Source organism: Lissotriton helveticus, chromosome 8 (assembly GCF_964261635.1).
Source record: "Lissotriton helveticus chromosome 8, aLisHel1.1, whole genome shotgun sequence".
Classification (NCBI taxonomy): Eukaryota; Metazoa; Chordata; class Amphibia; order Caudata; family Salamandridae; genus Lissotriton; species Lissotriton helveticus.
Genome location: NC_136069.1, coordinates 328,759,264 through 328,831,352, shown reverse-complemented (window position 1 = coordinate 328,831,352; position 72,089 = coordinate 328,759,264).

Genomic DNA, 72,089 nt, shown 5'->3' with positions numbered 1-72,089 from the left:
TGTATTACCTAGCTGTTGCTAACACCAGTTAGCGACGGCTAGTAGGAGATAGCGACCATCTTGGGCCCCACTTTGCATGTGAGTGATATTTATCACTAATGACATGCAAAGTGGGCATGCCAAGATGTTAGCGACTGGAAACAGTCGCTAACATCGCTATCTCCTATTATCAACTTTTGGAAATATTCGCGATAAGCGCGAATATCTCCAAAAGCTAGCACCTGCCCTGAGCAGTTCTTAGCCATGTTATCCAATGGGAGGTGGATAACATGGCTAAGAGCATTAGCTCGGTAATGCATGAATATCGCTGAGTTTTCAGCGATATTAATGCATTGCGGTCGTTTTTTATCGTATTTGTGATAAACCTTGATAATAGCAAGGTTTATCTGCGATAATTTCTGACGATGCTTAGCGGTAAAAAAATCGTTGCTAAGCATCATTAGGGATAAATATCGCTTAACTTTGGTAATATGCCCCAACGTCTGTTAACGTTTGATTCGAAGGAAATCAGGAAGTGTTGAAAAACATTGTCTGCGCCATCTTGCCTTTTTTCAAATGCCACACTTTTGTCGTGCACGGCAGTCATTTTAGATGCCTTGACCAGACCAACTCTGTGCACGCTGTCGATCCTTAGCATGGCTCCCCACCCTCGCAAGCATCTCCCCCAGGCAGTGGTCACCCCCGCTCTCTGTCTTATGCATGGGTAATAAACCACCCCCCATCTGGGCTGCTCTTCCCTGAGAATCACACCCTGTGCCCGCCCGACACCTCCCTTTCGCCCTATTCACTACCGCACCCTCTGACACTCGGTTTCCTCTGTGTCCGATTGTCCAGGCCGGTCCTAGGGTATCAGCTAGCCCTGCAGATGTAGTTTATGGCCCCAGCTGTAAAGAATCACCCCTCTTCAAAGGAGTTATAGTAGATCAAGGCCCACACTCGATGAGATCCGTCACAGCAGACGCGTTCCTATTATCTGAAAACCATCCTGTATTGTGATTGGGGAGGGGACCGAGCCTGAAGCGGAAGATTCCAGGGATGACTCTTTGTACATCAAAGTTTTTACAATTATGTGTCACATTAAAAATATATAGCACTCCAACAAAGTAGTAAGATTATAAAACTTTAATAACTTATAAATATATACAAGAAAACAAAAACAGTAATAACATATAAACATTTTTAGGGAAAAACAACGAAGTAGCGGTCGGCTGTGCGAATAGTCCCAACGCAGCACAACGTCCAGATTTCTGGCGTGGGGCGTCGCGGGGGGTGGGTCATCAGTAGCAAACTGTTGTGCGAATAGTTCCAAGGCAGCAGAACGATGGCACCAAGGTGATGTCCAGTAAGTTGCCGCACTGGTTTTGGTATCCTACAATGCTGCTCCGAATAACGGCGTGGGGCGCCCCGGGGGAGGCGGCGTGAACGGGCCTCTCCAGGTGGAGTCTCGTCTGTTGTAGTGGGGCGCCCCTTTACCGTTTCAGTTGCCATTCCGTCCGCTTTTGGTCCACTGTGTCAAAAGCCGCAATTCAGCTGAGTTGCGCCCACTCTTGCGGTGCAGCGATAGGCGGCTGTCACAGGACTCTCAAAATGGCGGCAGGCTGTTTCCTTTTTGGGCCTGGTCCACTGAAATGGCCCTGGGACACCTTGGAAATCGGATGCTTGTCTGCTAGGTCTTGGACCCCATTCTCGAAAGCGTCCCCTCCGCCTTGAGGATTCATCAAAAGTTTTGGGGGCCCCCGACTCCTGTAGGCTTCTGGTGGGGAGCGGCTGCCATGATTGCTCGCGGAATGACCACGACGGAGCTACGAGATGGTGGTGCTCTCATGCTGACGCCAGCTTCAGTCTGAAACATCCAGAAACAAGGTGGGGCTTTCATCGTTTGGGAAAAAAAAAAAGTTTTCATCCAATGAAAAGTGTTGTTTTTAGGTCATATGATCAAGCCTTCCATCATTAGGAAACCAAAAGTAAAATGAACCAATGAAAAGTTTTATAAACAAGTCACATGACCTGTTATGCGGCATAGGGTATAAAATGCGGAGAAAATACGTTGGCACTTGAGGCGGCGTCAGTAGCGGACCGATGTGCGAATAGGCCGAAGGCAACACAACGCGCCAAGATCCGGATGGCACCGAGGTGGTGTCCAGCAAGTTGCAGCACTGGTGTGGCCATCCTACAATGCTGAAAGTCGGCGTGGGGCGCCCCGTTGGCCTGTGAGTTTGCGTCAGTAGCGGACCGATGTGCGAATAGGCCGAAGGCAGCACAACGCGCCAAGATCCGGATGGCACCGAGGTGGTGTCTAGTAAGTTGCCGCACTGGTGTGGCCATCCTACAATGTTGAAACTCGGCGTGGGGCGCCCCATTAGCCTGTGAGATGGCGTCAGTAGCGGACCGATGTGTGAATGGGGCAAAGGTAGCGCAAGAATATTTTCTGAATAGAAGACACCACAAGGCGCTGAGATTCCAAGATCCGGATGGCATCGAGGTGGTGTCTAGCAAGTTGTGGCACTGGTGTGGCCATCCTACAATGGTAAAAGTCGCCGTGGGGCGCCCTGTTGGCCTGTGAGATGGTGTCAGTAGCGGACCGATGTGCGAATGGGGCCAAAGGCAGCGCAACAATATTTTCTGACTAGAAGACACCACAAGGCGCTGAGATGCCAAGATCCGGATGGCACCGAGGTGATGTCTAGCAAGTTGCTGTACTGGTGTGGCCATCCTACAATGCTGAAACTCGGCGTGGGGCGCTCCATTAGCCTGTGAGATGGCGTCAGTAGCGGACCGATGTGCGAATGGGGCCAAAGGCAGCGCAACAATATTTTCTGAATTGAAGACACCTTAAGGCGCTGAGATGCCAAGATCCGGATGGCACCGAGGTGGTGTCTAGTAAGGTGCACTGGTGTGGCCATCCTACAATGCTGAAAGTCGGCGTGGGGCGCCCCGTTGGCCTGTGAGATGGCGGCAGTAGCGGACCGATGTGCGAATGGGGCCAAAGGCAGCGCAACAATATTTTTGGAATAGAAGAGACCACAAGGCGCTGAGATTCGGTTAGCACCGAGGTGGTGTCTAGCAAGCTATGCAGCTGAGTTGCGTGCGCACTTGCGGCGAATAGGTCGAAGGCAGCACAACAATGTTTTCTGAATAGAAGACACCACAAGGCGCTGAGATTCGGTTACCACCGAGGTGATGTCTAGCAAGTTGCCGCACTGGTGTGGCCATCCTACAATACTGCTCCGAATAACGGCGTGGGGTGCCCGAAGGGGGGGGGGGGAGGCGGCGTGAACGGGCCTTCCTAGGTGGAGGCTCGTCTGCTGTAGTGGGGCGCCCCTTTACCGTTTCAGTTGCCATTCAGCTGAGTTTCGGCTGCTCTTGATGCTACAGCGACAGGCGGCTGCAACAGGACTCTCAAAATGGCGGCCTGTTCTTTGGATTTGGGCCTGGTCCACTAAAATGGCCCTGGGACACCTTAGAACTCGGACGCTCGATTTTTTTTTCCTTTCCTGTACATGCAAAAAAAGGTAAATGCCCGGTACGTTACACGCTTCATCTGCCACGATGAACTCTCCAGAGGAACCGAAAAAAAGTATAGTTATGGTAACTATACCATGCATCGTCATATGGAGAGGTGGCACCAATTAATTATAGTGCTGCATAAAAGAGAGATTTGGAGGAGAACCCCTGACCTGCTAGTACATTCATCAAAGAAGTGGCACTGACAGCATCAGAGGCAAGGGAAACGGTCCCAAATATTTAGAAGAACTTTGGAAAGATTAAAATGACATGTTTAGATTGTGGCAAATTAATTTCATGTGGACAGATGAGTGTTACTCTAATAAATACAGCATATGAACATCATCATAGTCGATGGTTGGTAGAGACATTTTGACTATATCCTGGACCTGCCCGTCCTCGCCCAAAATGGCGCCGGAATAAATGGGACTCGTAACTCCTTGTTGTGTACTGGTTGCAGAACCTTGAAATCACGAGATACGTATGCAGTTTTGAAGCACATGGCGGGCGGGGACGAGAATTGATTGAATATTTCGACATCCCTATTGATATTAAGTTCTGATGTGTTATTGATTACTGTACTATTGAAAGTTCGAATTAACGTCACCCATGGTACTTGCCCGCAAATTTATATCTAGATAATTTTATTGTAACTGGCCCTGTCGTATTTTAATTATAAAATGTACGTCCACCGATTCCGTAACTGTTAGACACCTTAGTTCTTGCAACCTAATGGCCCGCCCGTTACGTTCCTCTACAGTGTAAATGTCTACTCATCATATACGATTACAGTTTGCTCCGTGGCCGGCCCACGTGGTTATAGGCTCGTATTTGTATAATGAAATTTTCACAATAAAGGTTTTTAACCGCATGCGTGCGGGCGGAATTCCGCCCGTACGCTGGGTTTTAGGGATTCGCACTTTACGTGACGAGCTGGGCTCGTCATGAGCGTGCGAGGAGGCTACGCCATGACGAGCCCAGCTCGTCATGAGCGTCGAAGGGGTTAAAAGAAAACATGGTAGTAGTATATACATTGGTAAAGTTTTTAATAATAGTCACTGTTTTAGAATCATTAAAAGGCAAGTGAAATAAAGCAGACCAATTACATGAAGGGTAAAAGGTATAATACGAAGGAACGCAGTAAAGATAAATGGTCAAGGGCTGTTGTGTTTTCTACTCCTGCAACATAAAGTGATCGATAAGAATCTCATATTCAGGCGTATCGGCGACTAAGACAGCAGGTCGACCCTCTTTTGCTCAACGGCTCCGTCATGGGACGAAGAAACGCTCTTTTTCTCGAAAAAATAATATATTTTACTTGCAGGACAGTTGTAAATTTTCCGGGAAAGTACATTAGCCTGGAACATTATAACATATATTTAAGAAAAAATAATGTTCGGAAGTAATAAAAAGCGTAATTTTTAGGTCATATGACCAAGCCTTTCATCATTAGAATAAGAAAAGTAAAATGAACCAATGAAAAGTTTTATTAACAAGTCACATGACTTGTTATGCTTACGTTACGCGCTGCGCGCCCCGGAAGACTTCCGGATGCGCTAACGCGGCGCGTCATATGACGCATTACGCGACAACGCAGGTCCAGAATATAGTCAAAATGTCTCCACCAACCAGCGGTCGGAACACAACCCCTTTCAGCAGGCTAAATAGTTCTGTTAAATGACAACAGAAGGGACAGGCAACAAGAACCATCAGTCAAAGAGGGGAGGGCTAGTTCTTCTCTACCGGGTTACATTGGGGCGCTACCGGAACTGATCGAATTGGTAGTCTACAGTGTTTCTGGATGTTTCAGACTGAAGCTGGGGTTAGCATGAGAGCAGCACCATTTCGTAGCTCCGTCGTGGCCATTCCGCAACCAATCATGGCAGCCGCTCTTTATCGTTATTTTGGGCGGGGTGGGTGGCGGAGCCGAGCTGTTTTGCAGCCATCATTGTGTGGAGTTCAGTTCATCTCACTAGTTTTGTATTTGTCATGAGGGGTTGTTCCTAATGTTTCTATTTTAGCGAGGTCAAAAAGAGATCCCATTAGTGGCCTACTGATTTTGCTCGATTCCTTTTCTTTTTTTTTTACACGATTTTTCGTTATCTGCAAAGACTAAACAGAGTATTGTGACTCTGTGTTTGTTTGTAAATAGAGAATAAACCAAAGAGAACCAATTCTAAAACAGTAAATACTTGGATAACAATCAATCAAATGGAGAGAGAAGCAGGCACGACGTATCACAACGGGGGCAAAGGCCTGCGTTAACTACCCTTCACTATGTGCAAAGAGAGAGTACTCCTAATAGAAATGAGGGGGGGGGGCACCATTCAAAGCAGATCAGTGTGCATAAACACGAAAATGTTTTCACTTACCACGTACTTGACATTCGACAGCTTATGATATTTGCTATTAAAAAACCATTGAAATTCACTGAAAAAACCATAGGTTATAGACCATATATAGTTAGGAATTAGCATTTACAAAACCTTGAAAATTCACTGAAAAAAACATAGGTTATAGACCATATATAGTTAGGAATTAGCATTTAAAAAACCTTATTTTACTCACACAAAACCATTGAAATTCCATATATAGTTAGTTGCACTAACTATATATCGCGCACCCGCAATCCACTGCTGATGATGTCACATATTACATCATTCATGACATGGTCAGTGACATCACTGATGACATCACTGATGACATCTCAAATGACATCACTGATGACATCACTGATGACATCTCAAATGACATCACTGATAACATCTCAAATGACATCACTGATGACATCTCAAATGACATCACTGATGACATCACTGATGACATCTCATTTGACATCAATGACCACATCACTGATGATATCATTCATGTGACAATACAATGCATCTCCTCACACTTTAATATAACCTCTGTTACACCCAGTGTTAAATACAGAGTATAATTTTTGAAACCATTGACACACCAATACTAGTTACTACATACGCACTCAGTGATTCCTATGTTTACACACACATTCACTCATTTACCCATACAATCATTCATACATACAATCACTCATCTTTACAACACTATCATATGCACTCATACACCTATACAGACTCTCACACTCTGTCACTCATCCATGGAGTTACTCACACACCTAGTCAGTCCTGTAAATAATCAATCACACTTCCATTTTCTAATCTATACAGTTAAACATAGAGCACCTTACATTTTGAAACATATACTAACACATACTTACTCTCTTATACAATCATTGATACAAGTACACATTGATCTGCACAGAGTCACACACCTCCCAGCCAGCCACACACACACTCAGTCTCCCATACAAATACTTGGGCAATCAATCAATAACCCATATAGTTACTCATATAGCTACTGACCAACACATGCAGCAGTTTACAGAACAACAGACATAATGATGCACAAATTAAGACAGTTTAGTCACTAACCCATGCACTCAGTGAGACACATTTAATCACTCACTCATACAGTCAGTCACGCACCTACTAAATCCTTCATCCAGACACTTCTACATCTACTCATTCTTCAATATGTAAAACATATTTAAACTTTTCAGAAACACACAGTCACTGGATGATGTCATCAGTGATGTCATTTGAGATGTCATCAGTGATGTCATCAGTGATGTCACTGACCATGTCATGAATGATGTAATATGTGACATCATCAGCAGTGGATTGCGGGTGCGCGATATATAGTTAGTGCAACTAACTATATATGGAATTTCAATGGTTTTGTGTGAGTAAAATAAGGTTTTTTAAATGCTAATTCCTAACTATATATGGTCTATAACCTATGTTTTTTTCAGTGAATATATATATATATATATATATATATCTTAAGTCAGAACATAGTAGTAATTCAGTTCATTCCCCTGTGCAAAACTTGATATCAGTCCATCATGGGGACATTCAATGTAACCAAAAAATTGCAAACATAAAATAGGACAGTAGTAATTCAGATCAGTTCCCTCAAATAAACGTTAGTATCAACCCGTCATATAATCAATCATTGCCCCCCAAACATAAAGACCAAATTTTCGCTTTCTGGGCCCTTTCACAGAAAACAAACTAAACTCCAAATTAAAGGAGTTATAAAACCTAGCACTCCACATTTCAAAAGATGGACCCTCCAGCTGCAGCCAAGAGGACGCTATACATAACCGTGCTACTGCCGTGGCAATAAAAATTAAATGACAAAATGTATACATTGGCATCCCTTGACATAGATCTTCCCCAATACCTAACAACATCATGGAGGCCAAGATTTTTATAGACACTCCAGTAACCTCTGATAAAAACCTTTCTATATATCCTAACAAAGGGGTCAAGTTGGAACACAAATAAAATATATGGAGGATATCAGCATTGTCTGCACCACACCGAAAACATTTCCCATAATTTTCTCCCCCACATTTCAACATCTTTGCAGGGGTTTGGTACGGGTTGAACAGTGTTTTATAGTGCTGGGCTTTTAGGTTAGCTGCCAGGAGAATTTTCCCTGAAATATCAATCGACTTCTCTAGAGAGACCGACTTGTCTCCCATCCCATTTCCCCATTTAGTATTATACTTATTCAGGTCATCCATCCTAGCAGCTAACAGTATCTTGTAAAGAGACCCGATTTTTTCCTGACGCCTAATAGCTACAACTATTTTATACGGTGTCATAATGGTTGTGTGTTTACCTAAGAAATCCCATATTTGTAAGAATTAAAAAAATTTAGTTTTAGGTAAATGGTATTTATCCGCCAAACATGAGAAGGAAGAGCATACCCTCCGGCCTGATAAAAGTCGCCAATTTAGGTGATGTCTTTTGATCTCCAATCAGCTGCCACATAATCCCAGAATATCGATGGAAGTAACCCTGCTGCAGCAGTAGGTGTATAAAATGATAACCCTGGAATCTGCAAGTTTTTTCGCACTGTATTCCAAACTGATCCCAGAATTTTAAAGCGAGTTCGTTTACAGTAACTACCATCAATTATTTTAAACAGACAGTTGTTAACCTCAGAGCCCAAGACCATCTGACATACTGAGGGGGCCTCGGCTAGGTTGTTCAGTTCCTCTCCAGTCAGTAAAATATGCATATTCTTTAAAATACACTCATAATATTGAAGAGCAAAATCGGAAACCGACCAATCACCTCTGTCCCGAGGAAGAGTCATGAAGCGGGCAGCTCCGCATGGTTTCTCTGGGGCCCACAGATATCTGGCACACAATGATTGTAAAAGTTGAAGTTGTCCGCGGGGTACTTCCAGTGGAACTGCTCTAAAAAAGTACATAACCCTGGGCAATATATTAATTTTAAGGATATTAGATCTGCCAACCAAGGAGTAGTGTAAACACTCCCATCTCTCCTGTGACTGTTTCACCTTACCAATAAAAGCGCCCCAGTTAACCTCGACTCACTCTTTTAAACAGGCCCGAATCTTAATGCCTGAATATGTAACTTCCTCGACTACTCTGGGATCATTAACCACATTTTGACTCGTACAGAGAATTTGTGTTTTTGATGTGTTGAGCTTGTAGCCTGAAACTGAACCAAACTCCTGCGCCAGAAGTTCAATTTAAGGTACGGCCACAACAGGATTAGATCCTGCCAAACAATGAAAGGTGCAATCTGGTCACTCTGCTCTAGCATAATTAAAAAAGGGTTAATGTACAATGCGAACAGGAGCAGGGAACAATCCTGCGTGCCTCTAGAGATCTGAATTGCCTCAGAAGTATACCCCATAGAGCATATCTAGGGCAATGGAGAACAATATAAAGCCAGAAGAGCCTGAATATACCCCTGGCCAAACCCTATTAGCTGTAGGACCCCCGAAAGGAAGTCCCATGCAACGCAATCGAACACCTTTTCGGCGTCGAGCAAGAGCAATCCTAAGTCCCTGGACTCTACCTGCGCAATATCAAATAAAGTAAATACTCTACTTATATGGTTCACTGTCCCCCTTCCAGGTATAAAACCGTGTTGGCTTAAAGAAACCAAGGGGGAAATGACCTTCACCAGCCGATTGGCAAGAATCTTAACGTAGACCAACAAAAAGAGAAGACCAGGTCCAAATGGATGTGTTCTCATGATTGGTGTAAGAGGATCACACGGATACGTGTGTGGGAAAGTGTGTTGCGTCACAATGGGCTGAAAAGTCCCATCAGACCGCCCTCGTGACGGTATATCATCATGTGGGGAAAAGGGGCAACAGCTCAGTGTACCGCCCATGCCCTCAAAAGATGGTACGGAATTGGAAAACGGTACCTGTAGCCTCAATTGTGCGCAACCTTCAATACAAAAAAATGCAGTGCTTAAAGAAAAAGTGCTTGGTTAAAAATGACTACCTAAACTGAAAAACATTTGTCTTTGAGGATAAGTGTAGGTGTCAAGATTAAAAACCCGCGCATGGTAGTCAAAAGGTGAGACTACATTTGAGCGCTGTGCAGTATGGTCGACTAGTTTCAGCTAGATGGAGTTTTTCTCCAGCTTTCTTCAGGACCTTATAAAATAGTTAACTACTGCAATACAGTGTGAATAGATATTTAGACACAAGTGCAAACACATTGGTTTCACACCACAGCGTACAATGTACTTATGGGAAGACAATTTTCCCAAAAACTTAGAACCTCAGTATCCACTTTGGGCAGGAAAAGAATCTTCTTCCTGTATAAAAAAACAGAAAATACCATGTATCCATTAACACACAAGAGTCAGCATGACCCAAAAAAACCCATCAAGACAAAACACACCTGCGAGAACAATTGGCGTTCCGCAAAAGATAAGCATATTAGCTTCATCATGAGGAGGCTTTTCCTCCTAATGATACTCACCCAGCTTTATGTGGGTGAAGACCTCATCTCGCCCGGCAGCCGCTCGGGAAATTGAGGCCCCGCTCTAATGTGTAGAAAAAAGGAGGGGGGACACAGTTAGCACAAAGTTCAGCCATGTCCCAGCCAGTCGCTATACACAAACACCAATGTACGTGTGATAGACACCCCACTAGCTTGCCGTGAGCCACCCTCGCCACTGAGTCAACATTAATTGTTATCCTAATTACTACTTTTTTTGTGCTAGGCTTTATTATTAAGTTGAAAGTTGATAGCCTAGAGACTGGGATAGTGATAAGGCCAGTACCGACCATATGACACCTCATCACTAATTACATACAGAACCTCGAGAGTACTGTGAATAGATAATATCACTGTGATGTTGTTGTTCAAGATACGGTGGAAGGAAGACCCCAATCTTAAGGCGTTTCCTTAAATAGCGCTGTAAATCGTAAAGTTGGAGGGCAGCAAAGGCCAGCCAACACACTGAAATACGGCCTGTTAAACACCCATATGTAATATCACAAATGTCGTAGGGACTGTTAGCTACCAAAGTTGCCTACACAAATAGTGGTAATGAGTGCTAGGCTGATAAAACTAGCAACTCTAAAAGCTCACCTGTCCGTCGGTGCCCGTCGCTCTCAATCGAGCGGAAGGGGAGGCACCGACGAGTTCCAAGCGTCTGGTTTAAATGCGTATGGCTTCACATGTAATTGACCAATTGCAGCAACTGCTGTGCTTGTTTGCCCATGAGTCCGCCCCTACGCATTGTGACTCGTAGGAAGCGGAAGGGTAGGCTCACCTGTGTATCACCGGGAGCGATCACGGGAGTCAGGTCAGTAGCGTCTAGCACTGATCTCGTCGCGCATGCGCAGGGGCATGCGCTTAACGTACATTTTCTAGTCGCAGCTGACGAGGGAAATCGGACGATAGGACCCTGGCAGATCAGATGGTTTATCCTTCTTTTTGAATATGATGATATTAGCCTCATCCCAAGATCACGGTGCATCCCCCATTTGTGCTGCTTGGAAAACCACAAGCGTATCAGTTTTGAGATCTTGAAAAAAGGTCTTATAAATGTTCAAAGGAAGTTTATCCGGACTTGCGTGTTTTCCGATCACCATACTATTGATGGCCTGCTCTAGTTCGTCAATAGTGATAGGGCTGTCCAGCATCTCGACTTCCTCCCGATCCAGCCATTCCCATAGTAAACATGGGAGCCCTAGATCCACAGGATGTTGCCTCATATCTTGTTCTGTATAGAGTTCTGTGTAGAAGTCATAAAAAAACCTTAAGGATCTCTTAAGGGAAAGCGTCGCGGTTCCCAAGGACGCGTTCACATCCCTGTAAGATTGACCGTTATTTTACATCCTTCCCTCTTGTTTCTTGTTGCTGTACTCGGTCAGAAGCGCTTTGAGACCTGTCGGTGAGTTGGTGCGATATAAAACCCAGATACAAAATACAAAATACAAAATACAAATGTACTAAGTTACCCAAAGCATTCCTCATGCCATTAATCCTCTGCACAGCCTCCTTCATGTGTAACTTATGAGCTAGACAACGTCCTGTGGCCTGTGGGGATTCATAGCAATCTTTTTTGTAAATTTGATATTTTAGCACAATTTCTTTACTCCATAACAAATTGATTTTAGCTTTACATCTAGCCAAACTAATTTGAAGATCCGTGATATTATTTCCAGCCGATATTCCCCTTGCCAGATTCTCTTCCGCTGTTTTGAGTTTGTTATTAAACGCCTGAACTGCCAATTCAGCCTGCTTTTGTTTATGTAGTCCATAACTCAGGACTTCTCCTCTGAAACATGCTTTGAATGTATCCCAGACAACACCACATGACGTGGAGTGCTGATTGATTTGAAGGAAGTCTTTTATCCAGACCTTCATGTGACCAATAAAAACATTGTCAAGTAGGTGTTTCCAATCAAAAGTAAAGCCCCTTGGAGCTGTACATGTCCCAAGAGCGGCAATATCAAATACTATTGGCGCATGGTCGGGAGTCATTCATGGGTAGACTTTTATCTTAATCTTAATTCCTGTGAAATTCTACTCCCCATCCAGTGGCTGAACTGCTTGCCACACAAACAGCGCGGTCTCCAGAGCTAAGACTGGGATGTTTCTTTCTTTTTTGGGATAGGGATATTAGATCTGTGGTTTCCGTTGTTTCTAGTACCGTGCCCATAGTTCCACGAGGTACTGGAGCATAACAGAAGTAATTGTGCCTCAGTTGATAAATGCACACCCTCCTCTGGGTTTATGGGGGGCAAGGGGAGTGAGCTGCAGTTTAAAAATGACAAGAAAATGTCAGGATATCTGTGGTGATGTTGTATCCTGGTGGTTTGGACTGGACATGGAAAGTCAATATGCTGCACATTTTGTCCCAAACGAATTCTCGGCTATGTCAATTTTAACAGTAGGGGAGCTACCGTTTTTGCCTACTATTGCAACACATGGCAGTGCTTTTAATAACTTTGATGCATGATAACTAGCAAGTAAGTAAGTAAGTAGTAAGTGGGTTGGGAGGGGCATATCGGTATTGAATAGAAATGGGCCACAACAGTGCAAGCTAAATTGGCAATAAGTTTATAGCGCTGGTTTTCCACAGTCAGCACTTACATGAGGGAAGCGTGGCTTAGCCCTGTGCAGGACATTTGCTTCTCTTTGCGGACATGTGTTAGGAGGCTTTGCTCCTAATTAATTAAACTTGAATGACCTAGGACAAACGACATTCACTAACAAGGGGTAAACATCGCTATTGCATTCCACAGAAGTGCAGGCAGAGCTTCGTGGGTGCACCAGTCGCGATCAGGGGCTGTGCCTCTCAGGCGAAGTGGTTGGGCATTGGCAGAGCGGTGCTGCTGGTGTTCTGTTGACCGGGACAGCTGGGTGGATGGGTGGAGAATGAGATAGTGGTTTGGGTTTGTGGCCTGTTTCGGGGCCTCGTGACCTGCAGGGGCTGCTTCGGGCTCACTCCTACCATTTGAGGAGGGAGTGGGTAAGTGGCGGAGGTAGCTAGTTAGGGTTTTGTTAGATGCCAGGCAGCTGTTATGAACTTAGGAAAAATAAATGCCTGCTTGATGAAATGGAAATTCAGTGGAATTATGGAAATAAAATGCAGCAATTTGAAGACGGACTTTCCATTTAGCATGCTTAACATGGGGCAAGGACATAGCTATTCTTTACTTCCAAGCATGTTCTATTATATCTACAAAGATCTCACGTTGTTCTGCGTCATGCGTGACTTCTACTGCTTTTATTTTGCCTTCCTGTATTCCAGTGTTTTTGACGATAAAGGTAAAAGTCAGCAATTAAACCAAGGAAACTTTGAACTACTCATACCTCACTTGCTCACATGCACAACTGGGACCCCTGGTTTGGCATTTCCCTTTCTATGCCGTCTGGCTGCTCCCTCCATTTCTGCACTTCTCTGGAGCTGAAAGCTGTGTACAAAGTGCAGTTCTTTCAGAAAATGACAGGGACATATTACATAAAATGGGAACATGGCAGCCATTTTGGCAACAGCCTACACAACTGATTGCACTGGGTGAGGTTCCAACGACAATTCCCATTATCCCAAAAAGTAGCACTATGTCCCTGCCCATGCTCATAGCCAGTGGGTGTATGTGATCTGGGAAACAGTATTGTGTTGTAATTGCTTTTATATAGCGCTTACTACTCCTGACAAGGTGTTGTAGCACTTTACTCTGGGAAGCACTCTGTTCCAAGATTAAAAGACAGCAACGATGTGGCAAAAGCCAACACGTGAAAGCCTGACATTGCACTGTTCTGTGGGAGTGTGCTGGTGGCTGCCTCGTGTGTGAGGTGGATCTGGAGATCCGCATTCCTCCCACAGGGCTTGATGAACAAATGAAGTCCTAGCAGCACAGACAGGCTGTGTGCATGTGCAACTCAACTTCTGGTTTATAGGGGCGCAGAAGTCACCCTCATAGGTTAGTACATTTCATGTCATGAAGCACATTATGTGTTGTGTTGTTTGCGGTTCACCACTGTTTGCTCATTTATTATTCACTTTTTCTTTATTTTGTTATATTTTTTTCCCCTCACAGCGGGGTGCCCATCATAAACCTTTCTCTTCTTCATTGTCTGCCTGGTCCTTCCTTTCTATCCCTTGCGATGTAACTAGTCTGCTCCCTTGTTTACGCTGATATCATGGAAAGAATATGTCAGGCTTCATCTTAATCTTCATTGCTGACAGTGAATCTCTTACAGATGACTCTCTTAATCCCCTGTGGTCCTGAATATCAGCACCACACACTGTTTTGATTTATGGGCACACTATATGACTCTATTAAGCAACCAGTGGCAGCTACCTAAGTTAAGCCATCTATTAATGTAATAACTGCACTTTCACAATTGCTTTATTAACCTTCCTGCTTTCTCAAATTTCCTTGAAAATGCACGATTTTTCTTCTTTTTTTCAAAATTTTCTTGGGGGGGGTAACCCCCCCAAACCCCCCTTTTGGGGTTCTTGCTCGCTCGCTCGCTGCGGTGCTCTATGCAAATCACTTTGCGCCTCACCACTTTAAAATCTCACCCACCGCCCCTGATAAAGGTGGATACAAAAAACGAATCAAGCCGTACTAGCTTACTATGCGGGTGAGAATAAAATGTAAATCTTGCATATGGACACTGCCCCAAACATCCATCAAGCCATGATCAGCCAACAAGTGAGCGTTGAGGCAAGATGGCGTCCGCAAGCTTGGACGAGTGAGCTGGCTGCTCCCGGACTCCCGCACCTATATGGAGATTCACGAGTTATGGTGAAGGAGGACAAATGTACATGCCGAGCTGAACTGCCAGACGTAAGAGAGGATCTGCGCTGGTTCCTGGTTCGGAGTAATTTTCTGGGAATGCTGGGTTCTGTTACCACCGCTCTCTCAGCAAACCTTTGGCGGCTCCTCTGCATTTACTGGAGTGTTGCTAGGAGTCCGCGTTGGGGCTGCTTTGCGGAAGTCGCGTCTGACGGAAGCCGGAGAGGGGAAGGTTGCACTTTGCAGACGATGCCTCCCAAGGCCGGGAGAAGGAGGCTGCATCCTTTTGGTGACCCTGCTGGAACAGGAGCTGGTGCTGTAGGCAGCAAGAACTTGAGCACTAACGGGAAAACCAGGAAAAAAGATACTGCAGCAATTGCAGCAACAGGAGAAAAGTCTTCAAAGGACAGCTTAGGTAAGGGCACCATCCGCCTGTTGTTTTCTGTTGGGAAGGATAAAAAACCTTGCACGGCCCTCTCAGGTGGACTCTCCTTTGCTTGCTACAGGGGGTAGGAAGGTATCTGACCTTTCTGGAGAACAGGATCCTGGGGGGAAAGACTGTCCTAGTGCCCATACTGTTATGGACGATACTGATTCTGGCTCATTACCTACCTCGAATATTATTCAAACGAACAGAGGAGCTTCATGCCTGGGCTCCTCACAGACCCCTAAAGGTAATGCACCTACCCCTGGAACTGCACTAAATAATAGTGGCTCGGATGTACTTAATACCCCAAAAGTTGAAAATACTGAGGAATCTGTTTCTGGCAAGGAGCAGGTGTGCCAAAACACCAAATCTTCTTTGAAGGAGATAGATTCCGGGGACTACTGTTTCTCCTGTTCGGATCATTCAGATTCTTCCAGTGATGATTTAGAGTCAAATGTGAAGATGCAGGCTAAGACCAGTCTGCATGATGGTGGTGGGAGTGATCATAGCAGTACGGGAGGTGATACGTTGATAGCTAGTCCTGGGACAGTACATAAAAACCCTAAAGTAAAAGAAGGAGCTAACCAGATAGATTGTAGTAACGGTAGCATTGCTTTACCTCACTCCTTTTCAACAGAAATAGATATTGGCATTAGTAATGGTGATATCCTGGACAATGCTAAAGAAAAAGCGGCAGAATCACCATCAGAAGAGGTCTCATTGGCTCTGATCTATCAAACCATCATGACCCATTGGGCGGAGACACGCGCAGAGAGTCAGAGGGATCAAAGCTCATGCCGCAAATTGCAGAACTCAGTGCATCGTATAGCCAAGACTTGTACGGAGTTTACTACGAGGTTCAACGAGGCGGAAGCCTGCATCTAGTGCCTAGAGGATGAATTTGCAGCACAGAAAGCCTTGCCTGAGACCCTGCGAGCCATGAAAGAGAACACTCAGTGGAAACTGGTCGACTTAGAAAATAGGTCCCGCTGAAATACCCTGAGAGTTCTCCAAATTCCCAAGGGCGTGGAAGGGCAGGATCCGCTCAAGTTTATTATTGAGCTGTTTACGGAGTCCTTCCCCGAACTTACGCAGTGGGACTGGCAGAGAGAGATACAGACGGTGTATCATTTTCCGTTTTCCCTCCATCCTCGATCTGGCCAAACAATAACTAGACCTAGAGCTATTTTGGTATCTCTTAATAATTTTCTTGCAGGGGAAGCTGTATTTGAGTTAGCACGACCTGATAAAAAGAGAGCTGGGAAAGGAGTGGAGTTTTTTGTTAGGCCAGATTTTTGTCATCAAACGGTTGTAAAACGCTGCCAGCTACGCCAGCTTATTGCAACATTTCAGGCCAAAGGGGTTCAAGCTTTCTTATTAAACCCAGCTAATCTAAAAGTCCTTCATAAAGAGCACACTCGATTTTTCACTTCCGAGGTGCAAGCTAAAGAGTTTCTACAATCCTTGTGAAAGCAAAGTAGTTGTGTTGGCTATTGATATTCGGGTTATGCTTAACATGTTTGAATCTATACTACTCCTCTTAGGATGTGTAAGCTTTTATGTGTCTAGGTCTTCCCTCCTGGTTAGCGTGTGGGCTGGTTGGCTTTGATATGCACATTTCCTCCTTTTTTCTTCTTGCTCTACGGCACCTTATGAGCGATCCTTTTTTGTCATATGCATGAAATTACATTACAGCACCTCCCTTGTTGGTCTGGTCTATGGGGATGTTTTTTTTAAATCTTTTTTGATTGCGGTTGTTGCATTTTGCACATGGGTTGATGTATAGGTGTGGTGGGGACATCCGGTGCCGGGAGCTCGTCATCACTAGGACCGTCGGTCCTAAAGCCTCGCTGAAGGGGTGGGGTAGGTTTTGGAGGGTGGGGGAGGGAGGTCGGGTGGGTGGAGGTTTGGGGGGATTTGGAGGGGGGGACAAAAATAGAAAAGTAATCCACAGTATGATTGACATTTTGAGAGTTTTAAGAGTATGTTATCCTGGAATGGAGCAAACGTTGGTACACTTGTCTAATTTATGGCTAAGTTAGGTCTTCAAATCTGTACTTTAAATGTTTGTGGGTTAAATAACTATAATAAGAGACAAAGAGTGGCTGCAGAGCTTCACGTGATTCTGCCTGATTTAGTGTGTTTACAGGAAACCCATATACCATGGGGGAAGCGAAAGATCATATCGGAATCGGGCTATGTCGTCTTAGCAGCCTCAAAACAATCAACCATTACTAGGGGAGTAGTGGTGTTAGATAGATCAGCAATACCAACAACTGGACATCTGTTAGTTGATAATCAAAGGCGTTGGGCTAACCTGGAATGTATTTTAGGGGGAGTGAAGTTCACACTGTGCACAGTATATGACTCCAACCTTGATGAGGCCCTCGTTCTCCAGTTTTTAAACGGGGAACTTGCGCTATGGCCTACTCCGCTGGTCCAACAAAAAAGAATTCATGCTGTGAAAGGCTAGAGGTCGGTTAGAGTGGACTGGGATGGGCACATGGGGGGAGGTAGAGGCAGACTGACCTATATTTGGAAAATGACCGGTTGGTGGCCCTGAGAGGCTAGTGGTGCAATCAGTCACAGTAAGTCTTGTCAGATTGCTGACTCTGCCCAAACCTATCCCTCTTTCACACTAGTCTGTCACAGTAGTTTCATCCCTCTTCCATGGCATTCCTTTGCATCCCCTACTCATTCACATTTATCCCATTTCTCACTACTACCCATGGCAATTTCTCCTCCTTTCCCACTACGTGTGCCACAGCCTACTGCCACCTTTGTCCTTTTCTGCATAACCACTGTACCATCTTCCTCTGTGCTGTCCCCTTCAGCGTCTGTTTCTCTCCAGTCTTTTACTCACATTGTGTGCTGAAGACATCAGGTGTATTTTCTGGGAAGGGGAGCAACTGGAAATAGCAACAGCATTGGCAGAACATAGTTGCTGGGAGGGTTACTTGGGGCTTGTATGTATGTTGCGGATGGTTGATACATTGTAATGTAAGGTTAATTAAAGAGGTTAGTCTTCAACTCTTTCGTAAACTGGAGCAGCGTTGGGGAGGTACTGATGGATACAGGAATATTGTTCCAGATCATGGCTGCATATTTGGAAAAGGCCTGCTGTCTAGCTTTTTTCTTGTTTGCATTTAGTCTACAGTTGTATGGTGTCCTGGCTCAATTTGTACCCAGAACCACCAGAGATGTGGACCCTGCATGCACGATAAATGGGGATGCTGATCACGATGACTCTGTAATTGATGCAGCTGGTTTTGAAGAAGGTGCAGGCAAGCAAGGGGAATCAATGGAGTTCCATCACAATTGAGGTAATGTGATTATATTTCTTCAGGTCTTGCTCAACTTGGATCTGCTCGAAGTGACTAATTTTTGGCTTGAGACTCCTACAATATCTGGGCCAGGCCAGGTTTGAGTCTTCAGTGACTCACTCCTCTCTAGAATAGCGCAACATTTCTGATAAGTCTAATGAGAATTCCCTTCTCTGGAGACAAGAATGGGAGAGTCATTACCTGCAACAGTATTTGGGTAGGACAGGACACAGACGCCAACATACTTTCTTTGGTGATGAACTAGGCCCTCTAACTACCTCCTTTCACACTTCAGAGTTTTTCCTTCATGGTGCAATTCAGGAGAGGTCTCTAAAACCACCTTTTACAAGCACCCTATGATCCTAGATTCTGTACATTCCCACCTCAGACTCACTCAACTGTGATGCTATTTTTCTGATCTCTACTGTGCGTGTACACGCTGAGGCCCTCATTATAGGAGGTCCATAACCCTTTTTACAGATCTATCCTGAATTATAAGGTCCACACAGTTACCATGGTCCTTGCATGCTAAAAGATTGAAAATCTCCCATGGTAAAATGTGGTTTAAAATGAGGAATTATGTGGGGATTTGGGCCTGGAATTGAACATCCCTCCATTAATTCCCCAGTAGTCAGGGGATTTTCAGGGTTCAACCTGGAATACACGTTAATTCCTTGGTTAACAAAACTAACATTATTCGCTATACAACAAAAAACACAGAATGAACAATTCTTTGTTCGGTTATCCATGTGTTCTGCTCCATGCCATCGGTTTGCCTTCACAATATTCAGCAGCGGCAGTTTTAGCATTGCCATCGGGGAAGGCTGCAGGAGAGGATTCGATACCTTTAGAATTCTACAAAGCTTTTAAAAGAGTCTTGCTTACACCTTTTAGCAAGGTAATAAAATGTGTTGGTATAAGCGGGAAGATACCGGAGTCATGGTGTATGAGAAAAAAGAGTAAACCATCGACAGAATGTGGATCATATCGGCCTATTTCTCTTATAAATGCGGACGCCAAAATATTTTCGAAAATCTTGGCGAACCGCCTGGCCCCACTAATGCCGGGAATAGTATCTGAAAGACAGCATGGGTTTATTATGGGCAGGGATACCACGGCCCATGTCAATATGGCTATTGGAGCCTTTGACTTTGCTGAGAAGAAATTGATTGATCTCGTATGATCCTTTTGGATGCCGAAAAGGCTTTTGACCGGGTTAGGTGGGATTTTTTATGGGCCGTATTGGTCAAGGTTGGCCTTGGAGCCTAGTGTAGGTCTTGGGTACATGCTTTATATTGCAACCCTCAAGCTAAACTGACTTATATGGAGTCCCGCTCAATACCATTTCAAATTCTATGTGAGACTAGGCAGGGCTGCGCCCTTTCTCCATTACTATTTGCTCTATATATAGAGCCATTTATACGCACTCTGCAATCTTGTATGCATATATAACCGCTGGAATCCGAGATATCTAAATTTAAGATCACAGCGTACGCTGATGATATCGTGGTGTTTGCAACTAATCCAGACGAGGCCGTGGTAATTATAAAAGAAGAAGCAGCAAAGTTTGGGGGCGTCTCTGGATATAAACTGAACGCTAATAAAACTCAAGTGCTTATCAATTTTAAGCCCCAATATCCAATTAGTGGGGTTTGCACTACTGTTACATATCTGGGGGTAAAGATAACAGCCAAGGTTGAAGGTCTAAATTATGTACCACTTTTGAATGAAACTGCTAAATTGCTCAAAATCTGGCATAGGCTCCCTTTAGGGATTTTAGGAAGATGCAATTTAATAAAAATGAAGATACTTCCTAAGTTTTTATATTTGTTTCGGTCCATCCCTCTAAAGGTTCCTAACATATATTTTTTTTAACTAGAGAGGACTTTTAGTAGTTTTTATGGGGATATAAAAAACCTAGGAGGGCGATTGATTTGCTTAAATCTCCATATAATCAAGGCGGACTTGTCTTTCCAGACTTTAACATTTATTTCTGGGCTGCTTTCACTGGACGTTTTCGTAGTCTGCTCGGTCTTGACCAGACAGACTCCATCTTTAGGTTGATTCTAGGCAATACGAGAGAAAAGTTTTTATACGGGAATAGAGATCCAAATTACTTTAAGCGAGTCAGTATTAAGACTGTAAGAGTCATTGTATATATATGTCGAGCTATGTCTGTTAGATGCAAACTATCATTATTTCATGAAAAACTTCCATTACGGGGGAATCCTTTGTTACCCGAAGTGTTCCATGATCAAGCAGGTAAATCTTGGGCTAATTATGGAGTTACATGTCTAAGCGATTTGTATGATGAGAGTGGAATTAAGTTGTTTGAAAACTTGCGTGTATTTCATAAACTCCCTGCTCATTTTTTTTCAAGTATTTACAGATCAGGGACTACTTGGGCCAAAACTTGGATCCAAATGCGATAACGCATTCAAGCATTTGGGACTGTTTATATGGGGGAAAACAAAGTCCTTGATAGGGGAAATGTATGAACATTTGCATAGTTTTAGGTTAGATGGCAGCGAGAAACTAGCGAAGCCTTGGAGCCAACCCGTGGGTGTAGATGTTACACCTAGAGTGATTAAACAGGTTCTAGGCCACATAGGGGACTCGGTCCATTCTGCTAGTTTGCAACTCCAGCAACTATGTACTACATGTATGTTGTAGTATGCTCAGGAAAAATAGCTAAATGGGCCCAAGGGAACAAGATGGGGGACAAGATAAACTGTCCTAAATGTGGATTATATGCTGCTAACCTTATACATATGTTCATTGAATGTCCAGAATTGAGGGGTTACTGGCAGAAGATTGGTCAGATTCTACACCTTAAATCGGGTTTGGACCCCTCATTCACTGATCTTGAAATAATGCTGGGTTACAAGGGGGATAAACCTGCACTCGCACGCCTTTTTTCAATACTGAAGGCTGCTGCTCTATTGGCCATCGCCGTGTTTGAGTTTCTACAACACCGTCATTGGTTGGGGATGGGTGGACTATTACTAGGAAGACGTATTATTTCGAGGTAGCCTTGGCTAAAGCAAGGGGAGTCTGTTTCTTGATTAAGTTAGAAGCAATATGGAGGCCATTGGCTTTGGATGCAATACCTTAATCACTGATTGTGATGTATTAATTAATTTTGTGACTGATTTTAGTTTTCCTTTGTTGTTTCTTGTACTTGTGTTCTTGTCTGATGTATAATCCAAATTTTCAGTTTAATTTGATGTATATAATTGCCCTGTTTGATGACACTAAAAATATAAGGGAAAAAAAAAACAATATTCAGCAGCACAGCATGTTTGTGTTTACCAACAAAATCTAGGATTGTTACCACATAGCTGTATTTTTAACTGAAATGTGGTCTTAAGTACGCCCAATCAACCATTCTACTAGACAATACATGCACATGGTGACTTCTGTTGTTGACATCATAAAGCACAAAGGCTCACATATCGTGAACAATTGACAAGGCATTGGCGTGCTTTAATTGAACGCCTCAGCGTCCTTGTGGCTTCTAATGGGACGTAGCTGGCCTTATTGTGCTAGTATGCCAACCTATAATTCAGAAACAAAATGTCGTCATTTTAAGCGCGCCACTAAACACTAAGTAGAGGTTGGTGACCATAATCACCTCTTATTTCACTGATAAAGAATGCTTCTAAAGTTCATGGCGTCTCCTAAAATGGAGAGTGTGTAAAATAAGAAAAGAACGTGGTATGAAGATATTCTGTTACGTCACCTCAGGAGCTGACCGACTGTTTTCCTTTTCCAACTCTTCTTCCTAATTAAATGACAGGTCAGAAACACGCAATACCCTGCCAGTCATGTCTCGGCAGAGTTAATTATGGCCTTCGTGAGCATTTTAGCGATTGAGAAAATAAGTATTTTAAATAATTCTCAGTTTCTTTTTATTTACACTCCGTCCAGTAAGTAAATGGGTTAAACTGTGAAACAGAGTACTCCTGTGAAGGGTAAAGGTTTTCAGCCGTTTCTGATTTATAGGGAACTATGCGGGGGATTTTGGAGGGAGGGTGATATAGGACATCAGCAGCCGTGGTGACGTAGTAACTGAGGTCTCAGAAATGTCAGAAGACAGATGATCAGTGCTTTTTCAAAGCAAAATACCGTCTGGCTTCACGGCGTTGTAAGCTCCAGGAGGAGACAGGCGCGTTCCTTTAATGCAGACACAATGGTCCTAATTCACAAAGGTAAACTGAGAGGAAAGTCGAACTTTCCGACTTTCGGTATTCACAAAGGGCATTTACGTAAATGCCCTTTCTATTGTAATTGCATTTATATGTGTAATTGCATTTATATTTGTAAATACCGAAAGTCATAAAGTTCAACTTTCCTCTCAGTTTACCTTTGTGAATTGGGACCAATACTTGGCTAAATTTACTAAGCAATATATCAATAACTAGCGATTTCAATAATTTCAATACAACACGCATAAATTAAAAAGTGTCAAACATGGTGATGTTTTAACCACTTGGGCACTGCCCGACCAGTACTGTATTTCTAGTATTTTGAGCACTAAATAAGCGTCTGTCTGCAGGGGTAGTAGTTGCTTTCTCTGGATTCCCCTTTGTTACCTTTGGTGCTATCTTCGTTACTCCTTGCTTCAAGGGTCAATAAGGCTGCAACCTGAAGAGAAAGTAAACACAAAACCAGCAATGACAATGCCAATAGATCTTTCTTTAAAGGAATGTTGAATGGTAGGTAATATAAAGCACTGTAACTAAATAGCACAGGAATGCATATGTATTCGGGTGGAATTAAAGAACTGTAGAATGATATTGGTGTAGGTTAAAAGGTCACGTGACAGTTGCTCGTTCAAGCCTGACCTAAAAATCCATGTAGGTGAATGACTGCCATCCTCCCATTTATGCTGGCGCCAGGGAAAAACATAAATGATCTAGTTATCTAAGACACTTTAATAGCATTACAATGTCACATGCGTGTCCCTGAAAGTTCAAGCTGAGGCAGCTGGATTAAACAAAATGTTCACATCTGTGTGCTGGGCAAACACTTTTTTTGTGGATGCACAAAACGCCGGCCCAATCAAAACATGTACTCCAAGCTCACATAATGTGGGCAAAGCCAAAGCACTTCTCCTGGTGATTCTCACATAATTGACTGATGACAGCTGCACTACCAAGCCAGACCATATGCCATAACTAATGGCTGTGTTTACCCTCTGCTGTTTGTACTCATTGCCCTTTCACTAGCCCCCTCAGTAGGAAACTGGGGATTGTTTATGGGAAACAGGTGTCATAAGGAGTCAACACTCTGACTGTTATTAGTTTGTGGGGCTCCCAGGTGACATTTTCTTTACGCAGGTGTAATCTCGGACACATTTCTGGGATTTCACATTAGGAATGCTATGCGAAAATGGGCGTAATGCGTGAAATTACGCCATTACATCATTTTGCATAAATGAGCTTCGATTTTGGTAAAATTCCTATTCAGGGAACACGGAAATAACACAAATGAACAGAACACGAGATGCTGTTGTTCGCGTCCTGCACTGTGTTGCAGTAATTTGGGGGCAATTTCACAGACTTTCCTTTGTGGCTGTAGCCATGGGAAAGTTCAAGAGCAGAACAGGTCGACTTTCGGTTACTTCTTAGCTCTGAAGGTAATAACAAACAAACAGCATGAGAGACATAACAGGTGAAGTAGAGTAAGGGGAAGTAGAAATCCAATCCAATACTTTTTAGTCACAACCCCTGTGTAGGACAGAAGTTCAATTTAAGAGACGTCTAAAAATCTTGGGGGTAGATTTACCCAGGTTGCTACACTGCTTGTGGACAGCACCATACTTGCTAATATACAACAGTGCTTCCACTCTCGCTTCGCTGGCACACTTTGGGCTGTGATGCACCAACACACCCAACCTCGCACAGTAGTGCAAGGGTGTGTGCGTTCTGAAAAGCAACGTTTTTGTCCTAGACTGGAACCCTTACAGAACAAAAAATATGGATTAATACTTTTCCCATTGTGTGTGTGTGTGATGTACAATGCAGCATGCATGCAAGATTAGAAAAATCTAGAGGCTTTTTAAAAGTTGCTCTGCTATTACTCCTGCCTTGTGGAGGCATACTTTTTTGGGGCAGATCCAAGTTTACAAATGTCTGTAGATAGGATTTATGTCAAAACCCATTGGTGCTTACATGGATACCACCATGTACCACCCATGTTATGCCTCGCGACACAAGGTAACACATAGCGCTAATTTGATTTACTTTAGGAAAAGAAAATCCCACCACAACACTTTGCGCGGGTTTACACCACGTTTGCTAAAGTGCATATGATTTTTCTAAAATATTCCTAATTCCGGGGCAGTTGCCATCCCAATTATTCCTGTACCTGTGTCAACCTTGGACAGACTGGTCATTGACCAGATTCCAGAATCTTGAGCACAGGTTTCTGGATGGGCTTAGAGTGGTGCCAGTTTCTGCAAGCATTCTGGGCCTTTAACTCCAGTAGGTTAGTGCAGGGGACCCTGAAGTCGATCCTTGTGCCCGCTGGAAACCACCAGAGATCAAAGATGGCATATTTGATATGGTTGCACCTTTATATTTGGGTATTGGGCCTAGTAGAGTTGCTATCTCAATATGAATAAACAGAAGGGAGTTGCTGGGACTTTATATGCATTCATCTTGAGGTCAGAATCTTTGTTGACCCACGAAATCGAAATTAGAGAACGCCGCCTTTCCCTGGACCCTGTATCGTTACAGATTCGTCTATCACTAAGTGGTCCTAAGTCAGACAGTACACCACATCCATCACCCCAAAAGTCTACTACGAGTCATTCAGCCTCCCCTAATCCTGTCCTACTTAATCAGGATGTACCTGATAAGACTGCTCCAGTTGTGTCTTGTATTAATACTAGAGCTCAGGTTGCCAAGTTCCAAAGGAATGTTAAGACGAAAGCACCACCGAATAAACGGAAGCGGACCGCGGGCACTTTAAAAACAACAACTGCCAAAAGTTTTCGACCTGCCAATTCCACATCTGATCCTGTGGTTACCCCAACAAATCCTAATTTAAACTCCATGGGTAACCAGACTGATATTGGATTAGATATTGGGTAAACCGTGCTTGTAAATTCTGTTGAGAAAATCCTGGAAACTGCATTGTCCCAAATTAAGGAGGCGATCGAAATGAATTTTGACTTCCTATGGGGAAGGTTGCAAAGGATAGACTCTTATAATGGACAATCTTAGTGGTATTAAAGAGAACTGTATTTCAGATAATGCGGGGGGCTTTTAGTTAATGCCGACTCTTACAAATCATGGGTTCAACTTACAATCACCAAGCTCTACCCTGCATAAAGACATTTTAACAACTAATCCATGTATGACATGCAGAAATACTAATAACCTTCCTGTTTCACATCCTAACTATGAGCAGAGGAACACACAAGACATACCCAGATTGTCCCATATTAATATTCAAGATTTAGGTAATAGTCATCTTAAGCATTCACATATAAATAAATAAAATTAATTTCGTTGCTCGCACTGCATCGCATTTGGCGATGCAGTGCACGTAAAGAAATTCGTTTTATTTATTTAAATGTTTACTTACCTGTAAAATTCCGTAATCCATACATTACTACCCCCACCCTGCCCCTCCCCCTCCCCACGTCACAGCCCAGCAGGTACTCCCACCACCGGCCGCGGCTGATATACAGCAATGTCTGCACCGACTTTGGTGAAAAACTCTGGCTAATTTTGAAGTACGTTTGAACTGTGTACTGCATTTACCAGGATGCAAAGGGGCGAACTGTGCTGGGACTGTGAGGCAGTGTGCTCCCCTTTCTACTTCATTCCTGCTCAGTTTGTAAATCTTGCAGCAAAAGAAAAGATGCCATAGAAACCGTGCACTTCTGTAAAATCGTGAAACGGGGGGCTTTTGGTATCTCAAGGGACCTTATTTTTACAGGGGAGGAAGATGCTCACATTTTTCACATGTGAGAAGCCTGACTCTCTGGAACTCTGAGCACGTGTTAGATGACTCAGTCACCGCGTGACTACCGAAGCCCATGTTTGTCAACATATAATATGGGATGGACACATGTGGAAGAGCTCCCACAATTTTTATTGGGATTCTTCTATCAAGCCTAGTGGCCAAACCAGCTAAAAGGAGAAAGGCATGGGGGATGTAGAAGCTAATAAATGCACACAGGAAAACATACTCATAATGGAATGTTATGCTCATTGAATTATACTCCATTACAGTGCTAGAGTTAATATTATGCCATTTTACGTTGCTCTGTGGTTATGTTATGTTGCACTAGGGAGCGTACTTACACCATGGGAATTGTAGATCGGCTTAAAGAATAGTTTCAAGGCGGTGTTGACTCAGGGGTCCTTTTACAGGTTTGCTTTATCAGAAGAAAGCTCAGCTTAGGTCTGTAATAGTGAAATTGGGACAAACAAAATTCGATACTTCCCAAGCACCTAGTGCTGAGAGCTGCCGAGGACGAGAGTTTTAAAAGCGGATTAAAGTGGGGGGGTTGGTTTCCAGGTTACAAGCAGGGCGACTCAGCAATATCTTGTGACTTTTGTTACTTGTCTCATACATTGAGTGGTTTTATAGCATCCATTCCAGTGGTATTAGTAATTCTACAGCATTACTCCTTCACATTAGGACTTCATTATCTTGAATTACATTGTTACTACGTGTGACAGCTGACAATTTTTTCAATACAATCAGTATATTCGCTTTTGGTTTGACTTCAGTGACTGGCACGCTAGATTTTCCATTTTTTTTAAACTAAAACAGCACCAAGGCCATTTTGGATAGGTGACCGAATGCTAATTTCTTCCGGTTCTCATTGGTCCATTGCGCCTCTGTAATTGATGTGATTGGTCATCAACACTTCTGACCTTGAGACAGCACATTGAAGACAAAACGCATTGAGACAGCCTATATGCAAACACTAAACACGCTGAAATTTTTTACCTGCACTAAAAACTATGACAATGCACACCTTGATGCCGATGAACCTTAAGCCCAACCATAGTGCCCAGCATGGCATTGTAGCACTCACATCCACTGTAATGGGTTTTACAGACATTGCACACGCTGACACTCCAAACCATAACTCTGGGGGACTTCAGTGTCCGGGTGGGCTATAATTCTGACCCAAAAACAGAAATAGTGTTATAAGGGCTAGCCAAACTTGGTCTAGCTTCCACCTTGCACAGGCGTACTCATATCAAAGGTGACACCCTTGATGCTAAACTAGCAAGAAATGTTTTGGTACAACATCACTCATCTCATCCTATTCCCTGGGATGACTATTTCCTTATCCCTTTCTACTTTCAAAGCCCGAAAGCTGCTGCGAGGCTCCCAACATGAATGTCCTTGTAACCGAAAGGACACACTTGCATTTTATGGAGGATCAGCACATATAACCCTAGCTACTCTCTTGACCACAGTAGCCAAGGGCAATGTACATGCAAAGGCCACTTAAGCCCTCTGTGTTTCTAACATTGAGGTCCTGATGCTGCACACACTAAACACTCACAGAACTTGCATCCAAACACATAATCCTCCGCTGTTCTCTGCCGAGTGCAAAGCTATGAAGCAACATAGTCTTCTGTTGAGTTGTGTGACCAGCTATACAACTTTTCCTACATCAGATCTAGAAGATACATACTAATATAGTCATGAGTAATAAATGACCAGGGCTTCCTTCAGTCCCACCTCTCCTATAAGGTCATGTATTCCCTAACACTGGTCTGTTTCCTTCATGGGGCTTCAGAAATTGAAATCTCCACACTGATTTCCAATTTGAAGTCCACAGATGTTGGCACAGACCACTATCCTGTCTGACTCTTAAAGCAACATGCCTTTGTTTTTGCTCCTGTCATTACTCACCTTATTAAGCTGTCTATGAGGGACTCTTACATGCTGTGCCCCCTCAAAGAAGGTCTTGTAACCCATTTATTGAAAGAGACTAATCAATCCACCTCTTACCTTTTGAACTTCAGGCCTATTACCAGCCTTCCAGTTCCCACGAAAAAACTTGAAAGTTTAATATACAACTAAAACCTTCAATTGATCCCTAATTCCATTTTTCAGCCAGACAGACTGGGACAGCATTTTATGGTTTAACAATTCTTTTTGCGCTTTTATATAATAATAATAATAAAGATATTTATAGAGTGCGCAGCTACCTCGGATGGGGTGTCCCGACACTAATAGAGAGAGTGGTCAGTATACATTTAGTCATTGCGACTAAAGAGCCAGGTTTTCAAGGCCTTTCTAAATTCTTGTTCGGACTACAATGAACGCAAGTGAGCAGGTAGGTTATTCCAGCATTTATATATGACAGTCTTGGCCCAAGGGGATTAGTGCACTTTATATAAGTACCAAATTAGAATAAACAAGGCCGTATTATTTCTTCATTTTTGACAGAAGGCGATTAAGTGATTTGCCAAAAATCACTGGATAATGACCCGATGCCAAGACTCGAACCTGGTTCCCCAGGTACAAAGTAAGCAGCTCCGCCCATTAGGCTACATCTCCTCCAATGAGCTGGTAGCCTCCCTGTTGGTTCTTCTAAACCTATACGCAGACTTTGATACTGTTGCCCACCACATATTCACAGACTATCTCACTTAACAGAACCAACAGCGCAATGGTTTCCCTCCATCCTGGATAACTGCCAACAAGTACAATTATGACCTTTTTGATCACGGACTTTCAGACATGATTGTGGTGCTCCACAAGGATTAGCTTTGTAGCCCAATCTAATATTTGCTTGTGCCCATTAATTGACCTCTTTCTTTATTCCAATCCTATACCAATGACACCAAGGTTTACATCAAATTGTTGCTGGATAGCAAGCTCATCCTGGACCAGGAATACCTTTTGAGCAATATTCACGACTGAATGTCAGCCAAATTCCTTTGATTGCCACAAAAACTGAACTAATGATTTTTTAAGGTAAGGTGATGCCCTCTTAAACTAATATCCCACCACCCACAGATTTAACCTTTTCACCACTTCTTCAGAGAAAGTTTGAAAACTCGGCTTTACATTTTCTCCAAATAGAACTCTGGCTCCTCAGATAAGCACTGCCTATCTGCAACAGTTTTTCCCTCCTTAAACAACTCGAACCAGTTCTCCCACTGTTACCTCCAAAACATTGAGTTGTATTTGTCAGGATGACCATTAATTTGCGGCTAAACTACTGCACTGTGTTCTACTGAGAATTCCCTCAACATGCCTTACATTGATTACAATAAACACAAAAAGCAGCAGCAGTCAGAGGTGATGGTAGATTTGGAAAATTGGATCCCAGTTCAACAAGTCAAATTAGGCTCCTCATTGGTTCCCAGTCCAGAATTGCATATGCTTTAAAATTGCCTGCCTAACCTTCAGATGTATCCTCCAGTTAAGCCCTGTCTCACATTGCATCCACATTACAACTTTATCTTTCAGGCCTGGCGGCTCGTTACGTAGATTAGTAGTGGGGTAGGCACACATGTGTGCATTTTCTTCCACCCATTCACTCAAAAGTGCTCACACATTCTCAGACCCACCCATACACAAGCACACTCACTCACACCCTTCCATTCACAAGCACACATGCATACCATTCACAAACACATACCCTTCTGGGACTCACTGAAGATCCCGCCGCCCATTTGCAGACCTTGTCATGGGTCAGCCAACAAGAGGAGGGCCATCCCTTACTCGTTAGAGAGTGGGGCCAGTTAAACTTGCTGACTAAACTCCACTCTGTGACAAGGCATCATTAATAGACAGTGAACCCTCAGCACTTTGGGGCTTAAACCTGAAGTTCCCAAGTCTGGCTCTATCACTGACGCTCACTCTCGTATTAAGTGGGAGGATCCACAGGACTTTGCAGTGCTGATGAGGTCACTGCCCTCAAGGCTGTGAAATCGTCATCCCAACAAAGCTTGGCTCAGGCTGCCAGGTGCCTATGCATTAGCGCGTGTATATCGCCTACTGCCTGACCCTGACATGGTGAGGTTCTGTCAGGCTAACCTTTGCTCAGCATGACTGCCACAGACTGCAGTGCTACCTTGCATCTTGATTCCTGAGTGAGCCAGCACAATTTTAGTGCATCCTTTATCTTAGAACATTCACTATTTCTGTAGTTACCATTTTCCCCGTTCCTGCCTTTCCTTCCCTTTTCCTTAGTTCCAATTTCTAGTTTGCTAACGTCTTTTGCATACTAACTCAGCTTACATTTTCCTAGTGGGGTTGTTTATTTGCTTTCTGCCTAGTCTTCCCTCTGCCTTCTCTTCTTTCCTGTTAAGTACTCCTCCTCTCTTGCTCCTAATCTATCATGGCTTTGGATTTAGTTATCCACCCTTGCTGTTACTGCTTTGCATGTTCCTGTGTGAGTGCCGGATCCTTGTGCACCACTGTAAACCTAGGCCATGTTTCTCATCCACTGTGAGAATTTTCTTTACTTACTTTTATAACGTCACCAGGTATTAGCTCCCTAGATCCTGCCTTGGCATATATATACTATGTATGGGAGGATGCAGTCTGTATCTGTAATAGTGATTGTAGTTGAGGAACATACTAAGCTTCAGTCTTACTGTGTGGAGCTCGAGAGTGCTTTGCCCCACATTCCCTTGATTGCTAATGTTGTTATATGTATGTCGGGCATATCATGGGTATTCGTTTTTTTAGTTTTCTGAATGGCAAAATGTGGGTCTTGATGAGCTTTGATGTCTTATTACCTAGTGCAGAGCTCTCCAATTAGATCACCTTTCTGATTCTCTGTGTGATACTGGGCAACTCGGTACCCAATATTCTGTTAACTTTGTCTACAGTGCCACCAGTTCTTTCCAAAGCCCCTGACACAGACAGACACTCATCATGTTTTGAAAAAGAGAAGGGAGCAATGCCCTGATGCTCGTAATGATGTCCCGCCTCTGGGCCATTATCTTCAACAAAAAGATAAAAAAAGGCTCTGCGAGCTGGGCCTAGATTCCTTCTTGTCCCCCGAGGATACGGCTCACCATGACAATGCACACCCTCCCACTTCAGAATCTGATACCATATATTGACAAAGACAATCCCATGCTTTATTATTGTCCACTGTCAGAATTACCATCTGAGGTGTGGTCTTCCCCCAAACATTAAGCCTTCACCCCTCCTGTTTTCTGATTCTGTGCACTTCACCACTGCTAACCATTACTAAAGTGATTGTGCTCTCTCTGTAAAACATTGTACAATTGGCTTACACCTGATTGTCATATTTAATTTTCTTACAAGTCCCTAGTATATATCACTACACGTTCTGAGGCCCTGTAAATTAAACACTATTAGTAGGCCTGCAACATGCATTGTGCGAACCACTTAAGTAGCCTTTAAACATGTCTCAGACTTGCCACTGCAGACTAGTACAGCTTTAAACTGCAAATTCAACCTGCCATAATAAACCTTTTGGGAGGCCTAAACTTTCCATTTTAAAATATGTCACCCCTGAGAGAGGCCATGTTTTGAAGTTTTACATGTCCTGGTAGTAAAACACTCCTAAATCTGTTTTTTCACTACTGCAAGGTCTATGTCTTCCATTGGATAAAATAGGGCCACCTTATTATATTTAATAGGGGCTAACTTTTCATTGGAACAAATAGGAATGTCAAGCTTGTACTCAAATGAATCATAATTTAAAAGCATTAATGGTAAAGATGAATTTCAGGTCACAATAATGAAAATGCCACTTTTAGAAAGTTGCAAAAACAGAGAAAATGCGGCTGGTCAGATAGTTTACAATATCATTCAGGGCCCACACAGCCAATAAGTGCTGAGTGGTCAGGCCTTTTGTTAGCAAAATATTTATTCAGGATTTAAAAAAACAAATCTTCAAAATTGGTAAGAATATGACGTACAAGGAGACACACCATCAGGACAGTCAAATCACAAAGCAAAAACAGGCAACTGTATACACCAAAATTGTAAAGTATACAAACATTGGAAAAATGAACAAATCAGTCTTTTTACATTGAATAGACACCAAAATATCACTTCGACTTCAATACAAACAATGCAAAGCAATTGAAAAATCAGAAACATATAACATAAAGAATCAAAACAAAACCAGTCCTTTGACTGTACTACCAATGGACAGGCGGAATGCACGATGGAAAAAGGCTGCCTGCCTATCCACGAGACCTGTGACACTGTATTTTAAATGGTTGCAAACTAGGGCCCACTGCAGTGGGACAAATTAGTCCCAAGTCGCACACTTGCTTCTTGTCACAGGACCCCCAGCCTGTGACAAGAAGCAAGTGTGCGACTTGGGACTAATTTGTCCCACTGCAGTGGGCCCTAGTTTGCAACCATTTAAAATACAGTGTCACAGGTCTCGTGGATAGGCAGGCAGCCTTTTTCCATCGTGCATTCCGCCTGTCCATTGGTAGTACAGTCAAAAGACTGGTTTTGTTTTGATTCTTTATGTTATATGTTTCTGATTTTTCAATTGCTTTGCATTGTTTGTATTGAAGTCGAAGTGATATTTTGGTGTCTATTCAATGTAAAAAGACTGATTTGTTCATTTTTCCAATGTTTGTATACTTTACAATTTTGGTGTATACAGTTGCCTGTTTTTGCTTTGTGATTTGACTGTCCTGATGGTGTGTCTCCTTGTACGTCATATTCTTACCAATTTTGAAGATTTGTTTTTTTAAATCCTGAATAAATATTTTGCTAACAAAAGGCCTGACCACTCAGCACTTATTGGCTGTGTGGGCCCTGAATGATATTGTAAACTATCTGACCAGCCGCATTTTCTCTGTTTTTGCAATTATTGAGGTCCTGGCTGGCCAGGTTTTTGGACCCACAACCTTTTTGTATTCACTTTTAGAAAGTTGGCATTTTCTTGTCCTAACCACCTAGTGCCTGCTGGCTGTGTCCTGTGTTAAATGGCGGCAAATAGTTTGGCAGTTGGCCTTTGTGTTCCTCCCAGACATTGAGAAAAAGGGGACTAGTTGTTGGCAGGACGGGCTTTCCTTCCAGAACTGTGTCATAGCCCCTTGTCTATTTGCCCTGTATTTACCTTATCTTCTGAAAAACCTTTTACGGCAGTAGGTTTTACACCAAGAGAAGGTGATTAACACATTAATATACATGATGATATATATAGATGATTTAGTTATAGATTGTACCGCATTTGGCCTGCATTGCCAGCTTGACGCCCTGGGCCTATATTGTGACCTAAATAAATGTACTATTAATTCAAATAAAATGAAGAAATTACATTTGGCACACAGAATATGAATTATATCCAGTGATTAAAATACATTATAGTAACCAAGGCAAAGTTATAAAAATACATATGGATTGCATAGATTGTTCTTGAATTCTAATTTTTAGAAAATGTATCTGTTATAGATTCTGCTGCAATAACTACCCTTACTCTATTTAATAATATGTATGGAGGTATTTCTTTTAGACCCGTGCTTAAAGTATTTGTACAAGAATGTGTACTTTCATTAACAAATGGCTTCCCAGCCCTTTACCTTCAAACGCCAATAGGTTTTAAACATTATGTAGATAAGTGTTTGATTAAGGGCGTATTAATGCCTCATGCTGTTGGCATGGATGGACGTCATTTACAGTTGGAACTGCTCGACAATAATTCAGAAGGTGAGGTGTTAAAAGTATTTTTTTATAAGACCTGACCAGAGAAAGGGAGGATTCTATTGCAAGAATGAATTTTTAGAAATAGTAAACTCAGAGAATACTTGGGCAAGTTAACTAAAGTGAAGTTAAAATAGTTGTTTGTGAAATATGATTTGATTTCTTGTTTGAAAACTGGAATGCAGGTGGAGGAGGAGAATATACTCAAAACCCCATATTCGAAGCATCTCTTTCAACCATTCTTTTAAAAATGATTTAGAGGGCATTAGTAAAAAAAAAACACTTATTAGGACATCTTTATAGGTATTGCTGACTTTTTGGTTAAAATTTCATCTGCTACCATAAAATGGTTTTCACTCTTGATGAAGGTGGGAGAGATTGCTTTCCGTCATAGTGCTTGTGTAGAAATTCGGATGGCAGAGTTGGGATGATGTGCGTGTTTAAGATGCTTTCCAGATAATCTTTTATATTTTTTGTTCATCTGTCCTGAATTCATGGTACTTAGACATTGATTGTTAAAGATTGTTTTAAAGCAAAATCATAAGAGGTGGTTTAACCCCATGCGCGCTGCGGGTTTTCCCGCTGTGCGCTGACATTTGCGAAAAGCCGCGTTACATGACGAGCTCAGCTCGTCATGAGCGTACGACAGGCGTAACTCATGACGAGCTGAGCTCGTCATGAGCGTGGAAGGGGTTAATAAAGCACGCCAGTTCTGCTTTATGATGGAATTTTATTCCATTCAGCGAATTTCATTCAGTATGATGCAATCCCATGCTGTGGGTTAGGTTTTTTTTTATAAAGAAGTACTTAAACTGTATATGTTCTGAAATGTAATGGTGTATGTAGGACTTAATAGTAGACCTGTGTTTAACATTGGTTTGCAATTTGTTTATTTGAGGTCCAGATCACTGGTGTTTTATTCCTTTGTGTTAACATTATTTAATGTTTAGAGTAATGACTTTAAAAATAAAATTACTGACTGATTGATAGAATGTGCACAGGCATTTACCAATCAAGTCAAATTGAATGTCGAGTTTTAACTGTCCTATACTCACACCTGTTAGATATTTGGAGGGATCAGTCTGATCCAACATCACCCAGGTCTAGATCTGTTTGTGTTTAGAACAAGAGGGAGGATTAAGTACTGTCTGGAAGTTCCCCAAATAAATGCAGGTTTGAACCTAGAAAGACAAATGATGTCCCAAGGATTTAGATATGTTATGGTTCTCTGCCTCCTGAATTTACTTTTGACAATACTGATTATTTTTTCATCCTGGTAGCAGCATGGTGGAGACCAATTGAGAATGAAGTTATGACCTGCAATTGCAAAGCAAGGAGTTGCCTTAACTAGATAACTTGTGCCTGAAATATCTTCTCCAATACATGGGTTAAAACACCTGTTAATCTCTACACATATTACACCAATTCTACAATTAGGGTACTAAGGTAAATTAATGATATGAAACAATCCTTTTATGTTGACAAACATAAAATGAAAGCAGTCTCCTTATTCAATTAGTGAAGACTGCATTTTCCAAATACTTAGGATGGGAAAATCAGCTAGTAAAACTTGCAAAGGTAATTGGGCAATTTCCACCAGGCATGTTACGTTTAACCATACATGTGAGGATAGAGTCTATGAACCTCGTTGACACAATTACATGATGGGAATGACAAACTATGGGTACGAGTTGTAGAACAGAGGGAGCTTGGATTTCTTCTACATTTTGACTAAACCTTTTATATGTGTTGTTGTCACTGCCACTTGTTTATCAGAAACAAGCTCAAAAAGATTGTCAAACTCATCAGAACGTTCTGTTACAAGTCACTTGATTAAGCTGAAGTAACAGAAGCATATGGCATGTACCATGTTGTCCAAGTTGTGGGTGAACATTTTGTCATTAAAATAAAAGAAAGTAAGCTATGGAAAGGTCGCTGTATTTGTAATGACCAAAGTATATAAAGAGCACATTCTTCTGTTCTATACAAAGTACAAGGAACCATAACATACATGGATTGCGGTAATGTAAAATAAATATTCCCTTTTTAATCAAAGCAAAACACTTATTTATCTGCTATTAATGAATTGTGAGGAAGCCATGCAGGATATTTCTGGCTTTCCGGATTAGTACTTGTTTTTTTAAAGAATTGTCAAGAGGAGTTGGTATGCTGCAAACATGTTTTAAAGATGATAAAGTGCATTAAATAAAAAAAGAATTTTTAAAGAAGTCTTTTACAGGGAAAACATTCGCTGCAGTTTCTGTTCATGCAACATTAATCATTTAGAGCTGAAAGATATATCAACTTTTAGCCTCATTGTGTTTTTTGGCGATTTACAACACCCGCTGCTACATACCAGCACCGCGGATTCCTGCATTTTCTTTTCCAGAGGTGCTGAGTGATGGTGGCTTAGTCCAAGTAGTTATATTATATTTTTAGGTTTTGCCTGGCGAAAACGATGCGAAAGCATCGTTTCGCTAGGCGAAAACCTAATGAGTATAGTATGGGGCTGGGAATCCGCCCCCGTCTTTATTTATTTATTATTTATTTATTTTATCAATTTATAGGGCGCAACAGCTACCCAAAAAGGGTTTCCCGGCGCCTAGACACAGCTAGAAAGAGGGCAGAGAAGCGGAGGTGACTGTTAAGTGGTTATTGTTCATACAGCCAGGTCTTTACGAGCTTTCTGAACCTACAGTAGTTTTCTTCCTTCCGGATACAGGGGGGGAGCGTGTTCCAAAGGGAGGGCCCCAGATAGGTAAAAGATCTGCCTCCTGTTCTTGCTCGTTTAAACCTTGGTATGCAAAAACAGGCTCCTGTCTGTGACCGGAGGTTTCTCTTGGGCGTATAGAGGCAGGCAAGAGATTGGAGGTAGTTTGGTGCTGTTCCTGCTTTTATTCGGAACATGAAGTTCAGGGCCTTGAAACGGATTCTGCTCTCGATCCTGAGCCAATGAAGATTCCGACGATGGTTCGAGACTCCAGCGTTCTTCGGGATATTGCAGAGGAGTCTGACCGCAGCGTTTTGCGCTACCTGTAATCGTCCGATCACAGATTTGTTTGCGCCCAAATAGAGAATGTTGCCGTAGTCAAGCCTTGATGTAATAAGGGCATTGACTACGGTCTTTTGCGTTGACACTGGCAACATCCACAGGATCTTCCTCAGCCATTTAGCTATGGTGAGACAAAGGCCGGTTACTTTACTGGCTTGTTTGTTCATGGATAAGGCGTTGTCCAGTATAAAGCCCAGATTACGAGCGTGGGACACCGGGGTAGGAAAAACGCCCATCTGATCCGGCCAATGTACGGGATTCCAGAGTTCTTGATCTTTTCCCAAAATCAGTATATCCGTCTTGTCGCCGTTTAGTTTTAACTGGTTTGTTGTCATCCAGTTCAAAATTTTTGATAGTCCTTCTTTAAGTAACGAAGGGGAGTGGGGACAAGATTCAGATAGGGAAAAGATAATTTGGGTGTCATCTGCGTAGTTCATAAGTGTTAGACCTAACTTTTCAACAAGATCGACCAGAGGTTTAAGATAAATATTGAAAAATAGAGGGCTCCATAAATGGAGGCTAGCCATTGGAAGACGGGCCTGTCCGTCAATGCCGGACCAGATTCGGGGGCGTTCCCGAGAATTTTTGGCTTTTGGCTACGTCAGCCGAAAGCCTGTTCTCGGGAACGCCCCCGAGTCTGGTCCGGCATTGCCGGCACCCGCCTTCCTGCTCGGGGTTGTGGGCAGATGTGTACATTTGGCCTCCGTGCATGGTTCCTTTGCTGTCATGGAGCCTTTCTTTGTGTTCCCTACTCCCTATCACTTCCAGAATACCTGCGAGTATTCCTTGCCCAGACAGTGTTTGCAAGTGAGCCGCAGCGCTGACAAGAAACTCACCACAACTTCCACACGTGCAGGAGCGACGGGCACACCCCTCTCTCAACCGCTGGCAGGAGCCGCCCTCCCGCCGTTAGACATGCTCCCTCTCCCCTTCCACTAGCAGCACCCTCTGCTGAGAGAGAAGCACGCTCCCTGAACTGGAATGTGCACTCCCCACTCTGTCACTACAAATACCCGCTCCTTCCCAAGAGGTGCCGACCCTCTCGTTCCAGCAGCACACTTCTCTCTTCTCCACCCAGAAGCAACTCTCCCCCCTCCCTCCCTAAGCTCCCCTCTCCTCAATAAGCAAAGCATTTAATTCCCTTACAGGAGGGGCATTTTTCTGTCACCCACCAGCAGCGTGCGTCTCTCTCCTCGACGGAAAGTGCACCCTCCTCTGTCCGGCACGAGAAGGACTCTTCCCTCTCCACTACTAGATGTAAACTCTCCATTACAAATGTACAAAAGAAAGCACCTCAGGCTCTCCAACTCTCTCTCGCAACTCTACTGAAATTCCCCCCTCCTCCCTATGAGAGGCTTACTACTCTCCACAACGGAAGCAGGCAGAAATGAGGCATAACCTCAGGAACAATAATGCGTTATTTTTGGACAGGTGAACGCTGAGACTGACAGTTTCTGGAGAGGCAGCATGTCCTGTGTGCCCGCTGCTCTAGAAAATGAGGATGTGGCACAACGGCTAGAGCGGCCGACCGCGAAGCTGAGGAAACAGGTTTGAGTATGGCGGGAGGCTCAAGCACCATCACCGACTCTTCTCGTGCCTAAACTGAATCTGTCTGCCCCAATGACTGTAACTGGTGCTCAAGTAATGTGCACTGATGCCTTTCAATGAAAACTATGCTGCACTGGCCTATCTATAAAGCTGCAGTGTGTTGTTTAAGGGAATGGCGGGGTGTAAAAGCAGAAAACGCATTATTTTAGTGATTTCATTTTGAGCCGTGCTATGGTGCAAAGTACTCACTCTCTCACACACACTCTCACTCACTCATTCACTCGCATACTCACACACACACTCACTCACACACACACACACACTCAGTCAGTCACACACTCACTCACTCAATCACTCACTCAATCACTCACTCACTCAATCACTCACTCCTGCCAGCCCTCCAATCATAAGGGAATAAGGCGCCAGGGTGCTTGGAGTAGTCCAACAGTGTTAATGGGATCAGGGGAAGTGACAATTCCCCCAAAGAGTGGGTCACTTTGGGGAGTGGGCTCAGGAGAGACCCCCATGCCGTGGGCTTCCGGATTGTCAAGCTTCGCGCCCGGGCTGTGTGGGTGTGTGTGGGGGGCTCTGTGTGAGGGAGGCTCTGTGTGTGTGTGAGTGGGGCTCTGTGGGTGGGTTCTCTGTAGGTGTGTGTGTGTAGCATGTGCGAGAGATTAAGCTATTGGCATTGTAAATGACAATGCCATTTATTTATCTGTTTTCAAAACCAACACATAAATAAAAATATTGTCATTTACAATGCCAATAGCTCTAACTTTTGTAAAGGCGAAACCGTTGCATTGTAAATGCTTGTTTATAAGTGGAAGTGTTTTGTAAAAATGCGTCATCCGAGCAGGATTTGTATAAATACATTTGGCAGTTTTAGAGCAATGTTAGCATTTTTTTGATTGAGTGGCTCTGTGGTCAAAGGGATGAAAAACCAGGATTAGGCAATAAAATGTTTGAAGGAATGTATTGTGACTAATAAGGGTTTAAAATGTTCGTATACATTAAAATTGGTATTATTTATTTGATTGAAAAGTATGCATAAAAATCCATGTTGTTGTGATTCATGAGCTGATATTATAATTAGCACATTAGGGGCCCGATGTAGGTAGCCCTTTACCGATCGGAATCGGCCGAAAATACCGATTTTCGGCCGTTTCCGATCGGTAAAGGGCTATCGAGATGTAGGGGCACATTTTCGGTAATTTTACCGAATCGTTATCATTACCGAATCGGTAAATTTACCGATTCGGTAATATTTACTGATTCGGTAATGATAACGATTCGGTAAAATTACCGAAAATGCAATGTAGGTAGCCTATGTTCCATCAGCACATGGCTTACAGAATCGGTATTTTACCATGGAATACAAATCCATGGTAAAAAACCGATTCCTGTGTACATGCACATCTGTGCATGTACACATGTGCCATGTGACAGACAGACGTGCCCTTAGGGCATGTCTGTGTGCCACATTGCACACATGCCCGTTTTGGGGGTGATAGAGGGTGTCAAAGTGACACCCCCTGCACCCTTGTGAATTCTTTAATTACCGATTCGGTAAATACTGAATCGGTAAAGCCTAATCATTCCTATGGGCTTCAAAGCCCATAGGAATGAATGGGCATTACCGATTCGGTATTTACCGAATCGGTAATTAAAGAATTGTTAAGGATTCGGTAACGAATCCAGATGTTGGGACCTACATCCCATTTACCGATTTTGAAATACCGAATCGGTAAAATTCGGTATTTCAAAATCGGTAAATGGGATTTACCTACATCGGGCCCTAGATTGTTTATTGGGATTGAATTGAAAACTACCAATGCTGACTGCAAACTTTACTGCCTGTTACCCTCACCACGCTGTAAACAGGTACATTGTTCTTCTGGCTTCAATAAATCTTACCGCAACTAACCCACACAGCTTCATGATCAGCAACCTAGTCCCTCACAATATAAAAAGCCAAACATATTGTCTTTGTCGACCCCTGATTTAATTGCTTTTAGTGTTACTCTCATATAACCACAGTAATAAGCCCACGCATTTCAGCTGATAAATTATTCCTTCTCGTTTGCAGAATAATTCCAACAGAATGAGTCACTCTGTCTTTGAATACAAATTACATAGTGAAAAAGCTGGCATCTGAGATTCTGATTACTCAGATAAAAGCGGCGTCACCCTCCTCTGAGCTGAGCGGATTACTTACCTCACTCGCACAGAGTGGGTTGGTGGCTCTTTTTTGTCTGGCTTTTAAATCTCATTACGACCATAGGAGAACAACAGGGAAGGATTAAGTTGCACCGGAAGTTGTGTAGTTCACACACACAGAATCAAATTCAGGACTGCTGCATTCACTTCATTTGAAAGTTCTGGTGTGACCAGTAGATCAAGTATTTTCACTTTTTCAATCAGTCATCCTCTTTCCACTAGCAACTGGCAACTTGGGCAATGACGTAGAGCGGCCTTCATAGATGTTCTTTCCCACTCTTGCAAAGTAGCATCTTGAATAAAGATGGGAGAAAACCCGTTTCCTTTTGTAAAAAACGTTCGCAAAAAGTTGATACATTTTCGATATAAAATAAATTTGCTGGAAAAAAGATTCCCGGAGGAAGGAAAAAGTTTAAAAATAGCATAAAAGTTGCAATCAAAGGTTTCTTTGTGTAGGTTTTGAAATTAACATTATTTTGGGTACCTCGCCTTTTTTCACAGCTACTCCACCCACTCTGGGCTTAATTCACAGAACGGGTTTCACACCAAAGCAAATTATAGCTGTACCAAAAATAGAAATTCTCAAGTCACTGTGAAACTTCCTGGATACTCAAAAACATTCCCCAGGGTTTTCCCATTATAACTGTGCACTTAGTATTAGTTGTAAAATTAACTGGAGTAAATGTCAAATTAGGACACGAAAGCCACTCATTTCCATCCATACTTTCATGTGGTGCAGCATGGAAGCATGTTTTTCACCAGGAGTAAAACACTGGATAAATTGTGTCCAATTGCACATGTACAGGTAAAGGGCATTGCTTTGCAACTATTCTGGTGAGTATCATGCCCAAAGGCAATAGTTATGGTTGGTAAAGGATCCTTTCAAATGATAATTGAAAGCTGCCAAATTAGGGCAGACGATATCTGCCACTGCCCACCCCTTCTCTTTCATGTATTATATTGGTGCTTAGTTTGGAGCTCTAAGTGGGGAAATAATGTAAGACATTACCATTTTTAGGCTTGGCTTGACAACTCAGCGGCCTAAAAGCCCTTTCACTGCCTGTTCTTTAGGAATTGCAAGAGAGAGCTTTGACCCCTTACAGATAAGTATTACTCTCTCACCTCATGCTGTTGGTTGTTTGGTGTACCATTCCTCCTCTGATAAAGTGTTTGTACTGCAATGCAGTGCCCTTGGGAATGTGATGTAACATGGTGTGGTGCTTCTTTAATGTTGATGGACCTATCCGGGTAGCCTGCAACACACCTGCAGAGTTTCTCGAGGGAGCGCCCACGGAGCCTCTGCCATCATGGCCACCAGCTCGGCGGAGATGCCTCACTGCTGTAAAGTTTGAGCTGGCGGTCTCCCCATCTGACCACCACCCTACTCAAGGATTTCGCCCATTTATCCACGCATTGCGGCCCCCAGGAACGATCCGGATGGCCTGCTTGCACCCTCCGAGTTTCTGGAGGGAGCGCCCACAGAGCCTTTACCAACATGGCCGCTGGTTCGGCAGAAATGCCTTGCTGCTGTGGAGTCTGAGCTGGTGGCTCTCCCACTCCGACCGGGATAAGTGGTGATTGCGGCGAGTAGCCTGCGAGGAACCGCTCCAGTTTAATCCCTGGCTAGAAACTGGAGCCTGTGAAAACCGGAGCCTGCAGTGAGTGATGGTGGTTCTGCGATTTAACCCTGGACATGCCTACCCTCCAGTCCCGACCTATATTGCTTGGCACACCGCAGCCCCTTCTGGAACATACCCACTCAAGGCCCCCAGAGAACACTCTTCATCGGAGCGGCCTGTCCCGCCACGGACTCCTTTACTTTTTCTTTTGTCCTGGCTGCCATTTTGCTGCTGCTCTCGGCCGCTTTTCTCTGGACCCCCCGACACGCCATCTTGTCCATTACCTCGTCCTTTACCCTTTTCCCTCGTTTCCCCCTTGACGATCCTCAAATGTTTCTTCCCTTTTCTGATTTGCCTTTTCTCCATACCCTTGTATCCCTCCCACCCTCCCTTGGTGCTGTGACTGCGTCCCCCCTCCGACCCCACTTAATGGTGCTCTGCTCTTCTAGTTTTTTTGGGGGGTCTTGACCTGAGAAAATCTACTATGTGTATATATATATGTATGCACAGATAACTCTAATCACTAGTATATGCAGTAGACCTTTGTACTCTCTACCATTCCTATGTGACTCTTAGAGTATGTCCATTTGTATCTCTTCCTTGAGTGACTTTACTATTTGTACATTTGCAATTTTTCTTTCTGTTTGTATCTCTTCCTTGTGTGACTTTACATCTTGTACATTTGCAATTTTTTCTGTTTGTATCTATTATGTAACGCATGTAATCCTAAATCCTTATGTTTTGCAACTCGTTCTTATGTAAAGCGCTCTAACACCTTCGGGTAAAGTTTGCGCTATATAAAATCGCATTAAATAAAAGAAAAGAAAAGAAAAATAAAGAAGTCCATTAAACTATCACATTCTTTATATCATTCAAACATTGTACGCAGAAAAGAAAATGTTATTCCTTGACTGCAGATGGCTTTAGCTGTCTGTTTTTGTTCAATAGACCTATTGGGTACATAAAATGCATAGAGCGGGCTTTGTCTTTCATTGAAACTGACAGCGGACCCGGCAGATCCAAATAACTTTCGCTCAGTGACCAACATCCATATACTTGCCAAACTAATAGAGAAATGTGTACAAAAGCAACTAAGCCAACACATTGCTAATTTCTCACTACTAGACGACTGCCAATCAGGGTTCAGAACAGGACACAGCACAGAAACAGCGATCCTACATATTGTCGATGATGCACTACAGGCACTAGACCGTAATCAAACATGTCTACTTATCCTCCTTGACCTATCATCAGCATTCGACACGGTAAATCATGAAAAGGCTTCATGACAAGATGGGACTGGCTGGAAATGTGCTAAAATGGTTTGAATCATTCCTTCAGAATAGAACGCAAAGATTCCTGGTCAACCAATCACTCTCACCAGCATGCCCTAACTCAATTGGAGTCCCTCAAGGCTCTACCTTATCGCCATCACTGTTCAACCTTTACATCGAACCTCTCACAGAAATCCTTCGAAAGTCAAAAATTTCCTATCACATGTACGCGGATGACACCCAGATTTACATCAAGATCACATCCAGGGAAGACATCATGAGAATGAATGAGACCTTAAAAATGGCATTACAATGGCTAACTGACAATCATCTGAAACTAAACCCACAAAAAACTGAATTCTTACTAATATCACCACCAAAGAAACACACAGAAGTGAAGGAATGGTCCAATTTGATCACAGCATTAAACTGCACCCCTACCATAGTTGGCTCAGCGAAATCGCTAGGAATCACACTAGATGAGAAACTAGACATGAAAGCCCATATCAACTCAATGGCAAAAAGCGCCCGCTACCATCTGAACTACATCAGAAAAGTGAAACCATTCATATCCAAAGCAGATCTCAAACTGGCAGTTCAGTCTCTAGTTATCGCGAGGATTGAATATGGATGTACGATGCTAGCAGGGCTACCAAAAATTTCAACAGCTCCACTGAAGGCATGTCTCAATGCAGCCGCAAGACTGATCACCGGATCAAGGAAATTTGACCATATATCACCACACCTGAAAGCATTAAACTGGCTACCGTACGAAACCAGAATCCAGCTAAAAATGGCATGTATAACCCACAAAGCGCTCCACCACAATACACCCAGCTATCTTGCTCAGAAAATTAAACTATCTGGAGGGAACAGACCGGCCAGGAGTGCAAAGGAGCTGGTGTTGAGACCAGCCATCTTCAGGAAGAAGAAAACTTACGACAGAGCTTTCTCAGGAGCAGCCCCTAGAATCTGGAATTCACTTCCTCCAAACATTAGAAAGATTGAAGACACAGCATCCTTTAAGAGGGAAACTAAGGTCTTCCTAATGAGTAAGTTCCTTCCATAGGCGGGACAACAGAATTCATGTTCAAGGACTGGAACTGAAACATACACAGGAAATAGACACTTAGGATCGATCGATTCTGTTACACATTATATTTTGCTATATACTAAACCTATGTCATGCTCTATGTATATATTCCTTGTAGAAATTTTAATTGATATTTTCACTCTATTGCCATATATGTACCTACCTCATAATATTGTGAAAGTTACTACAACAATGCGTGACTATAACTACCTCATGTAATGTGAAGCGCTCTGATACCCAAGGGTCATGTTCGCGCTATACAAAACTCTTGAAATAAAAAATAAAAAAATTAAATTGTTTATGTTTCTTGTCAATTTACTTGCTTCTTATTTGATTGCTTTCCATCCTCTTCTTGTGTTATCCTTATCCTGGATCTTAGCTATTTTATACTGCTCTGATTTGATGGCTTGTATCTTTCCACTGCTTACAACCGGTAAATCACATTTTACTCTTACTTTTCCAATGGAGTGCATGTGATTTTTGCTTTCTGCAGTGTTTGTTTTGCTATACATTTTTGTCCCCCTAATTCCACCGTGAGAGTGGCTTTCTTCCCCCCTCGTCTCCCAGTCCTGTCACACCACTCCCAGTTTAACTTTTAATATTTTATGTTATTTTTAGCACTTCCAGCTTTCCCAGTATTTCCATCACATTCATGTTCACCCCTGGCACCTCCACCCCTCCTCTTTATTTTTATGAACTCTTTTCTCTGATGGCTGGACAGCTGTACACTGATACAGACCACTCATTTCCTTTCACACTTATGCGCAGTATTTTAAATTTAATCAACCGGTCAAAATGGCTTATGGTCATCTTTGAACTGTAGGTTAAAGTTCAAACAGAAAGTTAAAATAGCTTCTGGTGCATCACGACCCCGTGCATGCGTCATAACATTACGATTCATGCACAGACACTGAAGTTTCTTTTTGGCTGAGATGTCTGCCCACTTGTGCACATATGTCATCATGAACAGGTGGCCTTCTAAGAACAGGCTTCCTCAAACAGAAAACATTCTTAGATGACCTCCATTGCTTGCTTATCAGAAGCCATTTTGGAATGTATTCTTTTTTTACAGTGCTTAACAAAACAAGTATTGGCAAAGCCAACAGCTTGACCCCTGAATTGTAAAAATCAGACCTATCGGCTTTACCAATGCTTTTTCACTGCAGCATGCTTTTTTAGGGCTCGCCTATGACGAATGCGCTGAAAGCACGTTCTCGCAAGCGAGAACTATAGTAGTCGTCTCAGCAGTCTGAGACCGACGAAGGGAGACAAGACCTGGCCGCGCACAGCGTTTCTCCATAGTATAACGTTGTGCGCGCGGCCAGGTCTTGTCTCCACAGCTGCATGGCATACCGGATCGCGTTGCGTGCATCTCTGGAATGCAGGGGGAGTCTGCATACCAGCGCGCGGCGCTGCTAAAGAGGCTGACATCGGACACTGACTGCGGGAGAGGCGGAGGCAGGCTTCATTCGGGAAATGTTTTTAAACCAGCGTGCAAAATGGGCGCATCTTATACACCATTGATCTTATCTCAGCTATGGTTACGCGTGTGTGCACCCGCCAGCTTTCAGCGCCGGAGACGCTATCTGGAGCGCGATCAGTTTCACTTTTGCCAACGCTGCTGCGCATGCACCACTCTCGTGCTTTTTTAATTTTTTACTTTCAGCGCGAGGCGCGCACTTGTCATACATGTCTCTATGTGATCAGCAGTTTCCAGTGGCACGAGTACCTTAAAGGTCTCTCTGGGTTATTGCAACGCAGAGGTTTTACCAGCTTCTTACCGGTTCTGTCTCCTATCTGTGCCAGGAGCCCGCACTGACGTGGAAAGCACATTTCACTGCCTTCGTCAGCGGCTGACTCACACACATAAGAGTTCAACTTTGTTATGCAAGCAGGAAGGCGGGCACTCGCAGCCAGTGCAGGAACATACTCCTGCCATCGTCCTCCGAGCTTTCCCGAATAGCAGCGAGCGAATGGTTTACAAAATAAAGACGGCAGTAATGCCTTCCATAAACACGCAGTATACAGCACAAATTGTACTATGAACAGGGTATCTTTACAACAGAAATTAAAATGATGTGGTCATGCCTCCAACTCTGTAGCCAGTGCCATACATGTCACTTGCTAAATGTGTCACAGCTATGAGCGCATTTTCAAACACTGAGCCGAGCTTACGTTATTGGTGGGAGAAGGGCATATCACACTGCGTCCGACGTACAATTCCAGATAATAAAATGCTGCAATTTTTTTACAAGATCAAATTCCGACTCTAAAAAGGCTTCTTCGGGGGCGTGGCCAAGATAGCGGAGTGAGTGGTCGCATCTGCTGCGAGCTCCTCTGATCCCGGACCCTAGAACCGTCATCCAGCATCGATCTCCCCCCGAGCTGCTGTGATCCGGCAGCGGGGGGTCGCGGGACCCCAGCGGAGTCGCCCGGTGTGGGGGCCAGCCCTGTGATTGCCGGAATCAGCGTCGCAGGCGCCATTGCAAGGGACGGCTGGCCAGAGCCCGGGCCCGTGGCGCAGAGAGGAGCGGCCCCGAGGGGGGGGTGCGGCCCGGAGACGCCTGACTTGGCGACCCTGCCCTGAGGTGCCGGGGAGGCGGACCCAGCCTCGCGGGGGACCCCGGAGCCGCGAAGACGCTGACAGCCGAGGGTGGAGAGACAGCGGTGCAGACCCCGGCGGGAGGAGCTACGAGAGGCCGGGGCTGCGATCTGCACACTAGGCCTTGGTGGGGGTTGAAGAGCGTCATCGCCCCACCACACGCTCCCTACCATTGGAGCTGAACACTGGGACCGGACATCGCCGCCAGTGGGGGGGACGGCGGCCTGGGGCCCGAACCTGAAGTGAAGTATGGAGCAGCCCCCAGGAGTGATACGACCCGAGGAGCCTGTCTCGGCGCCCCTGCTCTAGGGTGACGGGAGGCCCGGCCACGCGGGAGGTCCCGGAGTCGAGTTAGGGCTGACGCCCGAGGGTGAAAGGACAAGAGTGCGGGCCCTGGCAAAGGAGCTACGGGAGGCCGGGGCTGCGGCCTACGCACTGGGCCTTGGCTAAGGTTGGAGAGAGCCCTCGCCCTGCCACACGTTCATTGCCCCCGGGACGGGATACCGGGACGGAGCACACACCCGAGGGGGTCTGTTGTGGACTTTATTCCTGCCATCGGGAGGTGCTGCGAGACGCTCCGGCTGAGGCCTATCGCCCAGGCCCTGGTGCTGCTGCGGGGGTTGGCTCCGGTTTGGCGGCCTTCCCGGGGTGGTGCTCGGCCCCCCCGCTTCTGGACTCAACCTGGAGGCACATTGGGGGAAGAGGCCTCTGGCGATTTGGCGATAATTGGGCCTGCCTGGCGGTCCCCAGTGCGGAGGGGGTAGCATTGTGTGTGGCCGAGGTGGAGTATGCTGCCCCTCTACAAGATTGCTGCTAGATGAGGAGGAAGGCTGCCTGATTTGTGCCTCTGTGGCTGCATGGCCCTGGGGGCTTGAGGGTTCGCCTAGAGTGCCTGGTCTTCGGTTCCGGTGGGCCCCCGGTGGTTGACCGGCCCGAGGAGAGGACAGCGCGGCGAGCGGGGCTCCCGAATGCCTAGGAGGCTCCTGAGCAGACGGAGTGACAGTGTGGTGCCCCTCATTTGACCGTGCCGGACACTGGCCCAAGCCCGGGATTGCGTATCCAACGGCCTTATCCGGCCTATAAGAGGGGGTGGACGGAGCGTTGTGCTTGTGGCTGGGGTGCGGTGCGCCTCGAGAACCGGCAACAGACTGCCTGTAGCACCCAGGGGAAGAGAGGAGCGACAGGGTCGGATTGGCAGCGCCTTAAGTGGCCCAGGAACGCGCTATTGCAAGCGGGATGGCCGGCAACAGAGGGCCCAAGAAAGGGGATCGGTCCCTACTAGATATGCTGAACAGAAACGCTGCGAGGCAAGATCGAGGGCAGCAATCTTCGAGCCCCCAGTGTGGCTCCCAAGGAGCGCACGGTAGGGAACCCCCGGTCACCAGATCTTTCCTGGAATCCCTTTTCAGCTCCCTGCGGGAAGACTTTCAGACGCTAAAACAAGAGGTGGCTGGTGAAGTGCGGGAGGTGCGACGAGAAGTTGACGGGCTGGGCGAGAGGGTAGCCACGATGGAGGAAGCCGGTCATGCCCGGGACGAAGAGATCTCACAGCTGCAGCAGGAAGTGGTAAGGCTACGGGACCAGCAAACTGACCTCCAAGCACATGCCGAGGACCTTGAAAACCGGTCCCGGAGAAACAACATTTGTGTCCGGGGAGTTCCTTCCGGAGCGGAAGAGGAAGACATGACCGGTTTCTTGAGAGACTTATTCAGGGAGGTCCTGGGGGAGTCGGCCGACTTTCCAGTTCGAACAGATAGGGCGCATAGAGTTGGCCTGCGGCACCGATCTTCCGCTCCTCCCCCGGATATCCTAGCATTCCTACCGGACTACCCCCTGAAGGAAAGAATCCTCTGAGAAGCGCGATTGAAACCCTCTTTGGATTTTCGTGGTCACCGGGTGGCCCTCTTCCAGGACTTGTCAACGGTCACCCTACAGAAACGCCGGGCCTTTAAGATTGCAACTGACTTTCTGAGGGAACATGACACTCGATACTCGTGGGGACATCCTTTCCGCATCATCTTATTTATTTATTTATTTATTTATTTACTGGCATTTTTAGAGCGCAACCAAATACCCGTGGGCGTCTCGGCGCTAGACTGCAGTAATGTCTATCCTAAGAAGTAGGTACGGTGGGCTGAGGATGTGAATTACTGGTCAAACAACCAGGTTTTTAGTTGTTTCCTGAACTGTAGGAGTGATGAGCTGGCTTTGACGTAGTAAGGTAGGGAATTCCAGATCTTAGAAGCTGCAGCAGGAAAGCGTCGGTCGCCCCAAGTAGCTGTTCTGCTGCGTGGAGTGATTAGTTGATTGAGTGTGGAGGAGCGGAGTGTTCTAGCTGGATTGTAGGGTTTTAGTTGATCTTTGAGGAAGCGAGGCCCCTGGTCCTGCATTACCTTATACACTATACACATGGCTTTAAACTTTATCCTGTTTTGGATAGACAGCCAGTGATAGGTTCTCAGAGTATCTGAGATGGGGGTGAATTTGGGTTTTTTGGATAACAGGCGTGCAGCCGCGTTTTGTACAATCTGTAATTTTTTGGTGACTCTTTTTTGTGCATTTAAAAGGAGGCCGTTGCAGTAATCAAGGGAGGTAAGTACCAGTGATGTGACCAGGGTCTTGGCGGCCGTGTCAGGTAAAAAAGGCAAGATTTTTCTTATCATCCTGAGTTTATAATGTGCCGTGGAGGCTACCTTGTTGGCATGGGCCATAAAGTTGAGTTGGTCATCAAACAAGACTCCCAGATTTCTGATCTTGGAGGCGGGACAAGGTGGAGTGCCAAAAGTTGATGGCCACCAAGCTGTGGGCCAAGATGGTAAAAGCTTGCCAAAGATGACCACCTCCGTTTTGTCGGAGTTTAGCTTTAGGCAGTTACCTGCCATCCATTCACCTATCGCCGTCATACCAGCTTGGAACCGTTCGGCCACCTCCTGACCATCACCCTTGATGGCCAGAACCAGCTGCGTGTCGTCGGCGTATGAGGTTAGGCTCATCCCATGTGCTTTGATGACACTAGCAAGGTCCGACACATAGATATTAAAAAGTGTCGGACTTAGGGATGAGCCTTGAGGAACCCCACACGGCAACGACTGACTGGCAGATTGGAATCGGCCGAGAGTGACGGCCTGGGTTCTATTAGCCAGGAAGGAAGTCAGTAGATCTTTCGCGGTGGACTGGATGCCCATTCTTTCGACACGGTTGACCAAGATCTTGTGGTCAACCGTGTCGAATGCTGCAGAAAGATCCAGGAGCACCAGCAAGGCTGTCCCTCCCTGGTCCCGGATGGTTCTAATATCATCTGCTGCCTTAATGAGAGCGGTTTCCGTCCCATGGTATTTGCGGAACCCAAACTGGGTGTCATCAAGCAGGTTATTTCTCTCTATGTGGTCCGATAGCTGTTGGTTCATAGCTTTCTCCGTGATTTTGGCTAAAAAAGGAAGACTGGCTATAGGCCGATAATTTTTCAGCTCTTGTTTGTCCAGATTAACCTTTTTTAGTAGAGGCTTGATTAATGTGTTTTTCAGGGCAACCGGGTAGAACCCGGAGCTCAGTATTGAGTTGCAGACATGAGTGATGACAGGAATAATGGTGTCTGCAACCAAGGTTAACACAGAGGTGGGGCAAGGGTCTAAGGCTGATCCTGATTTAACTGAGTTCAGTATGATCCTAGTTTGGTCAGTGGTTAGGGGAGTAAAGCTCGTCAGAGGATTGCTCAGAGTGATCAAAGGAGGGGAGGTACTAGTGGTGCTTGATTCTGAAGTGAAAGTTTGGTAGATGTCATTAACCTTCTCAAAGAAGAACTCAGATAGAGCATCGCATAGTGATTGCGAGGGTGGTGGTGTTAGGTCTGGTGTGTTACCTGATAATGTTTTAGCTATATTGTATAGCTGTTTACTGGAGTTTTTGGCTAGTTCTATATGTTTAGAGAAAAAGAGCTTTTTTGCTGCTGTTATCATGGATTTATAGGTGGCTAGGGCCTGTTTGTATACATCCTTACTTTCGCTATCATAATCTCGTCGCCAGTGTCTTTCCTTGTTCCTTGTTAGTTGTTTTTGTGTTTTTAAATCTTTAGTGTACCATTGGGCAGTTGGAGTATTCCTATTTTTAGAATGGGATTTAGTTGGTACTAATTCTGAGGTGGCAACCCTCAGCCATTCATGGAATTGATGTGTGGCAACACTGGGATCGTTGGATAGATCTGGTTTAAGTTTAGTTAGTAGTATGTTTAAGTGATCGTAATTTAAATCCTTCCAAGCTTTGAAAGGACCAGGCTTGAGGTGAGGGGTCTTTTTGCTCAGCGTGTCTTTGATGGTCATGCTAAAGAATATGGCCGCGTGGTCTGTCCATGCCATTGGGAGAATGTCAGTCACATGTAGATTTTCGATATTAGTGAAGATGCCATCTAGCGTGTGTCCTGCTTGATGGGTCGGGGCGTTGACCAATTGCCTGAGACCTATTAATTCTAGGTCTGACGTGAGAGAGATAGTATCATTGTCATAGTGTTTCTCGAGATAGAAATTAAAATCGCCCATAACCGTGGTGGACTCATCTGTGGCTATAGATTCAGTTATCGTCCCCAGGTTGGTCAGGAACGCAGCTCTGGACCCCGGAGGACGGTATAAGAGTATTCCCTTGAAACTGAAGGACGGAGAGAATTTTATTATAAAATGTAGGGCTTCACATGACAAGGCCAGGATGGGGGAGGTACGAATTTCAAAATGATCTTTGAACGGGACCTTGCATCAGCTACGCTCTCTCCAAGACACTTGTGGTGTCCTGGGCATCACCGCGACGGACGAGGAAGCCCCGACTCCGAATCGCTGGCGCGTCACCAGAGACGGTTGGCAGGAGGTCCCTGGGCGCCGCTCCTCTGCCTCTTCTGCCCGGCCGGACTCACCTACCATTCGAGCTGAGATGGACAACGCAGTGAGAGGAGTGGCCAGGGACACGGCGTCTGGAGATGTGGCGCTGACTGCTTAAGAAGTACTCCGGGGGGAGATCGCCAACGCTTCTAGTGTAATGCAGGTTTGAGGGTCCTGGGAGAGGGGGGGGAGGCGGGTTGATGCGTAGTGGCTGGACGTCCACTTTTGTGTTTTTCCACAGACTTGTCCGTTGAGGACCGGACTGGGACAATGGGCTCTCTGGGCCAGTTGGGGGACCAGGGGGGGAGGGTAGGGAGGGGAATCAGGGAGTTGGATAGTTCAGGGGATGTTCCGGGGGAAGGGGGGGGGGGGATCCGGGAGTTGGGATGGGGGGGAGGGTCGTCCAGTGCACAGTACGAATGTTGAGAGTTCTGAAGATGGTCACACTATTTAGTTTGCCTGCGTCAGGAGGCTACATGCACACTTGCATATCCCTTTCTGCTTTGCTGCTTTTGTTGCCATTGTGGGCGCCTTTGCGATCCGCCTTTGCAGGCGGGGTTCCTCTTGCTTGCTGCCTTTTTTTCTTTCTATGCCTCCTACTTCTTTTAAAGTAGTCACCCTGAACGTTAGGGGTCTGAACAACCCTGTCAAACGGCGGGCGGTGCTCTCCCTCCTTGAGAATACACACGCTGACATTTGCCTCCTGCAGGAGACGCACCTGCTGCCGCAGGACACACATAGACTGCGCTCCCGTAAGTTCCCGTCACAGTTCTTCTCATCTAGTTCCTCCAAGACAGTAGGGGTGGCAATTCTGGTATCCAGTCACTTTAAAGGGGAGGTCCTCCACAAACTTGCGGAACAAAAGGGTAGGCTGCTGGCGTATCGGTTTAGAATTGGGGGTCTCATGTTTACCATTGGGTCCCTGTATAGCCCTAATGACCGACAAGAACGCTTCCTGCGAACAGCGGTCGAGGATATCACTGCCTCACAGGATAGATATGTCATCATTGGAGGGGACTTTAACATGGTCTTTGATTCGGCTATCGACCGGTCGGCACAGCGCTACCCACAGGTCGGGGAGATCTCGGCCGATGGTAAAGCATGGCTAGCGGAGGTGGGGCTCCTCGACCTCTGGCGCCACTTGCACCCCACGGACAGGGACTATTCGTACTACTCCCATGCGCATAAGACGTACGCTAGGCTGGACCCCTTGTTGGTCACGTCCCCAGTGCAGGCGCTGGTTTCGAGATCGGACATAGGAGTGCTGTCCCTTTCGGATCACGCCCCGGTAGACGCCACGTTGAGTTTACCCCCAGTGGTTCTCCCCCCTCGGACGTGGCGACTGCGAGACACCCTGCTGCACAGGAAGGTGGTAGTGGATTGTATTGAGGACGCTATTTGGGAATACCTGACGCACAATGACAACTCGGACACCGCCCGGGCTACACAATGGGCGGCTCTGAAAGCGGTCCTCAGGGGGGAATTCCTAGCGATCTCCTCGGCCGAAAATAAAGAGAGACAGGCAAAAAGGGAGGAGCTCACCGATACGGTCCGCGAGCTTGAACAGATCCATCGCAGAACGGGGGCCCCTAGAATATGGCGACAGCTTAAAGGTGCAAGGAAGGCCCTAGCGGCTCTGGACTTGGACCGAGCGGAGTATACTGCACTCCGGCTGCGCCACACCTTCTACACAGGGGGTGACCGCTGTGGCAAGCTGCTAGCCAACAGACTCCGAGTAGCACACCAGAGTCAACTAGTGAAGGCGATCTCTAGCCCTATGGGGACCACGGAGACGGAGGACGCCCACATCGCGGCTGTTTTCCGTGGGTTTTATGGGGACCTTTACACTGGGGAGCCGCCGGATGAGCCGGCCGTGGCCGCATACTTGGACTCTGTCACCTTGCCCTCCCTGGACCCCCTGCAGGCGGAACACCTGGACAGGGATATTAGGATAGAGGAGGTGATCTCTGCCATCGCCCAGCTTAAGCATGGCAAAGCACCGGGCCCGGATGGGTATACCGCGCTTTTTTACAAAACGTTTTGTGCGTCGCTGGCCCCTATACTTACCCGTCTTTTCAACTTGTTTGCCGCGTCAGGGGCTATTCCGCCTGATCTTCTGCGAGCTTCCATCACGGTGATCCCCAAATCCGGGAAAGACCCGACGCTCTGTGGATCGTACAGGCCGATATCTCTGCTGAATGTCGATCTAAAATTGTATACGGGGATCCTAGCCGCTCGCTTGGCCCCGCACTTATCTGGTCTTATAGACCCTGACCAGGCTGGTTTCGTGCCGGGGAGGCAGACGGTTGACAATACGAAACGGATCGTCCACCTGCTCGAGAAGGCCTCCCGGATCCCGGGGGAACGTATGATATTAGCGGTGGACGCTGAGAAGGCGTTCGACCGAGTGCACTGGCCCTACCTGGAACAAGTACTGGTGGAGGTGGGCATAGGGGACAAGTTTCGCTCGATGGTTTTCAACTGCTACAGACGACCGACTGCAGTAGTTCGGGTGAACGGGTATGCCTCTCGGGATTTTAACATTGAAAGGGGCACCAGCGAGGGGTGTCCACTCTCCCCCTGCTCTTTGCCCTTTATATGGAACCTTTCGCCCAACGGATACGGAACAACCCGGAGGTGACCGGTGTGCGGATGGGAGGCTTTACACACGCTATCAGCCTCTACGCTGATGATGTCATCTTGTCACTTGACGAACTCCGGACAGCCTTACCGGCCTGCGTCGAGGAGCTGGCCTCCTTTGGCACGGTGGCGGGGTTTAAACTGAATATGGGGAAGTCGGTGGCTTTGAATGTCTCCCTTGCTCCCTCCACCAGGACGGAATTGCAGAGCCGCTTCCCCATGTTGTGGTCGTCAGAAGCGATACCCTATCTGGGGATCCAGATAGCACCCACCTTACCGGCCATGGTGTCGGCCAACTACACGGCGTTAGGTGTTAAAGTCCGGGAGGAACTGGGCCGTTGGAACCGCGGCACTCTTTCCTGGTTGGGCAGGATAGCTGCGGTTAAAATGTCTCGCGCTTCATTTGGCAGGGGAAGAAACCCAGAATGTGTAGAGCTCTCTCATTACTGGCCCCTGAGGCGGGAGGATTGGGGATACCTGACTTCCGTAGGTATTTCCGAGCGACGCAGTTGTGTTACCTGGTGGAGTGGAGCAGATGGGAGTCTGATAAACACTGGCTCTTCCAGGACCAGGCGGTGGCAGGGCGGCCCCTGCAGGAAGTCCCGTTTTTGCGTCGAACTCATCGACCCAAGAATTTGTACGCCTCTTTTGTTACCCGTGTGCCGCTATGGGTTTGGGATGCAACGGCCACCACGTGCGGCCTCACCTCTTTCCCGTCGCCACTCACGCCGCTGGTAGATAACCCAGATTTCACCCCAGGTATGGAACAGGGGGCATTCGCACATTGGAGACGGGCAGGGTGTAGAGCCCTGTGCCATTTGTATGGCCAGGAGGGAGTGATCCCCTTTGTACAGTTTCGCCAGGAATTTTCACTTCCCGAGACCGAAAGGCACCGCTATATGCAGGCCCGCCATTGGGCTCTCCAGCCACAGGTGAGGGATACTGCGGATAGGCGCTTCTTGCCTTATGAACAATGGCTGCTTACGCGTACTTGGGATTCAAAACTGATTACGGATCTTTATAAGTTACTGCAGTCTCCGTCCACGCACTTCTACAACCCGGGGGGAGAAAGGTGGGAAAGGGAACTGGGGAGGACACTGAGCCCTAAGGACTGGGAGAACATATCTTATAGAGCAAGGCATTCGGCGTACCATATGGGCCTTACTGACACACTAACTAAAGTTTCCACTTATTGGTACTACACGCCGGAGCGGGTGCACGAATTTGATCGCAGCAGGGGGGGACACATGTTGGAGAGGGTGTGGGCACCGAGGTACTCTGACACACATTTTATGGGATTGCCCCCTCCTGGACACATACTGGAAGGAAGTGCTAGACGACATTGATACGCATTTTGGCATTGAACTGCCCCGCTTCCCCGCCTCCACCTTGCTAGGGCTCCCGAATGGTCTAATGTACCCCCTCAGATCTCGTAGGGGTAGGCAGATCGCCATTGCGCTGGGATCAGCGGTTCAAAACATCTTGATGCATTGGCGCACTGCCACGATACCCTCTGTTACGGGCTGGCTCCATAGATTGTGGCACGTGTTGGGCATGGAGAAGTTGTCGCTGATGGTGGCTGGGGATATATCGCAATTTTCAGAACTCTGGCAGCCATTTCACTCCTTGTTGTCAATGTAATTTAAAGAAATTACTTGTCCTAAGTACCTCCGCCGCCTGCGGCTTACGAGCCCCGCAGCACAAGCCCCGTGAATTGGTGGGGGACTCACTCTCCCCGCAGGCGGTGATCCTGATGTTGGCCTTGAATGATGGCGGTGCACTGGACGTGGGGGGGAGGGAGGGAAAGGGGTTGGGATCCGGGAGTCGGGCTGTTGGGGTTCAGAGGGGGAGTTTGGAATGGAAATGTTATCTCACACTGAGCTGTGGCACTCCAGGTATAGCCGAAAGGGACTGATATCATACATTGCATTTAACCGTTACAGCTGGAATTGGGGTTCTCCCCGCCTGAACTGAATGTTTCCTGTTGCTGCTACTTGGTCTTTGTGTGTGGCGCTGAATAAAATACTTTAAACTTAAAAAGGCTTCTTCTATTTACCAGCTCGCAGTACTATCCAGCGTAAAATGCAGGGTTATACTGAGACATACACTACATGTTTGATAAAGGGTACCAAGTGCTAATGCATCACTTATTCAACCAAGTACCTTGCCTGCTCCGTGATGCATACAACAAATCCTGTCTGGTGGAGACGACACTTCCGGCTTTGGGGCACGGGAACAAGCACAGGTTTATGATTTACTCAACAGCGACATTTACATAGAGGAAGGCATCCGAGAAGAACCGCTAAGGGGCAAATATCCGCCAGCCAAGGCATTCAAAATGTTAAAAACGCTAGAGTGATCCATTTCAGCAATGTACACTTCTTGTTTATATTTCACGTTTTATTTCATCTTGCATTCCTAGTCTTATACACCATTGATCTTATCTCAGCTATGGCATTTTTACAGTGTTACAGAATGTTCTCCCAAAATATTGTCTTTGCATGCAACCGTGTTTACTTTTATGGTGGCCCATTGATTCACATCAAAAGTACCGGAGATTTGAAGTTCGTGCGTGTTAATTGAACTGTTAAAGAGGTTTATAAAGGCTTGATATGCGTGTCATTTAAGTGTGCTTTTAGGGGTCTCGCGGAAGCTCCTGTTTTAAATTCACTCCATCAAAGCTGCAACAGCGTCTAACTTCCATAATTTTCTTTGGCAGTACACAGATTTAATCCCCGGTGTATTATATAATATATGTAATTCTAACAGTCTCCATTTCAGACTATGAAAATGCTGCTTCCCTTGCCGCGGAGTGGCGAAGGCTGATAATTATGCTTTGTGTACTGATTAGAAATACACTATAATATTTTGGGTACCTTCTGCCCCTCTTCGGTGTGGGAACCAAACCCTGGTCCACTGAGGGGTGGGGGTGTGAGGAGAAGCATTAAACACCAGGCGGCACAGGGCTGCTCGCCCCCTTCAGGCCACCCCTGGAGCGCTCATCCCCGTAAATACATCCACGGCTGCAACAGCAATATCTGTTACAGCGCTCCTGGAGTATTTGTCATAAATAGTGAATAGGAGACAGTTGTCACCGAATTTTTCCTGGTGCATCCTGTACACATTTGTATTCAGAAGCATTCCACCAGCCAGGGATTGCGCGCAGTCTCACGGGGTTTCAAAGGCATGCGGCGGGCCGTCCACGCTCCTTGGCGCAGGCCACGGCCCTTGAAGCGTTTCTCGTGTAAACCTCTTCCTCCTGTCAGGGGCATGAGGATGGGGCTGCGTCTCTGCTTAATTACTGCCGCTCACCCGCATCCGGCCTAACAATGCCCGAGGACACCCAAGTTAGGAGAGACTGTGAGGAAGTCTCGGTGGATAGGACGCTCGCCGCTGACACATGCGGTGATTTGAATAAGCCGAGTGCGCTTCCAAGTGAGGACGCCTCAGCCATAGCAGCACAAACTGACCAGTGGCACCATGTGCGGTTTATATCGCTTGTAAACCGCAGTATGAAGCGCTATATAAATATCGACTTAACCCTTCACCGCCCAGCATGTTATTCAGGTCACGTGCCTCAGTCGTACATCAGAGGGGGCCTGGCCTTAGGTTAGATGTTAAAGGGTTAAGCATCGCCTCTCACTTCATCTTCAGAGCTCTGTTAGCAATTTCCGAAAGGTCGTTAACAGACCCTCACGATCATCCGGCCTTAATGAAAAGGCGCAGGCGTTTCTGTATCAGTGACCCTCCGATCGGTCAGTGCTGGCTCTAGGGGGAAGGACGGCAGTGCAGCTTGGACACCGACGACTGTACATTTGAAGAGTCTCTGCGCGTGGGCCAAAAGGAGCGCATTTATTGTGCTCTATGAAGCGGGGTGAAAGATTGTTAACCATTCTACCAGATAATGATGCTCGCCGCTGACACATGCAGTGATTTGTATTACATGAGTGCGCTTCCAAGTGAGGATGCCTCAGCCATAGCAGCACAAACTGACCAGTGGCACCATGTGCGGTTTATAGTGCTTGTAAACCGCAGTGTGAAGCGCTATATAAAAACTGTTGGTAGAAATGGATTAAAAAACAGTGTGTGTGTGTGTGTGTGTGTGTGTGTGCGTGCAAATGCAATAGGTCTCGCATTTGCGAGAGATTAAGCTATTGGCATTGTAAATGACCATGTCATTTATTTATCTGTGTTAAAAACCAACCCATAAATAAAAAGTTTGTCATTTACAATGCCAATAGCTCTAACTTTTTCGAAGGCGAGACCTATTGCATTGTAAATGCTTGTTATATTTTAGTCAGCATCTGTATGTATCTTTCTCCCGAATCTTTCCTGCCCATTGTTCTTTAACTTCTGCGGCTCTTCTACTTACTTTGCAAGTATGAATATCCCCAACTATTTTTCCAAGTATTCATTTTCAGGTTGTTTTCTCCATTTGTGTCTTAAGCATTGTTTTTTTACATCTGTATTTTCATGTAAAAAACACTTTGCCATAGTCAATGGGTGTAGTTTTAAAGGACAAAGACATGTAAATACATGCGTGCACAAATGATGTTTCTAGGCGATACTACACAAAATCATGAGATATTGGCTTTGCTAATGCTAGTTCATCATAAACTCATCACAGATGCTATTGAAAAGACTCGGACACAGGCTCGGCCCTTCCAATTGAACTTTAACCTCCCTTGTCTCCTTCCTTACCTGTATACATCGAGCCATTTCAGTGCTCTGAAGTAACCTGTAGTGCTGGGCAAAATGTATAATAAATAGGTAAATAACAATTTCTGGGTTTTGAATGTTACACAGCTGAACAGTAGCGGTCGGCAGTAGGTGTTTCTGCAGGGCGGTGACGTGGGCAGGGAGCGAGGCAGGGTAGGGGGTAGTAATGTATGGATTACGGAGTTTTACAGGTAAGTAAACATTTAAATAAATTAAACGAATTTCGTTGCGCGCACTGCATCACATTTGGTGATGCACTGCGCATAACGAAATTCGTTTTATTTATTTAAATGTTTACTTACCTGTAAAACCGGGATCACGTGGCAACTTGTTCCAACCCTCCTGTGTACTAGTCTACTCCAGCCTCTTCTGACCACTGCGCTGGGAAAATACTGGCACTAGGCCCCTCCTAGTTACTGTCTAGTCGCATGTTGATTACCACAAGTAGAGTCAAAGATGAAGTAGAAACCACTAGTGAAGGCTCTCAATGATTTCAGCAGGTGCAGCAATAAGCTGCCATCAGGTGGAGCATGCAGTGAAAGTGAAAACAGATTGGTGTTAAGTGGATCAATATATACTTATACTAGCGAAGGAAGTGTGCATGTGTGAGGTTGCTTCTTCAGCTGCAGTAGCGGTCGGCAGTAGGTATTTCTGTAGGGCGGTGACGTGGGCAGGGGAGGGGCAGGGTGGGGGGTAGTAATGTATGGATTACGGAGTTTTACAGGTAAGTAAACATTTAAATAAATAAAACGAATTTCGTTATGCGCAGTGCATCACCAAATGTGATGCAGTGCGCGCAACGAAATTCGACCTACTGCCGACCGCTACTGCAGCTGAAGAAGCAACCTCACACATGCACACTTCCTTCGCTAGTATAAGTATACATTGATCCACTTAACACCAATCTGTTTTCACTTTCACTGCATGCTCCACCTGATGGCAGCTTATTGCTGCACCTGCTGAAATCATTGAGCGCCTTCACTAGTGGTTTCTACTTCATCTTTGACTCTACTTGTGGTAATCAACATGCGACTAGACAGTAACTAGGAGGGGCCTAGTGACAGTATTGTCCTAGCGCAGTGGTCAGAAGAGGCTGGAGTAGACTAGTACACAGGAGGGTTGGAACAAGTTGCCACGTAATCCCGGTTGGGTGGGGTTGGTTGAAACATGTAGCCCCTAAGTGATTTTCGATTTAAGGGATAACTGGTTCCCTCCCATTTTACATCTTGGTGATTTTAACTTTACTCTTTTTTCTGCAAGATAAATAAAGTAGATTAGGAGTTAGAGGTAGTTTTAACCATAGTAAATACAGAGCCCACTAAACCCCAAACCTAGAAGGGCTCCCTTCTTTTGGAGGTCAAACCCACCCGACACATTAGGTGTCGGGTGTGTCAACCCAGTGATGAAGCACGGCGCTAATGGGTGAGGGTCTCTTAAAAAAAATTGGGGTCTTTAATTCATATTGGTTTGCTTTGGGTTCCACTCTCATGTGAATATTGACACTTCATATGAAATCAGAGCCATCACTGACCACGCAGTACACAAAATTCGCCAATGTATACTAATTCACCAAGTCTGATTTGTTTATTAAGGTTGTGTAGCATGGTACTCCCTCATAGAATCTACTTGGTGAATATCAGTCTACATGCCTTACCATGCATCTGACTATGCCTGCCCTTGGTATTCACAGCACTGACACTGGGGGATGGGGTTGAAGGTATAACATTTGTCCCTAATGGAATGAGCAGTCATTCTGCTACTGAAGGCAGTTTGTTTTGATCAGTCATCTGTCTAAGAATTCACATTCACATACTTATTCACACTCCTAAGCAATACTGATTAGTTTAAAGCTGTGGTTACGGTCTGAATTTCCACTTGGCTTGGGCTTGCTAGTTCTAAGACAGGATTTCTCTTTCCAATACCTATGACCCTGGGTGAACCAATTTCCATGGACTCATTCTTGGAATGCACTCTAAAGCCAATTAGACACAATCATTTCGGATAGTGAAGCAGTAGCAAGCAAGCACCATTGAAGACACCTACTGCTGTTAACTGAGGGTCCTGGTGGCAGCCGCTAAGGGTTTGACACTTCCAATCAATTTCCCAGCATGGCTGACAATTTTGTTTTGGGGCTGGTGTGCCTTGACCAGGAGCATGAGGAGCAGTACTGTGAACAGCGCGAGACCTCAGTGAGAGCGTCCCTAGGGGGCCCGGCCCCCTCTAGACCCAAGCCACTCCCCATAGTCCGGTCCAGTAGCCCGATTTGCTACTGGCCGGAGGAAGTACTTCCGGGTCGGCTGTGACGTGTGTCCGGCAGGAGCCTGATTGGAAAGGGTGGAGCCAGGGGGGAGCTATTTAGGCCCTGGGTCCACCATTGAGCATTCTCTTTTCCCTTACATCGACCCTTGGATTACATACTTCATCGATCTCCCACCCACCTGTCCCTAAGATTAGTGGTTTGGGTTAGGATAGGAGGGGGTTTGGCGGAAAAGAGACCACACAACATTGATATTCAGGGTTAACGGGAGGCCTGCTTACATACTCCCGAGGCCAGCACTGAGGGGGGAGAGGGTAAGATCTCCACAGAGGGAATGGGGACACCGGCTGGGGAGTCAAGGGCGCCAGGTCACACGAGCCTCCTTGGCAGCCTGGTGGTAGAGGGGTGGGACCCAGAAAGGACGGACAAGGACCGAGGGCTGGGAGGCTCACCGCTCAAGGACGCAGGTGGGTTGCGCCTTGCGTGGTTCTCAGATAGGAGAGGCGAGTCAGAGGGCCCCTTGGTGCTGGAGTAAGTAGATAGTGCATAACCGGTGGTTATGATCAACAATAATACTTGTAAATATTAAAAGTGTAAATATTGAATTATAAATGCGAATTTGAAAAATGTTTTGTCATGTTTATGAATGTTTGATGGTTATTAAACATGGCCTTTTTTACCCACACTCTTGGACTGGAAAGTTTTGATTGTGGAAGTGCATGAGGTTGGGTTGGGGGACATCCTGGGGGGGTCCGGGCTCTATGTGCAAAGTGATAGAATGCGCTGTACGCACACTGTGCAAGAAGAGCGCCAGGCACCTGCTGCAGTTGCATAACAAAATTTGAGCCCCCTCCCTACAAAGTACATGGAGGGGGCCTCTCACACTATGGACCTAGTCAGGAGCTCTTAGGACAGGGTCCTGCCGCCCATGCACTGTGCCGGCGGAGGGCCCCCTGGAGATCAAGGGCCCCACTGTACGGCGGGGACCATTCTTACACCAGTGACCTGCTGCTAGTTTGGTGTTTGTTTAGTAGACCATTAGCAATGACCACTGATGCCTGTCTCATCCCCAACACTAAGTTATATGGCGCCGAACTCTCAGTCCCTTCTCCTATCAGCCTTCCATGTGGTCTAATAACTAGAATGGTCGACCTTGAGGCTGGGGAACCAGGTTTGAGTCTCAGCTAGGACACTCAACATCCTGAGACTCTGGGGAAATCACTTAATCTCCCTGTGCCTAACAAAATGAATGTGTCCCTCCGTAACGCAACTGGTGCTCATGTAAAGCGCTCTGATACCTTCGGGTCGAGTTCACGCTATATAAAACTAAAAATGATGCTAGACACATATTGTAAGAATTGTAGCTATGTCTCCCTCCAGTGAACTGTCTATTGAACCATTATCCTCTGACGACGCGATGCAGCACAGGATAAAAAACATCCCCCAGTTGCAACTGCTACAAAGTCCATTGTTACTTAATGAAAGTACACAACCAACTTCATCCTTGGTTGCTTGATCAGATCTACTACAGTCTATCCGCATTCCTCATCCGACCTAATGAACCCCTTGTCTTATATGCTGACTGTACCTTTTTCCTTCACACATTCATTCTTAAACTTCCCAGTCCCCCTGTACTGCATAAACCCTGTGATAGGCAATTTCAAAACAAAATAAATCCCTTAGTGCTCTGGAAATGGAGGAAATACTGCAGCCCCTGACTTCTTGCAGGCTACAAACTAGCCCTCATTGAATGAAGATCTGCTCATTTATTCCCCCAACCTTGGATAAACCCTTTGATCTGTAATCTCAAACAAATTAAATCACTCTAACGAGGAAATCATAAAGTCCTGAGCTTCTTGAACGCTGCACACTGGCCCTCATTGTTTGAACAGTTTACAGCTCTAAAACAAGCCCACTTTTAATGTCACCTCAGTTCACCACACTCACCCGCCAATGTGTTGCTAGCACTATCACTTCCCTCCTTTCAAGGCCCCAAGCAATCTTCAGTCAAATACGACACTTCCTGTAAAACGTTGTGCACAACGGGATCTATGTGCGGAGAGTATGCTGGTTGGTAGGGGACGTCAGTGTGTCAGTGAGTGTACACACGCGTAGCCGTACTCATTTCAGTCCTAAATTCCCCTAAACCGGGACTGAAAGGGTGCATGCCCGGCAGCGGCGTAGTGAGAGTTGACAGCGCCCGGACAATGTTTTAAAATAAATTATTGCGCCCACTAACCCATGGTCCATTAGCTCAGGAAGTGCTAACGGTGCACAGGTTAGGGGGCACGATACTTTCATTTAACATTTTCCACCCCCTAAGAATTTTGCGCCTGGGGAAACCGCCCCCAGTTGCCAGACTTTGGGGAATATTGAAGGCAGGCAATATGGTCATGCCCACTAAGACTACAGCGTTAGCAAAGCCATACATCGTTTTCTTTGCCATTCCTCCGTTACTACTGTATGAGGGAATGTCACATTTTTAAGGATATGCGTTAACAAGAAATGTATTTATGTTGATTAACTAAATTCATCAAATTCAAAACAAACATACAGGAAAACTGAAATGTTAAACTTCATTGAGGCTCTGCCACCTCATTTACACAACTCACCAAAGTTCAATAAACCCATTAAATCTTTAAAAAGCTTAAAATAATACCTCATTCTTTACACCGCTCATGGCGAAAATACAGAAATAAACAAGTCTTCAGGTCATCAGATTCGTCCCTACCTCACCTCGACGCGGCTTAAAACAGTATCTGGTCCACTTCCTTCACGAGTTTTATAAAACGAGATGTTGGTTGATTGTGGAGAGCGTCGAGGCTCACAGATCCAGTCATGGACAGCACAGTGGCAGATAACTGTACTGAGCTCCAGTCCCCGGCAGGTGCATAAGTGAAGTCCTTCGTATGCCACCCACCTAGTCTGTAATCCCCTCACTAACTTCCTTTACCAGTGCCTGCCATATTCCTGTAAACTCTACGATCAGGATCATCTTATTCAGTGGGATAACCTTGGAGTTTCCCTGCTTAGCTTTGGATACTGTCCTCTGTTAAAATGTTTACACATTTTTATAGTATGATCAAAATCATGATTGTTCTATATGTCTCACTTCCTCCCCAATAGTGTTCCAGCTCTGATTGGGTCACTGCTTCCTTGATGTTATTTTTGTGATTTAGTCCATCCCACTCATCTTTTCTGACTTCCTTCCATATCCCTGCCTTCAGTAAGTTTGGGCCTGCTTTCCAAAGTCTAGAGCATCCCTTCAAGTAGGGGCTGTCAAAGCAAGTGGCTGTCCCGGCAGGCCAGATTTCAAATGCTTGGACAGCAATACAGAAAAGGGCAAACTAGAAAGCAAACATCAATATTTCCAAGATAGATTAGGCCGTGCTTGACCTTAAAGGTAAAACAGTGGCAAATAACAGAGAGGGTGGTAAAAGAGATGCAGTGTTTGTGTATACAATGGCTGGAGAAAAACGTCCTACCCAAATCAGGAACACAGAACAATTGAGTTTAAGGGGCATTTGTGAGACTACCTTCACAAGGGTATAGCAGCCTCTCTTGCCCTCATGCTATCCGAACAGGTTCAAAAAAGGATCTTAACATTCAAAGAGCCCACAAGCTTGGCCCTAAAATATCTATGAAACCTCGTGGTGTCATCATGTTATTTCTGCAATACACAGATCTCCTACAAGTCACGTCTGCCGTCAAATCCAAAAAGCAAATTATTTGGGAAGGGCACTGCCTCTTCTTCTCTCAAGATGTTGCTAAAGTTACGGAAGATCGTCAGAAAACATTTCTTGATCTTCGCCCTCAACTTTAGCTATCTATGCCAGATTTGGTCTTTCACACCCCTTGCATTTTCAAGGTAACATATAAAGAAAAGACTACAACTTTTGAGGAACCAGCGGCACTGCAAGACTTCCTTCGTCTTCATGGAGCGGATGTCATGGACACTTCAAACCTACATCATTAGTTATTTTATATTCTGCCCTGTGTAGCTGTTTTGCTGTTTCTATTGTGCTTTGAATGTTGTTTTGCTCTATTTCTGTAACTGTTCCAGCTTTTTGTCACTTTATGTATTTTTCTCATTTTACTTTCTTTAGTATATTTGTTGATTTATAACATTTTATTTTCTCTACTTATATCTTTAGGCATATTTTGTCCCTGCATCTCATCACTTATTTGATTCCCCATATTTGTCAATGTTCTGATTGTGATTCTCCGAGTTTCGGTGGAGCTCTGATGTTGCTGTCATCGTCTTCTGGTGTTGCCACCCCCACTTCATCTTGTATTTGTAGGTCTGTGCTTCAGTTGTCATTTGTTTGACTTTTACTGTCTTTTTGTTCTCTTGTTCCTTTATTGTTCTCCTTTTTTAGTGACTTATTCTTGCATTGTCCTTTCTCACTTCTCTACTTTTCCTTTTTATTTTGCCTTTCCGCTTATTTATTAAATCTGTTTTTTTATTGTGTGTGTTTTTATCCCTTTTGCTTTCCTTCCCTAATTATTCCTCAAACAATTTTCATTCTTTCTTTTGTAAGCATAATGTTTTTTCTCACTTTTCTCCTTGAATTACATTTCGGGTCATTTCCTGGAATATTTAAGGTCTGTTCAAATGTAGTCCTTATTTATGTAAGCATATTGGATGTTCATACTTTTCTTACTCATTCGCATTCCGGGTTACCTTCTGGAATATTAAAGGGTTGAATAACCCTATTAAAAGCCAAAGGGTTCTATCTCATCTTGCAAAATTAAAAACTGTCGTTGCTCTACTCCAAGAATCTCATATTTCTATTAATGAAACGTCCAAGTTGAAAAGATGTTGGGTAGGACATGTGTTTAACTCTCCTGCTTTAGGTAAGAAAAATTGAGTTTTGATTTCATGTCATAAAAAGTTGCATGTTTCAGTTGTCCACCAGGAAGCTGATACTGAGGGACGTTGGGTTATTGTTAAACTGCTTATTGACAAGATTCCTTTTGGTATCTTTAATGTTTACGGACCAACTTCGGTCGATAAGGTTTTTTGGACTACCGTTTCTGATAAATTACTTACATTTATTGATGATTACATTGTATTTGGTGGTGATTGCAATCAAATCATTGATCCCATTCTAGATAGGCACTCTAGAGTTAAGTTTGTCCCCTCTAAAATGCATTCACAATTTACTTCTACTGTACGACGCAAAGCGGTAGTTGATATTTGGCGACTTTGTCATCCCAACCTTAGAGAGTATAGTTTTTACTCAGTCACACATCACTCACAATCCCTTATTACCTTTTTCTCAGCAAATCACTGGCCCAACATGCCCTTCACTCTGAAATTGGCTCAATCCTAATCTCTGACCATGCTCCTGCCCGTGTCGATATTGATCTCATCCCTTTTTGTTCTCTGCCAGGTAGATCGCGTTTTAACAATGCCCTACTTCTAGATCCTAATTTCTGTCAAAAATTCAACACATTTGCATCTGAGTTTTTTACAGTAAACACTTCCGTGGACTCCCCTTTGTTAGGGTGTGGGATACCTTTAAAGCAAGGAAGATAAAGATCATTCCCTTTGCAAGAACTACCGACCTATTTCCTTAGTCACCACGGATTATAAGATTTTTGCAAACATTTTAGCACTCCGTATCAATCCTATCTTGCCCGATCTTTTAGGTCCCGAGCAGTCTGGCTTCGTTAAAGGGAGACTTGCTTCTGATAATTCCCGAGTATTTTTTAATGTTTTAAGTAAAGCTTCTTCCTTGGATCATCCTATTGCCGCCATCGCTTTAGATGCATAAAAAGCATTCAACAGGATTGGCTGGGATTTTATGTTTCATGCTTTCAAATGGGTTGGTTTCCCTCCTAAATTAATCGCTATCATTTCTTTATTGTACGCTGGACCTCACGCTTCAAAATTTGTTAATGGTAAAACTTCTGATTATTTCCCCCTGCGTAGAGGTGTGAGACAGGGTTGCCCCCTTTCTCCCTTATTATTTGTAATAGCTTTGGAACCTTTTTTAACTAAAATTAGACGCGATGATCGTACTACTGGGTTTCATTTTGATCCTCATCAGGTTAAATTGTCAGTTTACGCTGACGATATTCTTCTATATTGTTCCAATCCAGAAACCTCCCTTTCTCCTTTTTTTCAGTGGGTGGCCTCCTTCTCTCAGCTCTCTGGCTATCGGTTAAATACAGATACATGTGAAATCTTACCTTTGAACATCTTATGTCAGAAACATTTATTAAAACATTCTGGGTTCTCTGGGCAACCAACTAAAATTAAATATCTTGGCTTGTGGTTTGCCCCTTCATTCTCTGAAACATTAAAGTTAAATTTTGACTATATTATTAAAAAACTAAATGATTCAATTAATCGTTGGCAGCCCCTTTTTCTGTCCTGGTGGGGTCTTTAGATTCAATTAAGATTGAATCCTCTCATTCTTTATACTATTTCTATGATTCGTATTCATATCCCTAATTATTATGTTAAGACGATTGACTCCATTCTGATAAAATAACTATGGAAAGGTAAATCATCTAGTATAGCCTTGTCTACTTATAATAAGGATAGACCAAACGGGGACTTCGATTTCCCGATTTTAAGACTTACCATTCTGCTTTTTCACTAAAACAGTCTGCCTGGTGGATATCTACGGATCTTCCCTGATATCCTACTTTTTGGTTAAAGATAGAAAACCTTCGTATTGACCCTTTCACTTTTCAGGAATTTTTTATCTTCCACCACCAACATTACTTCAATATGTTCCCCTATTATTTCTCATTCTTGTAAACTCTTGACTCCCCTACTATCTTCATCGTACCCCTCTAAAAGCTCTCTTCACCAACAACCCATCTATCATAATACATCTTTACGGGTCCGCAATCGTCCCATATACTGGAAATCGTGGCACTCTAGAGGTTTAAAATGGATCTCTCAGCTTATATCTGGTACTCATCCCCTTACTTTCTACGATCTCCAATCTAAGTTCTCACTACCCTCTTCCCCTAGACCGCAATACAATCTTCTTTACACTTCTCTTTCCCAATTTCTTCATCATTCACCAAATAATATTGATTTTCCTATAGCTTTCAGAAAATTATCCTCAACGTTGGAGAGCTCTCCATCAGCATCCAATATTTACAAAACTTTACAATTTCCTCTAGCTAGACAAAAATCCAAAATTGAATTGGCATGGGAAAAGGACTTATCACAGGAATGGGCAATTACTATGTGGGATAAACTTTGGTGCAAAATTCAAAAAACTTCCCGGGCTGCTAACATCGCACAACTCCTTTTTTTTCATTTTCCACCATGTTCTTTTTTCCCCAGTATCATTGACTTCCTTTTCATCAGAAACGTCCCCTACCTGCTGATCCTGTTCCTGCCCAGCAGCTGACTTAAAACACATGTTGTTTAATTGTCATCCCATTCTTCAATTTGGCACCTAGTTTGGTCCCAAATTCAGATAATTTTTAAAGTTCAGGTCCCTTTTTCTCTCACAAATATTTTCCTACGTTCTCTTTCTCCCCACTGGCCTCAAATACCAATACGTTTTGAACTCTTAGATTTACTATTGGCTATTGCCTTCCACTTAACCTCAAATTGGAAGCAAGCCAACTCAGTCACTTATGGAGCTTGGTGGAATGCTATTTGTTTTCATCATCGGCTAAATACAAATTATGTCTCTCCAATATCTCTGGCAATCAAAAGAGACCTCCTATGGCTTCCCTTAACCTCTTATTTATCCTCCACTGTCTCTTCAATTGTTTCCTCTAAAAATATATCAGATGATGTACGTAAATCACCTTAATTTCCTTCCCTTCCCTCTTTTGATTGATCAATTAGTCCTTCACTACTGAATGTTTATTATCATTTTTAACTTTACTCTTGTTATGCTTACATTGTAAATAGTTGCTAGTACCTGCTTGTAATTTTCTGACTGGTGTCTATTACACATGGATTGCTTCCTAAGTTGCCCCCTTATCCCTTTTTAGGTCTCGCCTGTCGATGCGCATGCGCATCGAGCAAGCGAGACTATAGGGGCTCATCCAGACTTTATCTAACTTGCAAGGAATCGTGGCGATTCCTTGCAGTGCCCGTGACTTTTAAGCTCAATGCGCATGTGCATTGAGCTTAAAAGCGCGTGCACATGCCCCCAGCCGCCTGCCTTGCCTACTCTCTCTCACAGCCTCCCCCAGCTCCGCCCCCTCACTACTTGATTGCACGGCCGCTAGGCCGTGCCTCCCCTACTCTCCTCCCCCCTCCTCCTCTCCTCCCCTGCCTGCCTGCCGCTAGGCCGTGCCTCCCCTACTCTCCTCCCCCCTCCTCCTCCTACTGCCGTGTCGCACCTCTCCCCTCTCCGCCCCCTGCCCTGCCAGCCGTGTTACGGTGAAAGGCTTGTATTCTCTCCCTGCTCGTCATTTCTAGCATGTTTCCGTCCCCACCGCCATATGTTCACCTCCTCTCCCCCCTCTCCATCCGCCCTTCTCATCTCTTTCTGGCCTCACCTCGCACCTTATTTTCTTCAGGACAGTCTGGATGCTTCACAGCTCCTCTGGCCTCCCTGCCCCCTCCCCCCATTTGCTCCCGAGCCGCATTTCTCCGCCCCCCCCTAATCACAGCAATGCCAAGAGCTTGTTGTTTACAGGAATCCTCTCTACAAACCAGCACATTTATTGCAGCCAAAGCAAGTATCTTTACTTTCCAGGAGGTTCGTAATGTTCATGTTTGTAATCGTACTCCTTGCTCTACTGAAAATACTTGACGGCAGAGAGCAAAACAAACTGGACTCCAGGAATTTTACAATTCCTAAAGCGGACTTCATTTACTTATTTATTTAATGCGCTTTTATATAGCGCAAACATTACCCGAAGGTGTCCTTCCCCTCCCTTGTTCCTCCCCTCCTTCCCGCGTGCACCATGCAGTCCTTCCGCGGCTCACTTCTTTCCCCACATTTCTACCTGGGCTGCTTCTAATCCTGTGACCACCCTCTCCACTTTGCTGTCTCTTACTCCACGTGGCCTGTCTCTTTTCACTTGTTCTCTGACTGCCTTTGTCCCAGTGCCTCCTGATGCACACCACCACACACGTCACTCTCTTGACCTCTCTGCGCAGTCTCTCGTGCTCCTTCACTCCTTCCGCTATGCCACTTCCCCTCACCATTCCATTGCACCTACTCCTCCCCCCCTCCTCCTCTCCTCCCCTGCCTGCCTGCCGCTAGGCCGTGCCTCCCCTACTCTCCTCCCCCCTCCTCCTCCTACTGCCGTGTCGCACCTCTCCCCTCTCCGCCCCCTCCCCTGCCAGCCGTGTTACGGTGAAAGGCTTGTATTCTCTCCCTGCTCGTCATTTCTAGCATGTTTCCGTCCCCACCGCCATATGTTCACCTCCTCTCCCCCCTCTCCATCCGCCCTTCTCATCTCTTTCTGGCCTCACCTCGCACCTTATTTTCTTCAGGACAGTCTGGATGCTTCACAGCTCCTCTGGCCTCCCTGCCCCCTCCCCCCATTTGCTCCCGAGCCGCATTTCTCCGCCCCCCCCCTAATCACAGCAATGCCAAGAGCTTGTTGTTTACAGGAATCCTCTCTACAAACCAGCACATTTATTGCAGCCAAAGCAAGTATCTTTACTTTCCAGGAGGTTCGTAATGTTCATGTTTGTAATCGTACTCCTTGCTCTACTGAA